This window comes from Betta splendens, chromosome 11, assembly GCF_900634795.4.
Source record: "Betta splendens chromosome 11, fBetSpl5.4, whole genome shotgun sequence".
In the NCBI taxonomy this organism is placed as follows: Eukaryota; Metazoa; Chordata; class Actinopteri; order Anabantiformes; family Osphronemidae; genus Betta; species Betta splendens.
The window spans coordinates 5808676-5877550 of NC_040891.2; the positions used below are offsets into that span (position 1 = coordinate 5808676).

General features: G+C 42.6%; 7 protein-coding genes and 2 long non-coding RNA genes across 12 annotated transcripts; 8 read left to right on the plus strand and 1 right to left on the minus strand.

Annotated features, from left to right (window-relative positions):
• Positions 1 to 9799: 9799 nt before the first annotated feature.
• On the plus strand, positions 9800 to 11486 carry LOC129604825 (uncharacterized). Its single transcript, XM_055512814.1, has 2 exons — positions 9800 to 10210; positions 10341 to 11486. The coding sequence occupies exons 1-2, from the start codon at positions 10031 to 10033 to the stop codon at positions 10989 to 10991; spliced, it is 831 nt and encodes a 276-aa protein (XP_055368789.1). The 5' UTR covers positions 9800 to 10030; the 3' UTR covers positions 10992 to 11486.
• Positions 11487 to 12147: 661 nt separating this feature from the next.
• LOC114865589 (uncharacterized) lies at positions 12148 to 20954 on the plus strand. Its single transcript, XR_008696099.1, has 14 exons — positions 12148 to 13669; positions 14217 to 14380; positions 14478 to 14529; positions 14682 to 16095; positions 16972 to 17301; positions 17594 to 17775; positions 17884 to 17939; positions 18256 to 18295; positions 18452 to 18507; positions 18594 to 18778; positions 18880 to 18955; positions 19053 to 19103; positions 19216 to 19267; positions 20881 to 20954. It is a non-coding gene; the product is annotated as an uncharacterized LOC114865589 (long non-coding RNA).
• Positions 20950 to 22737, plus strand: LOC129604826 (uncharacterized). Its single transcript, XR_008696098.1, has 2 exons — positions 20950 to 22278; positions 22466 to 22737. It is a non-coding gene; the product is annotated as an uncharacterized LOC129604826 (long non-coding RNA).
• Positions 22738 to 24034: 1297 nt separating this feature from the next.
• LOC114865587 (uncharacterized) lies at positions 24035 to 26649 on the plus strand. Its single transcript, XM_055512979.1, has 5 exons — positions 24035 to 24052; positions 24878 to 24891; positions 24975 to 25107; positions 25249 to 25419; positions 25550 to 26649. Exons 1-5 carry the CDS (start codon positions 24035 to 24037, stop codon positions 26171 to 26173), a joined length of 960 nt encoding a protein of 319 aa, XP_055368954.1. The 3' UTR covers positions 26174 to 26649.
• Positions 26650 to 28942: 2293 nt separating this feature from the next.
• Positions 28943 to 33233, plus strand: LOC114865588 (uncharacterized). The gene is made up of 10 exons (XM_029166842.3): positions 28943 to 28968; positions 29803 to 29841; positions 29922 to 30286; positions 30380 to 30508; positions 30618 to 30669; positions 31709 to 31748; positions 31906 to 31961; positions 32048 to 32403; positions 32570 to 32698; positions 32808 to 33233. The coding sequence occupies exons 3-10, from the start codon at positions 30050 to 30052 to the stop codon at positions 32871 to 32873; spliced, it is 1065 nt and encodes a 354-aa protein (XP_029022675.1). The 5' UTR covers positions 28943 to 28968; positions 29803 to 29841; positions 29922 to 30049; the 3' UTR covers positions 32874 to 33233.
• A 3238-nt stretch (positions 33234 to 36471) lies between these two features.
• Positions 36472 to 39495, plus strand: LOC114866244 (uncharacterized). Of its 3 annotated transcripts, XM_055512815.1 has the most exons (8): positions 36472 to 36600; positions 37516 to 37555; positions 37715 to 37770; positions 37857 to 38236; positions 38332 to 38460; positions 38570 to 38621; positions 39165 to 39293; positions 39403 to 39495. In XM_055512815.1, exons 2-7 carry the CDS (start codon positions 37530 to 37532, stop codon positions 39182 to 39184), a joined length of 663 nt encoding a protein of 220 aa, XP_055368790.1. In that variant the 5' UTR covers positions 36472 to 36600; positions 37516 to 37529; the 3' UTR covers positions 39185 to 39293; positions 39403 to 39495. The 3 variants fall into 3 exon arrangements, with proteins under 3 accessions (XP_055368790.1, XP_029023810.1, XP_029023809.1); XM_029167977.3 differs by having other exon boundaries at positions 36484 to 37555; positions 38570 to 38640; XM_029167976.3 differs by having other exon boundaries at positions 36497 to 37555.
• A 610-nt stretch (positions 39496 to 40105) lies between these two features.
• On the plus strand, positions 40106 to 42785 carry rpl14 (ribosomal protein L14). Its single transcript, XM_029167938.3, has 6 exons — positions 40106 to 40161; positions 40745 to 40846; positions 40952 to 41046; positions 41385 to 41484; positions 42121 to 42174; positions 42685 to 42785. The coding sequence occupies exons 1-6, from the start codon at positions 40159 to 40161 to the stop codon at positions 42745 to 42747; spliced, it is 417 nt and encodes a 138-aa protein (XP_029023771.1). The 5' UTR covers positions 40106 to 40158; the 3' UTR covers positions 42748 to 42785.
• Positions 42786 to 44756: 1971 nt separating this feature from the next.
• Positions 44757 to 56374, plus strand: LOC114865670 (SNF-related serine/threonine-protein kinase-like). 2 transcript variants are annotated; one of them, XM_029166984.3, is made up of 8 exons: positions 44757 to 45006; positions 47046 to 47334; positions 47404 to 47622; positions 48102 to 48348; positions 51838 to 51979; positions 52821 to 53033; positions 53338 to 53472; positions 53985 to 56374. In XM_029166984.3, exons 2-8 carry the CDS (start codon positions 47212 to 47214, stop codon positions 55273 to 55275), a joined length of 2370 nt encoding a protein of 789 aa, XP_029022817.1. In that variant the 5' UTR covers positions 44757 to 45006; positions 47046 to 47211; the 3' UTR covers positions 55276 to 56374. The 2 variants fall into 2 exon arrangements, with proteins under 2 accessions (XP_029022817.1, XP_040928802.1); XM_041072868.2 differs by lacking the exon at positions 44757 to 45006 and adding an exon at positions 46542 to 46962.
• Positions 56375 to 60295: 3921 nt separating this feature from the next.
• LOC114865674 (1-acylglycerol-3-phosphate O-acyltransferase ABHD5-like) lies at positions 60296 to 62902 on the minus strand. Its single transcript, XM_029166991.3, has 7 exons — positions 62754 to 62902; positions 62118 to 62200; positions 61528 to 61936; positions 61186 to 61337; positions 60992 to 61103; positions 60746 to 60926; positions 60296 to 60638 (listed from the first exon to the last, which is right to left on the minus strand). Exons 1-7 carry the CDS (start codon positions 62822 to 62824, stop codon positions 60519 to 60521), a joined length of 1128 nt encoding a protein of 375 aa, XP_029022824.1. The 5' UTR covers positions 62825 to 62902; the 3' UTR covers positions 60296 to 60518.
• Positions 62903 to 68875: the final 5973 nt, after the last annotated feature.

Here is a 68875-nt window from a genome sequence, read left to right on the forward strand (position 1 = left end):
TAGGAATGAAGTTTCTACAATAAGAACAAAGACCTAGAAAAGATAAGCTGTTTATACGTGCACGGTTTAGGCAGGTTTCAAATTGCTTCAACTCTGTTGGGTGATTACCCTGGTGTAATTACAATGTCTGTAATTTAGACAGGCTCAGCTGCCTGTCAGATCACATCTGAAGCCTCTCCTGTTGTTTCAACCAGTGTTTGTGTCAGAGCACGTCTTCTCCTTGTTTTCCTTTGCTGATTGTCATAAGCAGGTGTCTGTGTCGGACACACATGCTTGTATGACAGTTTCACGGCCTCTGAAGCTTCAGACACAGTCTTTTCATGCTGGTGCAGGGCTTGTAGTAGCTGGTGAGTCTGATGAGCTCAGAACGTGATGGCTGCAGACGTTGTGGGAGCCGTTGAGCCGTACTTTTGTTTCTTTTAGGGGTTTAGTTTTGATAGTTTTGCTTTTTCAAATCTCATCTTTTGTATCTAATTTTTCTTTTAAGGTGCAAATGTCTTTTACACTAAGCGATTCTCCTTTTGAACCCATAACCAGTTTCCCGCTCATGGAAACATGAAACGCACTAATAATCACATTTACTTTTTACTTTTATTTACTTTTACTTTTGTAATGCTGCAGTCTGGTGGTGGAGACTTAGATCGCCCCGAACCCATCTTTCAGAGTCCCGGCGGTTTCCTGCCTTAGGCCGGAACCTTTTTTCGAAATTTCTCTTCCACGGACGTCTCCGTAGAAAGGGAACCGCTCAGATCAGCAACAGAGTTCTCGGAAGTGGTCCCTCACCGTCAGGCCCCTCTAAGACCCGGGTCCCTCGTATCTCAAAAACACTTCCCCCTGCAAACGCGCTCCGTCTTTCAGAAGCCGTCTTTTATTTCCTTGAAGTTCCTTACGCGCTCAGATCTGCACACTGGTCTATATCCTCAGTACAGACAAAAAAAAGCTCGGTTCCACGAGCCAACCCTTAGCAACCACCGTCTCGGCCACCAGGGCAGACTTTGACCTAATAAATTTTTACCCGAATATTAAATTTTAAAATTATTATTATTTTTTTGTTCCTAATTATTATATTTTGGATGTTTTCAGCGAAATAGTCGTTTTAGAAATATTATTATCTCTAGTCCTAATTACGTTTTCTTTTGTTGTTGTATGTTTTAGTCTAGTAGGGGATGCTTTAGAATTAATTGTTATTTGCCTTACTTTCCCTAAACCAAATGATCAGAGCCAAGTAACCCCGAATACCTGAAACCAATTTGAAACCCGTTTTTTTTTTTTTTGTTTTTTTTTTCTTCAACAAGTCGCAACAAAACGGAATCTCTCTCACCAGGCCAAGTAGAGGTTGGATTTTGTGTTCGTTGGATTTCGTCAGAGGCGATCCAGACGGGTGAGCAGTCCTCCCACTCAGAACAGCTGTAGAGGTTTGGAGGCTGACCGACCCTAGTCCTCAGGACTATCGTCCCTGATCACGCCGTCCAGACAACCTGCAGCGGATCCTGTTCGTAGACGCTAATTTCTGTGGTGGAAATTTTCCATAAAGAAGCAGATGAAAGAGAGTTGTCCTTTTGTGCGATTTATTGAAATAATAAAGAAAATAAAAATAATGGGGAAAGCAAATAAAAAGCATGGATGTTGATCGTGCACATCTGCCTTTTAACCCCTTTCTCTGGCTCTGGTGGAATGTCTCTCTGCAGCAATGGAATTGTTTGTGCCACCTTATCTCGCTGTGAGTGAGAATGTTTGCTTTCTCACTTCGACATCATCATGTCTTGTTATCCAAAGGAAGGAACACCGAGCTTCCAAGACAAGATGCATTTGCTTTAGCCTTGGGTCTGGTGGGAAGTCAGATAGGATGGAGTCAGAGTCCGGGTGTAAAAGACAAACATATATCATAAATTATTAGTCAGTCAAATGGAACATCAGATGTTTAGACTTGATGTACGACAGGGCACAAGAGATTAGTTGTTTGTGTAAGAATGTTCAGTTAAGTATTGCACCTAACCAGCACATGACGACTGTGTTGGATAAGAATTAGCACAAAGGCAAAATTTTTCCATTACAGGTCCGTACAACCGTCAAGACTTGACTTGCTGCTTTTGGTAGCAGATCGAACAACTTGACTAAAATTCTCTGCATAGCATATGTGACATCACATAGTATAGTCACTGCCAAGAGCCATTGGCAATCAGAGTTAATCAAAGTTAATTCCATCACTAATCTTCATATTCATATCATATTAAATTTCATATACATTAGTATACATTCAGTATAAAATCTCCAGAAATGAACAGTTTCTTGCATATTTTTGAGTATTGTGTTGGGAACCAACACTTAAGCTCTTTCTTCAGCTCTGTGAAGTGCAAATGCTCAAACTACTTTTCACTGTGCTCTTCATCTTTGTCCACATATGTTGTGCTTCGTTTTTCTGGGCTCCTTTATGTACTGAAAATATATATATCTACTATTCTACTTGATAAATGATGATATTGATAATAATTGTGATGAAAAGCATGCACATGTATCTGCTTAAGTTAAATATGTATATAAGTATAATTTTAAAGAGCTCAGTTTATGTCTCTGTCACCTACAGTAATGCGTTCTACATTTAGGCTAAAGGCCACTTTCCTGTTATGGTTTCCTGTTTGTTCACACTTAGTCTAACAAACGGTCACCCTGTTTCAAACGCCATGACTGAGGCGCCTGGTGCATCAGTTAAGTTCCTGTTTTCATTTAAAGGAGGTGCAGCTCCATTTTAGATGGAGAATGTTAGTAGTTTAACAGTTAGTTGTGACCATATTGGGAGATGTTTGAACGATGTTTGATATGATTGGCTCATGTGTATCTAAATACAGTACTACATGCAGATGAAAGCGTCAGAGCTTTCCGATGAGCACTCTGTGTGAACATTGTGACGTGTGAGTGTACCTCTCTGTAGCAACTAGCAGATTAGTTTAGGTTGCTTGCATTTTGGGTTGGATTTGTCAGGATACGGCAGAGATCGGACCCACATGCACAGCGTGTAAACCAATGGTTTAATGCGATAATCAAAGTCACAGACAGTCCAGGTCATACACGGGCAAGCACAGGATTGAGGCACAGAGGGAGCAGGCTTAATCAGATCCGATAACAGGCGATGGTCAAAACAAGAAGGCTCAGATTTCTGTATCAGAACAGAAGGCGTAATCAAGTCCAGAAACAGGCAGGGTTCGGCAACAGAATAAGCGAGGTTACAATACCATTTGGGATCAGGCAGAAATCGGTCAGGAATACGGAACAGGATCAATGATGAGTTAAACTGAACTGAGTACTGCTGTAACGTGACGGCTTGCATACACAATGATCTGGCAGATTACTGAGGTGACTGGTGGTGGTTAAGTACCCAGGTGAGTGATGACTAATACGAGACAGGTGTGTGTAATGAGACCGGGGCGTGAAGCGGGAACTAACAAGATGAAAACAGAAACCCGGAAGTACTACAAAATAAAACAGGAAACTAGAACCAAAACATGACAGCTAAGTGAAAACAGAGAGTCCTTCAGAATAAAACAAGAAACAAAAACCCAGATCGTGACAGCATTTCGGGTTGCTTGCAGACACCACTGCAGGCTGTGGGCACACGGCTACCTTGAAGAACAAGGTATGTACATTTAACAGTTTATGGGCAATTTGTCTTCCTCGTGTTATGGTGCAGATTATGTGAAAACCTGATTGAGACCATCTTCAATAAAGTCCTGCTGAACCCAGGTCGTTACATGGAGGACCTTATTAACACCCCTGTCCCACCGGCCCTCTGAGCAGAATTTGAGCAGCCTGACAGAAAGGAGGTCAATAATACTATGCCAAGACTTAACCAACCATCACTATAAAAGCTAAGTGGAAAATGTGTTTCCTCCAAACATATTGTAAAAGTTATATATATATAGTTTTCATTTGTGAAGGTTTTGAGATACATAGGAAATACTGGGCATTTCATTACTCTACTATTCTATTCTCTATACTTTCTAGAGTACTGTCAAGGAAAACAGCTGCATCTTCCATCTGTACAGCTGCTGCACTGCTTCCAATCAAAATGTCATCCAAAACATGTTGAGCACAACAAAGATCCTCACATCTCCCCAGCCAATTGTCCATGACTGTACCTGTTCCTCTCCAGAAATTATGCATACTATGAATTCTACTTATTCATTCTGTGTGTCATGTGTTGGTTTAACTTCCGGGTATTATTGTCACATTTCCTTTTTGTTCAGTCCATGCTTGCTGCTAACTTCACTTCCGGTTCATATCACATCACCTGTCTGCAATCAGTAATCACACCAGTATTGAACCACCAGTACTTACTTCAGACCTCTGAGATTGTCGTCGATTAATTTCCGCATTCCAGCATTCCTTGTACCTAGCCTTGTTATCAGTCCTGTTTCGAGTTTGACCTTGTCTCCTGTCTAGTCCTTGTCTGTACTGTCGCTGAGTTTGCCTGCTGCTGATCACCGCCTGTTAATCTGATACCGAGTTTGTCTAGACCATGTTTGTACTGTTGCTGAGCCTACACGTTACCGACCATTGCCTGTCAACTAGCTCCAAGCTACCTAACCCTCCGGTAGTGTACCTTGAGCCTTCTGTTGCCGACCCTACCTAAATGACACAACATGTTTTCTCACATTTTGTTAAATGTGCAAGAGTCTAAATGTAAATGTTAAATGTAAATGTTAAATGTAAATGTTAAATGTAAATGTTAAATATTACATCTAAATGTTAAATGTAAATCTAAATGTTAAATCTAATGTTAAAATTAACATAGCTCCGCCCACATCTGACTCTGGATCGGTGCACGAAAATACTGGAGAAAAACCTGAAGTCGGAGCCATCATGGCCGCCAGCTCCGACTCCCTCCCGTTGGCGGAGATTGAACAGGCTGTAACGGCAGGTGTGCGGGCTGAGGCTCCGCTTCAAACTGCCGTTCTGTCGTAAACACCATTAATGAGGAGTTAAGTAGGTTTAAAAAGAATATTTCTGTGGTGCTGGTGGAGAATTAGTTAGCTAACTATACTAGCTAGCCAAAGTTACGTCCAGGCTAAAAACAAAAGTTTCCAGGTCAGATGTGGGTGGGGTTTGCGCGCACTGTTTGAGGTGTTTGAGTTCGCGTCTCTGATCTTAGACCAGCGCTGTTTGAGAGTAGGGGTGGAGTCTACTTGCACATTAATGAATATTCAGGTTACACTCGGCGAACATTTAACATTCACATTTAACATTTACATTTAACATTTACATTTAACATTTACATTTAGACTTTTGCACATTTAACTAAATGTGAGAAAACATGTTGTGTCATTTAGGTAAATGTGAGAAAACTAGTTATAGGTGCTCCTTTTACATTCGGCACCCCATAGATACCTGCAACAACTTGAGATACACACAGACATAGTACTTTCAAGTTTATGAAGAAAAAAAAAATAACTAAAGTTCTATTAGTTATATATTAGCACTGGATATACACCTTACTAAAAGCAATTAAAAATATGTTAGGTCAATATGTATTTAGAACCAAAGCTATGTTTGTAAACCAGAGTTCCTAGTTAGGTTATGCTGTAATTAATTTGTAAATAGTAAAATGTTCTAACATTTATGAAATTCTGACAAACTAATTTATTCAATGTATGTGTAATTATCCATCCACAGTTTGTCTGATATACTGTATATTAAATGTATTCTGTAATGAATACACATTCAAACATATTGGCTCCAGTCCTGAATCATCAACCATACATGACAGTAGGTTTGGCAACTGGTTCAGGCATCTTGTGATAAGTTTATCTAAATTTTAATAATAGCATCTCATATCAATTAAAGAATTAAACACGTGCAATATCTTGACAGCAACAGTTGCTGTCAGACCATGCCTCTGTAGGTATTCACCGTTTCCACATTGGCACTTAATTACAGACAAACACAGCAAAATATAAGCTGCAGCTGAACATCCCATTATGGAAAAAACAATTTGACACAGCAGCAGCACGAGAAAGAGTAGAAAAAAACAATGTGTAAAAATGAGTTTATATTAGTTTATCGAGCTACGCTCCCAAACAAGCTGCGTAGGCTATTGGCAACTGTTACTTTTAGCGTTAGCAGCCGCTAATAAAGTTGCATATTATATAAATCAGTAAATTGAATGCAATGTGTAATTGCCATTGAGACATTCCTTGTGCCAGTCAAACTGTAACAAATTCTCCCATTCGACTTCAGACTCAAAACATATCTACGTCCACTACCGGACAAGGTAGCCATTTTCGCGGTTACAATGGATCCAGTGACCGTGACTTTTGATCCCTGTGGCGGGTCACGACTATGCGCTTCCTTAAAGAGGTCTGGTGATCATCTTGGCTTGCGACACACCCCTAAAACAGAGGGTTAAGGACGAGAGCTTAAAACACACGTTTTCAGACGGGCCGTGTGGCCGATCTACAGAGCTTTATGGCATGAAAAGTTACAGACACCTTATTGAGACATCAAGGTCCAATTCTTTAGCATTATTTAGCATGTAGAAAAGCGTGTACATGGACCTTTAATGTTTTAGTGCTGTATTTGTTGATGTATGTTTAGCAGCAGAGGCCGTTTCAAGAAGGAGGTTTTGTTGAAACCCGAGAGAGTTTGTTAACCCCGAAATGAGGAAAACACAGAGTCTTCGGTTTCAGAAACGGAGGTAACTTAAACCCGTAAAGCGGGGTAAGTTAAACCCGTTTCAAGAAGAGAAGTAATCGAAACTCAGAGTCAGTTACTATGGCAACTTACTCTGAGAACCTAACCTGGTTGGGAGCAGGTTTTCAGGTAGTCAAGTCAGGTAGTCTTTACCCATGCTATGATCGTGCCTTACCTGTTTGAATTATGTTTTTATATTTCATTTTTAGCTGCTGCCACGTTCTTTTTATGCCTGCAAGATTGCACCTACATAAAAATTTAAATTAATTTTTTAGAATATTACATGAGTTAACTTTTAAAAAACTAATTAGATTAATGTAATAATTGCTCTCCATAAAAAAAAAACCCTGCTCCGGAGCAGGTTATGTTTCAGGGTCATTTCAGAGGTTTGATGATGAGCCTGTGGATGTGGAGACGCAGCTTATTAGAGTTTTTTTTCCCCATCGTGAGAGGATTATAAGGCCACGTATGAATGTTTAGTCATATCCGGATGATTATTTGAAGGAGCGTTATCGCTTTTCTAAAGAATTGTTAATGTATTTAACAAACCTTTTGAAACCTTGTATTTCAAGGTTTCGTTTTCACTCGAAAAATAATATGGAATATTATTTACATTGCTTAACAAAATTACACTTCAAATTGTAACATTATTGTTCAAATAAAGTCCTAACCTCAAGGTGTTACAAACTCCCCCCTTCGGTTCCGAACCAGCGGGGCTTGACGGACCCCCCTCTGACAGGAGAGGAGATACAGTGGCGTGGAGGACGGACAGCACCCGTTTCGAGCGGGGAGTCTACAGCTCTCACGGAGCCGAGAGGAAATAACACGCTCTCACTAAGCGGAGGAGACAGGGCACTTACTGTAGGCCTTTGTGCACACGGCACTTCGCTGCGACTCCGTCGCGCTATTAGAAGACGCTAGGTTTACTCTTAACCGGTACGCTCACCGGTCACATCCACTGACCAGGTCGCAGGGAAACAAGGAACAGGGAAGACCCCAAATGCACGACCCAACACAAGAATATAAAGTTTAACATAAAACAGTTTATTAAACGCAAACATACACTCACTGTAGGGTAGGACTCAGTTCAAACACAAAAATGCGTGAACTAAAAGCAGGAAACCTAAACACTACTACAGTACTTTAACAAACTCAAATACGCTCTGTTCCTAACGGGCAAAATCCTAAACTCAGAGACGCAAGACAATCACAAACCTTGACCTCTAGAAGACAGAAAGGATAGGACATCAAAAGAAACCAAAAAACTCCACTTTATCCAAACACTCCTCTCTTTAACTAAGGTAACATTGGTGTAGCTTCCCATGCTACAACCGTGTACACACTAACAAATGGTCAACCAAAAGGCATGCCTTAAATACTATAAACAGGTGGGTCAACTAATTACAGATAGGAAATTAACTTGGGTGAAGACCCAGACCACAGACACAGGAGCACCCCTAGCGGCGCAACGGCTGAATGTCACAAAAGGCAATGCTCCAGTATTTCAATTTCAAGTGTAGCCTTTAAAATAGCCTCTTTCCCTCTATTTTGAGCTGTATGAGGTCCATCTTTTTGTCCAGCTTCTTTGCTGGCTACTAGGAAGGCATTAAAAAGGGAAAGTTTTCTTGTTATAAAATTATATATTAAATATTATGCAATGCAAATATAACTGCAGACAGATTCTTACACTGCTTAGATTTAGTGATGAGGTAGATGGACCCTCATCTGCATGGAAATCCCCAGGAATGTTCTGTAAAAGGACAATGACAATTTGTTACTCCCTAATGTTAAAAGGGGTCATGTGTTACTGTAGAGTATATGGTATGTATCAGACCTGGATTTAGCAGCACTGTCCAATTCTGTCACAACAGAAGTGGTCTTTTCATTTTCATCCTACAGTGGAAATATGCAAGTAGACTTTATCTGGCAAGGAAACAACATAAAATGTAAATGCAAAAAATCACAATGTCCCACACTGTGTGCTTCCTGGAGGGTCCAATAATATAATCCGTCCATCGGTGACAATGCAACCTATAAGATCAATGTGAAATAAAGTCAGAGTACTACAACATTGTAGAAGCCTATGCAGCATATGCAGTTAAATAAAATAAGCCTGCATACTACTGTTTCATACATTCAAAAGTTTTTGTCACAGAGATAGTAAGTGATTTAAAGTCATTAAACAATCAGATAAATTAATACTACTGTGGTAAAATTACATTTCACTAAGTTACTCATGTCGTGGAAGGTAGTGTGGGATGAAGTGCCCCCAGGAATGCCATCGACCATCGGTCGCCCAGGACAGAGCCAGCTCCTCAGATGGGGTGAAGGGAGGTGGCGGTGCCCCCCACCTGTCTGATGAGCCTCTGCCTTCTTTCTATGAGCTGCATTAGAGAAAGAATATGTTAAACATGTTTAACACATAGATCCTGTAAATGTGTAATCAAATCTTAATTTTGTGGGAGGTTTTTGTGTTTAATTTTGACTTGGGACAGAGTTCGTCTTGCTCCAGAAGGTTCTGGGTTAATCAAGCAAGATTTAAGGGTTTAGCAGAAGGTTAATCAACCCTGCTTGCTGGAACACACCCCTGGGGTCTTCCACGTAAATGTTTGTTTTATGTATTAATATACACAAAATTAATATTGATGATAATAAAACACCTTCGTCTTCTATCCAGTATCCAGTTCATTGCAAGTGAAATTCTTGAGAAATGATTTGTTCTTATAAATATCTAGATATTCTCGTCTACATTTTCAGTTTTAGAGACGCCTTGGCTGACGTATGATTTGGAGGCGGAGTCCTTCTTAAGAGGACGACTTCATCTCCTTCTCTATGAGTCATTTCTTTCTAAAACCAAAATGGTGAGTAGTGGTGTGGTCTTTGTTACTCTAAAGTTTGGTTTACTGGGATTTAATTCTACACTACCAATTTTACTATATTATGGTCAGTAATAACTGTCATGTTTCTTCTATGTTTGATTAAATTAGGCTGATGCAAATGGGTGAGTATTAATGAGTGTAAATGAGCTTCTCCCTGTTTGCTGTTTCTCTGTTCTCTAGTAACTATTGATGTGTGTTGCTTTAGAAAACAGGAATGGCGGAGACTGACGAATTTCAGAACAAATGCTTTTAAACTTATAAAAGAAATACTTGAGCTGACTACACTTCCAGAGTCTCAGGAGTTAGTGAATGAACTTCAGGAGTTGGTGAAAGAGGTATGTCTGCTCTTACTGTTTTTCTCTAGATGTTAATTTCTTAGACATGAAGCATGACGTGATTTGCACACATTAGTTTTCAGTCATCTCAAATACAATAAACAGGTTGTTGGTGTCTTTTATTGTGTTTTGATGTTACAGGCTCTTCACAGCATCTTCTTTATGGCAAAGATTGAGGATTTTACCCTGAATGAAATCTTTGCTGAAAAAGAGGTCTTGTTGAAAGAGTTAGAGCAGACATATGAAGAACCTTTTCAGCTCTATTCTACTCATGTACCACAGCGACATCCAATGTCATGTGTATTAGATATGGTAAGGTTGTAGATTTGTTAATTGCTCTTAACTCACCACTTTCTAAAAAAAGGGCATAGTTTGCATAGTATAAAAAGCTACATTTTTTTCCCACCTAACATCAACTTAATAATAGTGTGATTTTCTACAGATCGTCAGAGTGAGTGGAGAAAGGAATGAAAACCTCATTAAACAAAGACTACAACAGATCAACAGTCAACTTACAAGAGACCGTAATGAGAAGTTTCTGATCTCCACCACCATGTGTGTTTCTTATAAAACCGGACCAGATTCAGTGAGGTACTACGGTGTGTCCATGTCTACATGTCGTGGTCGTTTACGAGACATCATGATAGCTGCCTCCTGTTGTGTCTACTGGGACAGTCATGTAGCTGATGCAGTGATGACCTACTATCCAAACAATAAGAAAAGGGATGACTTTGATGGAACCATCATACTTCCAAAGAAAGTTCGATGTCAGGCATTTTCAATCACTGACACACGAGGAGGAAAGCCTCCCTGTAAGCAATGCAAAAATTTGTTTGGCTTGAGCACAACTGAATTTGCCTATGGCAACTGTGCTGAAGTTGAGAGTGTGAGCAACTTGTTTAAAAATGAAAGAGAAATTAAAGATCAGTCAATACTAAGATCTATAAATTACCCAAATAACATCAAGGAAATGGTTAGGGAGCGTACTTTAGAGAAACTCGAACAATTACTTCCTCGCAGATTTATTTGGAACAACATGTTTTACCCAAACATAGAGTATAGGGTTACCCATACAGTAACCCCTAACATTTAAAAGGGCTACAGAATGTAATTAATCCCAATGCTTTATTTTGTGACTTTTTTGATGGCTTGATAACTGTAAGATAAATTTTGTGGCAAACATGTCTGTTCAGAGTAACATTAGACGTACAGTGTGAATATTTTTTAACAAATGATGAGACAATTTAAAAAAAAAGTGTCACTTTTCCCACAGTTTGTTTTTCTGAGAATCTTTGCGAGACAAATCTAATAATGTAGAGTTTATATGAAACCTGTAGATAAAGAAAGTCATTTAATATTTGAGTTGGAGTATTTCCTAGTATTGTAATGTAAACTGTTTTGAATGTAGCTTTGTTTTAAATATAAAGAATTGTTTATCACTAATATACTGTACAAAACAGCAGTTTATGATGCTGAAGAATAATTGTGTACAGACACTTAGAACTAAAGTTCTATGAAGGTTCTTTTTTTTCTTCTCTTAATTAAATAACAGTTGTGCTGTGTAGTACATGAGCGATTAAAAATGTGCATTTGTCCACATTGTGTTTTTTGGAGGTTTATAGGAGGGAGACTGTAAGTTTTGGAAAAATTGCTTAAAATTTTGAGCACCTGTGTGTTGTAGTGTTTGTATGTTTTAGAGCTTGTGTGTATTGTCCAAGGGCAAAGTTTGCTTTTGGAGCCAAAGTGAATGTTTAGGGTTCGTTTTGGTGTTTGGAGAATTTGGTGAGATGCTGTGGATTTGTGTTCACTGTTGTATTCTCACAACAGTGTAGGTGACAAGGTGTCGTTCCAAGAAACGTGTTTAAGCAACTGTACTGTATTATTAGTCCTAGAATAATGACTCAAAGCTGACAATCTAAGCACAAAGTTCAAAGCTCTAACAGGCTTCAAATGTGGTTTTGCCTTCGATATTACGTGAAACTGATTAAACACATAATTTCAGTTGTGCATTAAAAATAACCTAGCCATAACCTAACCTAACCTTGAAATTAGGGAGCTTTCGCATTTAAGACGTTTCGTGCTGTGGTAAAACGGTATGAGTCGATGCTTGACGTAAGAGACTGCCAGTCTGCGTCTGTGTGACGTGTTCGACAAGTCAAGAACAAACGCAGCGGCCCAGAACACGAAGCTGAGGAAGACGCTGGAAACCTGTGTTTCTCTCTTCTCTGAGGTAACTACTGTACGTCTATTTTATCAATAGCAGCCGATTTTAGTCGTATTTTCGATGCATTTCAGTTCAAAATAGGCGTAATACTAAACACACCACGGTGCCATTGATTTACCGCGGTGAAGTTGGTTTGACGTTGGACATCAACAGACCTCCAGACAAGCGGTCCGTGTTCGAACAAGCGATCCGCGTTTCGCGTTCGCTACGCGGACACAGAACGAGACCGCTCGGCACATGAAAACGATGGATTACGGACAGTCAATAAATTATTGGGATTTTCAAGAAATTAATAATTCAATAGCGTCCAAACAATGTGACCTACTCGTTCAAAACCTGCTCCAAAATGTGTGTCTACATGTCCTTCACAAGACACAACCATTTATGAGGATATAAATATGTTGCATATTTTTCAGTAATATTTTAGTAGTAATTTTAGTCATCTTGCATAGTATAAATATTACTGTAATATTTTAATACCATCCAAACCTATTGGTTCAAAACCTGCTCCAAAGTCTGTCTCATCTCACCATCACAGTCTGGGCTTGCCTTATGTGGGATCTGTTTGGTTTAATTGTGTCTTAAACCTTACTTTGTAAAGTGCCTTGAGATAACTTTGTTGTGATTTGGCCCTATATAAATAAAATAAAATTGAAAAAAAATGAAAAAAATGACCTACTGGTCCAAAATCTGCTCCAAAATGTGTGTCTAAATTTCTTGATTAGGGCACAGCCAATTTTAAATAACATTTCAATAATATTTTAGTGTTAATATTACTTAAATATTCCAATACCGTCCAAACCATGTGACCTACTGGTTCAAATCCTGCTCCAAATCTCATCTCACCATCACAGTCTGGACTCTCTGACTTTGCTGCTTATACAGTGGTAGCAATTAAAAGTGTCGGCCTCCACCGTGGTTTGCTTATGTGTCCACCGCGTCATTTGACCCACTAAATAACATCGTCGTATTATTTAGTGCATGGATTGTCAAGACTACGAACCGGTGATCGCCTGTGGCGGACGATTATAGTATTTAGTATAGTTATGTACGTACACTGTCAGTTTTGGCAAATTAAGAAGCTGCATGCTTAGAACGGAGCGCGCTCCCGCATGCAGCGTTCGATTTGTGGCAGACAAGCTGCTACAATTTAAAAAAGTGAACAAGGATGATCTAGACCAGGGGCCCGTTTCAAGAAGGAGGTTTAACAAACTCTGAGTTAAAACGAAACTCTGAGTTGATTTACTCTGAGTTTGCAAACCTGGAGTTTTCGGTTCCAGAACAGCTGAAAAGAGTTGGTTTAAGCAACTCTGAGTTGACTGACTCAGAGTTAAGCGCGTGCACCGCGACGATACAAAGCCCTGATCAATAGAGTGAAGATATTACGAGTCACCATGGCAACAGGACAACAAAAGACGTCCGGAAATGGATATGATACGCCAAGCATATAACGACTACGAGCCTATAATCCGTGGAAAAAGCAACACGGCTGCAGCGGCGAAAGAGAAAGAATTAGCTTGGAAGAAAATAGCTCTTCGAGTCAATGCGTAAGTTTACATTTTAATCATACAGTGTTCAGCGTAACTAAATACTAAATAATTTTAATATTGTTGTTATATTTCACTCGTAAAGTAAGGAATTTTTCACTCATCTAAGGCGTTACTTCAGTAATTGCATAAAATACCGACGTTTGTATGAATTAAAAGTGCAGTGTTATGTCTATGCATTTTTAAAATTCCTGTTGTGGTTGATGTGGGATTTGTAAAGTAATGATAATTCAATAATCCAATATGTTTTATGGAGAGCAATTCTTACATTAATCTAATTAGGTTTTTAAAAGTTAATCAAAATTAATTAATTTCAGTTTTTATGTAGGCGCAATCCTGCAGACATAGAAGAACGTGGCTAAAAATGAAATGTAAAAACATAATTCAAACAGGTATAAGGCACCATCATGTCATGTGTATAGACTACCTGACTTTACAATATTTGACATATTAAATAACTAAATAGCATGCAGAGTATAGCAGTGCAGCAGCATTGTCAACATGGCTGTAATGTTTTCACACAGTTAAACATTTGACCTCTACTCAGCCAACAGAAAGAAGGCAGAGGCTAGAACAACTGGTGGAGGAGCTGCACCTCCACCTCTGACGCATGCAGAGGAGAAGGCCCCTTAGCATGAACACTGGAAAGCAAAGGCTGTAGGAATTCATCAGAACCTGTCACTCCCCAGGATACAAGTGCATGTGTAAAATGTAAGAGGCCTACCTATATATTTGATTTTTTACATAGGCTACTTTTGATATATCCATTTCTTAGAGTCTGGGTTGGGTTCTTTGTTGGTCTTAACAGATTCTGATGGTAATATGTGAATCTTCCTGTCACAACAGAAGCCCAGGATGTTGTAAGTATACTACTAAAGAAAGCAGTTTTATAAAGTGTAATATTAATACAGTTTATACACATCACATGATTTCTGATGTTTGTGTTGCGTAGCTTAAAGGATGTAACTTGATCTCCAAGTATAGTGACATTATTATCTCCCCTCTGCCCCAGAGTGTGAAAGAACAGCAGGAGGAGGTCAGTCACATTCTGCTGCACAGATGCACACAGTCAGTGATGTTCAGTAAATGCCAGAGTTCAATTCTGTAAGAGTAATAAGGAACTATTCCCAAACACAAGCTGGAGATGAGTGTATAGTTAAAGGTGAATTGTATGAATTATTGGAAGAATCATAAAATCTAACAATTGCCTTTGTATTTGTAGGAAATGAAAAAAAAAACAAATAAATTATGGTTTGCATCTATTCAGTTTCTTTTATTGGTGGTGGTGATGGTTGATTAAGACATTAAAGCAAATCACATCTGACTGTCCATCCACTCTGCAGATTACCATGATGGAATGAGTCTCCTCAGGGTCTTGTATTTGTAGGGCAGGGTGTTGCTCCTCTCTAATAATTGCAATAATGTTGAGAACAACACATGCCACAATAATGTCACAGGCCTCTCATGTTTTACCCTGAGGTGACGTAGACACTGAAGAAGTGCTTTCAACAGGCCTATGGTCATTTTCACCCGGGCTCTTGTTCTGCAGGGCCACATTAAAGTGCTGCTGGGGGCCTGCTTCAGGTTCTGGGTGAGGGGTCAGTAGTGTGGGCTGGCATTAACCCCTATCTCCAACAGAAAGCTGTCAATCTCTCCTAGAAGAAAGTTTAGATTACTTTAGTGCTGCATAGAAGTGCTCCTGTGAGTGTGTAGTGCATGCATTGAAATAAGTGTATAGGACATACATGTACTTACCACAGTGCAACCTGTTACTTAGGGTTGACTCACTATATATTCATGAGTTCACGTTTATGATATGTGCAGCATCACATATGATCTTGGTGATGTAAACAATGTGATGTCAGTTACAGTGACCAGTAGAAAGAGTAGTTAGTCAGTGCACCTGCACATTTATCAGTTTATTTTAGATCACAGCAAGATATTATTAACTGATCATTTTTCAGATTAGCCTCAATGAAACGAATTAAATACCATAAATAAATAACTGCAATCCTGTGAAACTCCTCTTTGATGGCTTTAAGGAGTTTGTGTCAAGGAAAGCGCTTGAGATCAAACTATTCTACAAATAGTGGCTTCACTAATGTGCTCAGCATCTCCAATGTTATAAAGAAAACTACCGTTTGCAAAAAAAACGTAACGCAACACAAAGAATCTGTTCGGATGTAAAAGCACGGCCTCGATGGGTGATGTGTTTGATGAATGGGTGAATAAGATTATAAATGTATGTATGGAGTCTCGAGAAAAACGGTACCGCTAAAATAAATATGCACGGCGATATGACAGAAAATTAACTGGCGTCAAAATCCTCGCGCGGCGTAATTTCAATGCCGTGTGAATTTACACAGCGTCCTCATCTACAGGATCCTCTAGAAACGGAAATTTTGGTCTCTGTGCGACGGAAACAGGTGAAATCTACGAATGAACTGAAAGATTAAATGAGGCATTTAAACAGTGTTCACTTTAAAAAGGGGCGGAGACCGAAGGAAACTCTGGGTTTCCCGAATAAGACCTGCTCGCGACCTGGTTTGGTTCACAGAGTAAGTTGCCATAGTAACTGACTCTGAGTTAACTCTCTTGAGCTTCTTGAAACGGGCTTAAACTTACCCCGCATTACGGGTTTAAGTAACCTCACTTTCTGAAACCGAAAACTCTGAGTTTTCCTCATTTCAGGGTTAACAAACTCAGAGTTTCCACAAAACCACCTTCTTGAAACGGGCCCCAGGATAATGATCTGTGTCATGGTCAACAGTTTCGATGATGGGGTTTATTGTGTTTAATGTGTAAGTGTACCTCTGTAAGCTACTAGCAGATTACTTTAGCTACGCAGTCTCGTTAGCCTTAGCTTAACTGAAATGCTATCCTTTTTTTATTAGTACACATGAATATTAAACGTGTCTCAACATTCTGTTTTATCAGCTGCAGTACTTAACACTGTCCAAACAAGAAATAAATTAATTCTGTGTCTTTAACATTTAGGAAACATTCGTTTGACCAACTAATTAAACAATTTTTAAAAAATGTATTTCCATCCCAAAATGTAATAAAGTTAGCAACTTACAGTTAACATTGATTAACTGATATTTTAGTGCTGTATTTGCTGATGTATAATTTGGCAACAGGCATCTTTAGAAACATGAAGCGTTTCATTTCTTGCTGTGTTTTATTTTTGTTTAAAGCTACCATGTGTCAGGTTTTGGCAGAGATCGGACCCACATTCACAGCACAGAGATCTCAGACAGACGGTAGAGTTTAAAGGTTTAATACAGTTCTCGTTATAACAGACGGTCCGGGTCATACACAAGGAATCTCAGGTTTCGGTACAGAGGGAGCAGGCTGAATCAGGTCCAGCGACAGGCAGAGTTTCGGCAACAGGATGACAAGGTTTACAGTACCGGTAAGGAGCAGGCTATCTCGGTGTCAGGCGGTCAGGTCGGTATCACAAGATCTTTTCAGGCGACAGTACCATTCAGGAGTAGACGGGAATCGGGAGTCAAGAATACAAGGCAGGATCGAGAAACAAACAGGCAGGACGATGAAGCGCTGGAAGGTGATGACTAGCATACGACGATCTGGCAACGGGCTATGGGAACTGGTGGTGCTTAAGTAAGCAGGTGAGTGATTACTGATTCTAGGCAGGTGTGAGTAATGAGAACCGGAAGTAAGGCTGGAGCTAATGAGATGCAACTGGAAACCGGAACTGCTATGCAATAAAACAGGATGTACTGTAACTACAAGAACATGACACCATGGTTCAATTTATAGATAACTTTCAATATATAAAGAGTGATATTTATTAATCGTGAACAGAAAAATCTTTATTTTGCTTTTCTTAAATAGTTGATCAAGAAATATTCACTTTGCATTGTTTGTATTTTGACTGGTTTAAAAAAATATTTTTTTTAGTTGTGAGAGACGAGATAGACGAACCACTGAACTCCTCACAGTAAGAACCAGTTTTCATTTGGGGGATGATTATATCAACAGATCATAATGTAAAGCAAAGTCAAGATGGTACTTGGATAGCAGATGTTGACGTCACCATTTAAAGAGATGATGAGGACCTCAGAAACACCAGATCAAAGCAGGTGAGTATCTGTTTTGTTGTCCAGAGATAAATGACTGCACTAATCTTTAAATATAATTCACAGTTTGCATGAAATAATATTTGTTTCTCTCTCTTGTCTTCCCACCAGGAATTAACAGCTAACTGACCCGACTGATGAAAGAAGTTGTATGTTGAGTAGTGCAGGTAGTTATATGTAGAGTAGTTAAGGACGTTCTGTATTGGTGATATCACATAGTATGGTGACCTCCAACAGCCAATGACAGAATGTCAAAGTTAATCAATTAAAGTTAATTCCATAACTAAAACAACCATGGTGCATTTTGTAGATAGATTTCCTTTTATAAAGTGTGATATTTATTCATCTGAAACATAAAGTATTTTTGCCTATTTTGCCTTTCTTACAAAAAGGTGGTAAAGATATGCTTTCGTGTTTCATTATTTGTATTTTGTTTGGAGAATATTCTTTTATCACTGGTTTAATAATATATATATTTTTTAGGTCTGAAAGAAAAAAAGGACGAACAACTGAACTACTCCCAGTAAGAACCAGTTTTCATTTTGGGGATGTTTAAATGACTCATTAGAATGTAATGCAAAATCAATATGGTTCTACCTGGAAAGCAGCTTGTTGCTACATACTGTAAAACACTGCCGTAGATGTCTGCTTTTAATTTTCTCTTTTTTCTACCTTTTAGTTTCGCAGGTCAGCAATTGGATCTGTCTAGATTTCCAACAAGCACTGGGAAAACAAGTAAATACACCTTAATGTGAAATATCATAAACAAATAGGAATTTTCCCAAATTCACCAAACAATGACTGACTGATCTGTGTTGCAGCTCAAGATTTTCTAGTATCAGTGTTGAACTATGTGTCGACAAACAAAGGCCAAATAATTCCTCTAAAGAAACCATCTGGTGCCAAACTGAGGATAGAAGATGTTGACGACACTGTTTACAGAGGTGATAAGGACAAGATGTATGCATGGAGAAACCTTTTCTGTCCTGTTCCCGTCCACATGCAGGTACTGTATTTGCTGTGGTGCAGGATGTCTCATGTCCGTGTAAGCAGCTCGTTCTTATGACCTGTAAAGACAAAAAGGTTCCTGCATTTGATGGCTTTTAGTCCCAAGAAGCTACTTGAGGAGGGATTAAGATGGCCGGCATACAAGAAATATGAAGTGGATGCCTTCAGGCGCCGGGTGGGAATTTGTTTTATGCATAGTAACGAGCTGGATTTTTTGATGTGGTGTTTAGCCAAATAATTAAAGATGTTTTGTTGTTACCTGGTGCCTGTAGTACGAGCAGGAAAGGGCTAAAAGGATGCAGAGTCCTTTAAGGAAGAAGCTGGTGAGTGTCTGTTTTGTTGTCCAGCGATTAAAAAAAACTGCACTAATCTTTGAATATAATTCACTGTTTGCATGAAATAGTAATTTGTTTCTCTCTCTTGTCTTCCCACCAGGAATTGACATCTGACTCGACTGATGAAAGAAGTTGTATGTTGAGTGGTGCAGGTATTTATATGTAGAGTAGTTAAGGCTGTTATGTTGAGTTATGAAAAAAGTTCTATTATGGATCCAGCCTAACAAGAGCTTGTTGCCTCAGCCCGATAGAACGAGAGTGGATTCAGGCCTCACGTTAAAGCAGAAACGCCTGTCTGTGGTTTAGCAGCACATTCTATTTAAGATTGAGGCAAAGGCATTCATCCCAGTGTTTCCTGGGATAGCACTTTTGCCTCACAGCGAGAAGGTCCTGGGTTTGATTCCCAGAGGCGTATAGGGTGCATCTGTGTGAAGTTTTTGGCCATGGTCCAAAAACATGCATTAGGTTAATTGGTCACTGCCTGTAGCCGTGTGTGTGAATTTGTTGTTGTTGTCTATGTGTTGCCCTAATGTGATGGCCTCTCGCCCATAGACAGCTGGGAATCTCTGCCTGCGACCTCATATACAGGATTAAGTGAAGAAGGTGGGGTGGATGTGCACATTTTGTCCTTCACACTTATTTACTCATTCTAAGCCTTGTCAGGCTAAGTCATCCTCTGTTCTTTCAATTAATTAATTTTTTCATAAACTAATAAGAATTCTCCCAAATTCTTCAAAAAATGACTGACCTGAAGAGGATGCCTTGATGCGCCTGGTGGGAATTTATTTTATGAATAAGCTGGACTTCACAATGTGTGTTGTTTAGCCAAATAATTAACAAGATCTTTTGTTGTTGCCTGGTCCCTGTGGATCGAGCAGCACTGGGATAAAGAGGGGTGGAGTCCAGGGCATGGTTCTGAAACGTTCCATCCCAAAATTTTGAAGATTCTCAGAAGCGCCAGTTTAAAACGGGTGAATGTCTGTATTGCTGTCCAGGGATAAATTATTGCACTAATCTTTAAATACGATTTACTCTTTGCATATCATAATAAATTGTTTCTGTCTTGTCTTATCACCAGGAATCGACATACAGAGTTTACTTAATGTTTCAAAGTGGCTTGAGTTATTCTACTTGTCCAAAAAGCTGTTTTGGTGTGTTTTACTTTAACTACAAAATCCTCTTATAGTAACTTTGAAGTACATTTAAACAAGGAAATAATCACAGAAGTCAGTGAAACAATTTTTTTGGGTATTTGATATTTGGGTATTGTTCTCAATAAAAACCTTAAATTTCAAAGTCAAGTAAAGAAAGGTAACTCAAATTTGAACTGCTTCCGTTTTATTAGAAGGGAGTTATCTTATCAAGCAAGACCTCAGTGTATAATCAATCTATCAAAGTATTGGATGAGAAGCCATAAAAAAAAAGCTTTTTGCTTTTGAACACTTTGTCAAGTTTGCCACACGGAAACTAGTTTTTAAATGTGTACAGTAGCACCACTATTTTCAGCTCTTGTTATCAAGCAGCCCTGTTGTATATGATGCTTTTTTACATCTCTCAAATTGTATCACAACATGGTCTCTAGCCTCTCCCTCTCCAGTTTAAAGACAGTTATCTCATTGTACAATCAATCTATCAAAGTATTGGATAAGAAACCATAAAAAAGAACAAGCTTTTTATTTTTGAAAACTTTGTCAAGTCTTTGAAGCAATCCACGTCTGGACCTAGGTAACTTAACACAACGTGTGAGCTTCACTCCCTTCCACAGAGACAAAGCTGCGATTCACCAGAAGATTAGGATACACAGAATTCTTGTCTATTCCACAGGACACTGTTTCCTCTAAACAACACACATGGCTACTGTAAGTGCACATCAAAAGACCATGGATACTTTTAGGTGACACAACCTAAATCTCACCAGGGTCCTCCACCACCTTATCAGTAACCAGACCAAGACTTGTCTCATAATTTCTCTACCAAGACTCACTCCATGGACTCTCCCACTAGCCCAGGAGATCTGGATCGTAAACCAGGAACGTGAGGTAATAAAAGGAAAACTCTTCATTTCGACACAAGTTCTGGTTCAGATGCACCAGAACTTTCAACTGTCATGAAACTGATGCCATTGTATTGTGTACAAAATCCTATTATTTGACATTAGATTGGTTTCTGTGCGATGTTCAATGCCTGAGCTGAGATTTGCCAGGAAATTCCTCAAGAACAACAAAGGGACTTATCACCATGCTTTCCTTTGTGTGAATGTATAAAATTGAAAGAAAGATACTCACCTTCTTCTGTTAATCTGTGCACCATAAATATATGCTAGGCACAGCAGGTAAATTATGTAACCTCATTTTTGTGTTGTCTTCTTAAGTAAGTCAATGTTACAAAAGCTTAATTGGTAAGGTCTAGATCAAGCTTGCAATTATTATTTCTGTATGTTTAGTGTTTACTTGGAGTTACATAGGGACAAGACAAATGACAAAAAGAAAATAACATTCATTTGTTACAGCGTTGTAAGGGACCACGTATAAAACCTTAATAATCTATGCATTTAATTTTGCTGTTTAACCATTCTGACTTCTCTGCTTATTTGAGTGTCAAAGTGATCGTTACATGCGTACTGTGTTATGGTGTGATGGAACTTTGAGCTTGATGAAAAGAGGAAAGCTTAGTTATCCCAGATTTAGGAGAGATCCAAATCAAATTGTTTGATACCTGATCTGAAGAGGTGGAACTCTTAATCACTGGTTGAACTCATTTCCCTGCCCTGAAAAGACCACTGTCCCAGGGGTATTTAAACCAGTGACACCCTAGCGGAATTGGATTTCTCGGTATGTACATTTAACAGCAGTATGATCATTTGTTGGCCAATAGGCAGTTTTATTTGACAGAGATTTTGGATTTCACATTTCAGTAGTTGTAGTATTCATTATCTGATATATATTAGTGTCTATATATTTACTCTGTATGCAGTTGGTCAACTTATTTTGATATTTTAGTCTGTTGACGGGTAATTTGTAATTCTATTATGATGCAGATTATGTGGAAAAGCTGATGGAGACCATCTTCAATAAATTCCTGCTGGACCCAGGTCATTATATGGAGGACCATATTAACATCCCTGTCCCACCGGCCCTCTGAGCAGAATTTCAGCAACCTGACAGTAAGGAGGTCATTAATGTCATGCTAAGATTTAACAAACCAGCACTATAAAATAAGTTGAAAACGTGTTTGCACCAAACACCATTACAACTGATCTAACCTCTTGTTTACATTTGTGAAGGTTGTGAGATACATAGGAAATACTGGATATTTCATTAACCTGCTATTCTACTCTTTATACCTTCTAGAGGGGTGTCAAGGAAAATAGCTGCATCCTCCATCTGTACAGCAGCTGCACTGCTTCCGATGTCTTCCAAAACGTGATGAAGACCACAAAGATCCTCACATCTCCCCAGCCAACTGTCCATGACTGTACCTTTTCCACTCCAGAAACTATGCTTTCAACATAACTATGAATCCTACCCATTCATTTTGTGGTCTGCACATGTTACTGTAAAGGTAACTTATCCAGCATTATAGTGCTGGTGCATTGGTTGACAATAAAGTTGGCTTTTGACTATTGCTGTTTCACAAATATTTTTTATGAGGGAAAACAGACAACTGTTTTATAATATTTAAACCTTTATTGAGGTATTGCCACGAAAACAATGATTTAGGTATTTCACAGGTGGTCTAAGTCCAACATAGGTGCCTTGTCCCTCAGGAAACACTGCCCTGATCCAGACCAGAGAGTACCAGACCACTGATTTATTCCATGCATGTGTAATTGTCTGATATACTGTATATTATTGTGTTCTGTAATGAATACACGTTCAATCATACTGGCTCTAGTCCTGGATCATCAACCATACATGACAGTAGGTTTGGCAACTGGTTCAGGCATCTTGAGGTAAGATTTATCAAAATTTAAATTTTAAATACCATGTCATATTAATAAAAGTAATAAACACATGCAATATCTTGACGGCAACAGTTGTTGTCACACCATGCCTCTGTAGGCATTCACTGTTCCCACAATGGCACTTAATTACAGACAAATATGGCAAAATATAAGCTGCAGCTGAAGATCCCATTATTAGCGTATTAATATATGTATATATAGTATTAGCGTTAGCAGCCGCTAATCAAGTTGCGTATTATATAAATCAATACATTAAATTAAATGTAAAATTGCCATTTAGACATACTGTGCCTCCCTTAGTCATAACGCGAAGGCTTAAGTTCCTTTACAGATGTTCAATTGACAAATGCATCTTGACATTCATCAACATCACCGTAGAACACTTTGTCTGCTTACAAACTGAGAAAGATGGGTATAGTCTTCAAATTCCTCTAGTGGACAACCCTATTTACGCGCAAAACACTTGAAATCCTTTAGCGACAACTTATCGCTTCTTTCATCTAGCGGGACCACAAACCAGGAAGTGATATCCGAAAGGTAAGCTGGGAATAAATAAATAAAACACAACCAAACCTTGGAAACAATCAATCTTAATCAATGAAATAAAGAACAGTATCAAATCACAATAGACATGAAAAAACAATAACCAAAAATATTAAATTACACAAATTAACGTAATCCCGTTATTCAGCAATCAGCGAGTGTCCAATGCACAAGCGCCACCTAGTGGAAACGGATAGCAACCCAGACAATACGAAATAAACGTTGAGGCAGCAACCACACATACCTTGCGCCAGTCCAAGTGTAACCACTTCAACAGCCTCACATTCGACTTCAGAGTCAGATGTTGGATCAAACGTATGGTTGAACTCCACTACGAGGACGAGTCAGCCAGTTTCGCTGTTTCAATGGATTCAGTGACCGTGACTTTTGATTCCCGCGGCGGATCACGGCTATGCGCTTCCTCAAAGGGGTGTGCAGCATTGTGCAGCATGAAAAAAACGTGTGCATGGACCTTTAAAGAAGAATTCCACAGAGTGACAGGTTTGTCCCTTCTACTAATCTATGTCACATATTTTAATACGTACACCTCAGACTAACGCCAGCGTTAAAACCTCCTCCTCTGCCTCCGTGAAATATGCTGCCCTTTTATTGTCGCTTCTGTTTCCCACTATGACTAGTGAATTCCACGATCCATTGACAGTGTCTTTATGTATCCACCGTGCTCGTGCGTTAACTCTGGGTTACCGACAGGGGGTAGATTAACCTAACTCTTCAATCACTCACTCTTTAATCAACCGAGAGTTAAGGGTTTAGCAGAAGGTTAATCAACCCTGCTTTCTGGAAAACACCCCTGGGGTCTTCGACGTCCACGTTTGTTTTATGTATTAATATACACAAAATTAGTTTTGATAAAACCCTTCCATCGTCTGTATGCAGTTCATTGCAAGTGAAATCCTTGAGAAATTATTTGTTCTTATAAATATCTAGATATTCTTGTCTACATTTTCAAGATTCAAGATTCTTTAAGTCTAAGATTCTTACAGTAAGCACAAGCATAAGTTAAGTTTTAGAGGCGCAGTGGCTGACGTATGATTTGGAGGCGGAGTCCTTCTAAAGAGGACGACTTCATGTCCTTCTCTATGAGTCATTTCTTTCTTAAACCAAAATGGTGAGTAGTGGTGTGGTCTTTGTTACTCTAAAGTTTAGTTTATTGGGATTCAATTCTACACTACCAATTTTACTATATTTTGGTCAGTAATAACTGTCATGTTTCTTTTATGTTTGATTAAATTAGGATGCTGCAAATAGGTGAGTATTAATGAGTGTAAATGAGCTTCTCCCTGTTTGCTGTTTCTGTGTTCTCTAGTAACTATTGATGTGCGTTGCTTTAGAACACAGGAATGGCAGAGACGGAGAGACAATTTCAGAACAAATGCTTTTAAACTTATAAAAGAAATACTTGAGCTGACTACACTTCCAGTCCCTCAGGAGTTAGTGAATGAACTTCGGGAGTTGGTGAAAGAGGTATGTCTGTTCTTACTGTTTTTCTCTAGATGTTAATTTCTTAGACATGAAGCATGACGTGATTTGCACACATTAGTTTTCAGTAATCTCAAATACAATAAACAAGTTGTTGGTGCCTTTTATTGTGTTTTGATGTTACAGGCTCTTCACAGCATCTTCTTTATGGCAAAGATTATGAACCTTTCCCTGAATGAAATCTTTGCTAAAAAAGAGGTCTTGTTGGAAGAGTTAAGGCAGACGTATGAACAACCTTTCAAGCACTATTCTACTCAAGTACCACAGCGACATCCAATGTCATGTGTATTAGATATGGTAAGGTTGTAGATTTGTTAATTGCTCTAAATTCACCACTTTCTAAAAAAAAGGGCATAGTTTGCATAGTATAAAAAGCTACATTTTTTCCCACCTAACATCAACTTAATAATAGTGTGATTTTCTACAGATCGTCAGAGTGAGTGGAGAAAGGAATGAAAACATCATAAAACAAAGACTACAACAGATCAACAGTCGACTTACAAGAGACCGTAATGAGAAGTTTCTGATCTCCACCACCATGTGTGTTTCTCAGAACACTGAGATCCCAGATTCAGTGAGGTACTACGGTGTGTCCATGTCTACATCTGGTGGTCGTTTACGAGACATCATGATAGCTGCCTCCTGTTGTGTCTACTGGGACAGTCATGTAGCTAATGCAGTGATGACCTACTATCCAAACAAGAAGAAAATGCATGACTTTGATGGAACCTTCATACTTCCAAAGAAAGTTCGATGTCAGGCATTTTCAATCACTGACCCACTAGGAGAAAAGCCTCCATGTAAGTCGTGTAAAAATTTGTTTGGCTTTCGCACAACTGAATTTGCCTATGGCAACTGTGCTGAAGTTGAGAGTGTGAGCAACTTGTTTAAAAATGAAAGAGAAATTAAAGAGCAGTCACAACTGCTGAGACCTAACACGAACACAGCTGAGAACAGGCAGAAGGTTAGAAAGTCCACTTTGGAGAAACTCAAAAGTATCGTAGGATTTACGTGGACATATATGTTCTACCCAGACCTAAGGTATACATAACACTTTGTTATATGTGACTTGTTGAATTTTTTGATATCTTATAGGATAAATCTTGTGACAATCATGTCTGTTGTTAGTGACATTGGATGTACAAAGTGAATCTTTAAAGAAAAAAAACAATGAGAAAATTGAAAATAAAATTAGTGACATGAGTGACTATTCACACTTCAAGGGTTTCTGAGAATCTTTGTGAGACAAATCTAATAGTGTGGCGTTTTCATGAGTTGGAGTATTTCTCTAATATTGTGATGTTAACTGTGTTTTGAATGTTGTTTTTTTTTGTTGAATGTAAAAGATTGTTTATCACTAATGTACTGTACAACAGAGCATTTTATGACAACTAGTTTGCCCACTACTACAAATCTAAGGGTCTGCGTGACTTGTTTGGCAACTCACAGAAAATGGAAGGAAGCAGAAAAAAAACACTCCAAAAAAAAAAACACTCTGCAAAAGGAAACACCCAAGGAAAACATGACCTCAGTCTTAGCTCAAAGCATGTTCCCACCACACATTCACAGCAAGTTCAAAGTTTCTCTAAATTCAAACAGGCCATCATTTTCCACAGAACAATGGGCTGAATTACAGAGGTTTCACACATGGTGAAACACATTCTGATTTTTTGTTGTCTGTGAACTTTGTTTAGAGTGTCAACAGTTTTTAAGGCACACATCATGATCACCTCCAAACCCAGGGAAAGAATGACAACCAAAGGTTGTTTTACTGTAATTCCTAACCTTTCTCTTAACATGAGACAATTCAATATACAATTAGTGACATGTGTCACATTTCATACACATTTCATGTGTTTCTAATAATCTTTGGAAGACAAACCTAATCTAAGTTTAGAGTTTTTATGAAACCTGCAGATAAAATAAGTCAATTAAAATTTCAATTGAGTATTTACTTCACGTTAGTGAGAAACATGGAGTTTATTTGTTAGAAAATCTGTAGATTCTGGAAAGATTAGGACCAGTTTTCTTTTTGTTCTGGGATTGAGTTCGTTTCTTTGGAGCTTCCTTCTCTTACGCATTTCCCTCTCTGCTTGTTTTTGCATCGTGGTCCTTCATGAGAGAATTACTTTACTATTTCAGTTTACTGCATTATTGCTCAAACTCGTGGCTTACTCACTGCAAACTGTTACTCAAAATAATGAATCAAGCAGTTCACAATCTAAGCAGAAGGTTTACAGCTTTTACGTAATAAACTTCAAATGTGTTTTACCTGTGATGTTATGTAAAACTAATTCAGCTCATAACTAGTGTTAGAATTTAGGGAAGTTTTTGTAAATGGGCCGCTCATCCGTGGTAAAATGAGCCGTCGCTATGGTTGAAGTGCGCGATTCGAGCTACGATAACGTCCTAAAGAAACGTAAACTGCAAAATATCAGAAGTGATGGAATTGACTGTGTGTGTTGGGAAATATTCCCTGATTAAATGTATAAAACCACAACTGGCCTTTATTCTAAAGCTTGGCTTTAAATAAAATGAGTTCCTCAAAGTAGTAGAGCATTATTCGTTTGCAGTACTACTTAGTACTTCATAGACTACTACCACAGCAAATACGGTATCACCCAATGTTACCGTGTCGTTTTAGAATAATCCATTTCTAAATTGTTCTACGGTAAACGGCCTTGAAACTAATTTTGACCTCGCATGAAATGAGTTCCTCTAATTATTAGAACGTCATTCCTTCACAGTACTTTATTTCAAAACGATGCAATAAAATTGGATGATGTACTGTGAAAGAATTAATGTTCTACTACTTTGAGAACCTCATTTATTCAAAGCAAGGTTTTAGAATAGAGGCCAATTGTGTTTTAATACATTTCATCAGTGAGTCTGATGAAACAGTAAATTCCATAATTTCTGATATTTTCCAGTTTACAGTATGTTTCTTTAGGGCGTTAGCTCTAAAATCGTTGTTTACTAGAGTGAGTCTCTCGGCGCCTCTCAGCGATCGCACAACTGTTACCGTAAGTATCGCACGAATCGCGCACTTGTGGATACGACGTTATGAGTCAAGGCTCTTATTTGCTATTCGTCCGTGTGACTTGTTTTGCAACTCAGATACGCCTCAGCCCAGAGCACGAAGCGGAGACAAAACTCTGGACAACCGGACTGTTACTTACATCTACTAAGAAAACGAGACTGTGGTTCTGTCTGCTCTGAGGTAACTACAGTATGTTTATTATCTAAAAAGCAGCTTTATTAGATGTTAGTCGTATTTCCGGTGTATTTTGGTTAAAATAGACCTAATACTAAACACATCAAGGTCCGTAGATTTTCCGTTGATTATCTCCACACTTAAATTTTAAATACCATATGAAAACGCTAGTTGTCACATTTGTCGTCGGCGATTACACAAACAAAGGCTGAAACCCGAATATTTCTAATCAGGTTAACGGCTTCTCTCTCTACTAGAGTCTGCGCACTTGTTTTAAAAACTGATAAAAATTTAAAACGCTTTTATATTATTTAGATGAACATAAGTCTATCCATACTGATATGTATAGTGTTATAACACGAAGTACTTTTAATGATATTTTTCTTTATTCTACAATTCAAATACTGACCTCTAAGACGCAGTTACTAAAAACACATTCCTAAAACAAACCGAAACAAATTCCTAACATTCGATCTACCAGTCTCTAGATAATACAAATGTAAATGTGTAAGGTGAGTAATCTAGTTGTATGTCACTGTTTTTGCCAATACATTTTTACAACATTCTATCTTTTTGTTTCTTTCACTTTTACTTGGCTTAAGGTCTTGTTTTAGCTGCAGCAACTAACACTGGTGAGAGAAACAATTCTGTGTCTTTATTATTTAGGAAAACATCTGTTTCATGACTAATTTTAAAAAATGTATTGCTACAATATACTGTGATAACATGTCCTATTTATTAGTCTAAAACATAAAAGGAATAGTTGAAAGAGAAATAGTTTCATGTTCCATTATTGATATTTTGAATATTGTTGAGAGCATTGCTTGGCAATTCTGGCTTACAGAATCAGATGTGTTCAGTTATTCAGCATTTAGAAAAGTGCAGTGACACACTTGATCAAGGTAATTGTCAGGGCGTTGTACTGTAGATGGCAGACCCACATGCACAGCACAACACAGCGTTCGAGGTTAAAAGGACAGTTTATTCCAGCTACAAGGTCCAGTTCAGGCAGGGTCATACACGGGAGATCAGACGTGGTTAAAACAGGATCAGGTCGAGACTGCGTCAGGGACAGGCAAGGTCATTCACGAGAGGTGGGTACAATACCAAAACGTTAGGCGTCGAATTGTGGTCGGGCAGGCAAGGTCGGCAACAGGCAGTAACAGGTAACCAAGGCAGACAAGGACTAGGCAGGCTGAGAAACAGAGGTCAGAACAGGATACACGATACACGACAAGACTCGATAAGGAACGCTGGAAAGTGGTGATCTCACGCAACAATCTGGCAGGTAACAGGTGTGAGAGGGGGACCTTAAATGCAGAGCAGGCTAATGGCAGATGAGATGCAGGTGTGGGTAATGAATGCCACGAGGAGAGTGGGAGAACCAGCAGGACAGAGGCCCATGGGGACTGGACTTGCCCACTTCTGGTTTTGAACATATTTCTTAAAAGATTTTTTTTTTCCAGGCCTGAGAGCTAAGCTGGGTGGACAACAGAGCACAACGGGTGAATAAACCTGTATCTAAATTATCATAAAAGAATTTTAACACATTCATCAAACATTGATTCTCTGATCTGTGTTGCAGTTCAAGATGACCTGGGGAAGTATGGGTTGACAAATAAAGGCCAAACAATTACGTTAAAGAATCCATCTGGTGCCAAACTGAGGATTACAGATGTTGACGGCACCGTTTACAGAGATGATGAGGATAAGATGTATGCATGGGGAAACTTTTTCCTTCCTGATCCCGTCCACATGCAGGTATTTGCTGTGGTAGAGGATGTCTCATATGAGGATCTCGTTCTGATGACCTGTGAGGACAAACAGGTGTATGCCTACGAGGACGAGTGCCTGCATTTGGTGGCGTTGAGTCTGAAGGAGCTACTTAAGGAGGGATTAAGATGGCCGGCATACGAGAAGTATTACGAAGGGGATGCCTTCAAGCATATGGTGGGAATTCATTTCCTGCAAAGAAGCAAACAGGAATTTATGATGTGTGGTCTTGAGCCATGAGGTTAAAAAATGTTTTGTTGTTGCCTGTAGACAGAGGAGGACTGGGCTAAAGAGATGCAGAGTCCTTTAGGGAAGAAGCTGGATGAGGAGCATCGTAAGCTGGTGGAGTCGTTTGAACCTAGAATTATGGAAATCCTCAGAAACACCAGATCAAAACAGGTGAGTGTCTGTTTTGTTGTCCAGAGATAAATTACTGCACTAATCTTTGAATATAATTCCCTGTTTGCATAAAATAATAATTTGTTTCTCTCTCTTGTCTTCCCACCAGGAATTGACAGCTGACTCCACTGATGAAAGTAGTTGTATGTTGAGTGGTGCAGGTATTTATATGTAGAGTAGTTAAGGACGTTATGTTGAGTTATGAAAAAGGTTCTATAATGGATCCAAACTAACAAGAGCTTGTTGCCTCAACCCGATAGGACCAGAGTGGATTCAGGCCTCACATTAAAGCAGAAACTCCTGTCTGTTGTTTAGCAGCACATTCTATTCAAGATTGAGGCAAAGGCATTCATCCCAGTGTTTCCTCCACTAACCCTCAATTAGCACTCGTCTAGAGCTGTAGATAACAAGTCACTCTGGTTTTCAGTTTACAGTAGCTTTTCTTCTGATAGTAACAGTTGTTGTGGTTGCTGGAGTCGTTTTTGGTGATGAGTGTTCTTTTATCACAGTATTAGACTAAATCGACTAGAGCCTTTATAATGTGAGCCTGGCTTGGTCTCTCTAAGACCTCAATGAGGAGAGGACACTTAAGAAAAATACAATAATATGAGATAGCTATTTTTAACTTGCACTCGCTTAGAAACAGAGTTTTGGCTGGTTTGTGAGATGGGTTATGGAAAGTCTCTGTTGGAGCAATGTGCTCAGTGCACATTTTGTCCTTCATAGTTATTTCCTCCCTCTAAACCTTTTTAGGCTGAGTCATCCTTTGTTCATTCAGTTGATTTAAGTCTTGATGCAGACAGACAGAATGACCCATTGCAACAGTGATCTCTCAACTAACCAACCAATAACCAACCAGAACCCAGGCTTTATACTGATTTTCTGCTTAAGTCCAGCTTACTTATACCCTGGATAGCATTGGTGATATCACATAGTAGAGCCAATGACAGAATGACAAAAACATTTGTCAAAGTTAATCAATTAAAGTTAATTCCATAACTACAACAAAAATGGTGCATTTTGTAGATATTTTTCCTTATATAAAGTGTGATATTTATTCATCGGAAAAATAAATTATTTTTGCCTATTTTGCCTTTCTTACAAAAAGTTGATTAAGAAATGCTTTTGTGTTTCATTATTTGTATTTTGTTTGGAGAATATTTTTTTTATCACTGGTTTAATAATATATATATTTTTTAGGTCTGAAAGAAAAAAAGGAAGAACAACTGAACTACTCCCAGTAAGAACCAGTTTTTATTTTGGGGATGTTTAAATGACATATCAGAATATAATGCAAAATCAATATGGTTCTACCTGGAAAGCAGCTTGTTGCTACATACTGTAAAACACTGCTGTAGATGTCTGCTTTTAATTTTCTCTTTTTTTCTACCTTTCAGTTTGGAAGGTCAGCAATTGGATCTGTCTAAATTTCCAACACGCACTGAGAGAACAGGTAAATACACCTTAATGTCAAATTTCATAAACTAATAGGAATTCTCCCAAATTCATCAAACATTGATTCTCTGATCTGTGTTGCAGTTCAACATTACCTGTGGAAGTATGGGTTGACAAATAAAGGCCAAACAATTACGTTAAAGAAACCACCTGGTGCTAAACTGAGGATAACAGATGTTGACGACACCGTTTACAGACGCGATGACGTGTATGAGTGGGGAAACTTTTGCCTTCGTTATCCCGTCCACATGCAGGTATTTGCTGTGGTAGAGGATGTCTCATGGCAGGATCTCGTTCTGATGACCTGTGAGGACAAACAGGTGTATGCCTACGAAGACGAGTGCCTGCATTTGGTGGCTTTTAGTCTGGAGGAGCTACTTGAGGAGGGATTAAGATGGCCGGCATACGAGGAATATGAAGTGGATGCCTTCAGGCGCCGGGTGGGAATTTATTTTATGCATAGTAACGAGCTGGATTTTTAGAGTTGTGTTGTTCAGCCAAATAATTAACAATAATGGTTTGTTGTTACCTGGTGCCTGTAGTACGAGCAGGACAGGGCTAATTCACTGCCATGAGATTAAAAAAAGTTTTTGTTGATGCCTGTAGACGAAGCAGGACTGGGCTAAAGAGATGCAGAGTCCTTTAGAGAAGAAGCTGGATGAGGAGCATCGTGAGCTAATGGAGTCGTTTGAACCCAGAATTGTGGGAATGCTCAGAAACACCAGATCAAAACAGGTGAGTGTCTGTTTTGTTGTCCAGAGATAAATTACTGCACCAATCTTTGAATATAATTCACTGTTTGCATAAAATAATAATTTGTTTCTCTCTCTTGTCTTCCCACCAGGATTTGACATCTGACTCCACTGATGAAAGAAGTTGTATGTTGAGTGGTGCAGGTAGTTATATGTAGACTAGGTAAGGACGTTATGTTGAGTTATGAAAAAAGTTCTATGATGGATCTATGGATGGTTCTGTGATGGTTCTATGATGAGGCAAAGGCATTCATCCCGGTGTTTTCTCCACTAATTGTCAATAACACTCATCTAGAGCTGTAGATAACAAGTCACTCCTCTTTCAGTTGATTAACAGTAAGTCTTGATGCAGACAGACAGAATGTCCCATTGCAACAGTGATCTCTCAACTAACCAACCAGAACCCAGGCTTTATACTGATTTTCTGCTTAAGTCCAACTTACTTAACTAAACTTACTTAACTATACTCCGCATAGCATCGGTGATATCACACAGTATGGTCACCTCTAAGAGCCAATGACAGAATGACAACCAAAATTTGTCAAAGTTAATCAATTAAAGTTAATTCCAATCTTTGAATATAATTCACTGTTTGCATAAAATAATAATTTGTTTCTCTCTCTTTTCATAACTCAACATCCTTAAGTACTCTACATGTAACTACCTGCACTACTCAAAACAGTTGTTGAGGTCTGGACAGTTTTGTTCACACATTTATTTTAATGCATGAAATGTATTTTACTTTTTGCACTGTGCTTAATGTATAGTTAATTAATTGTGCTTTTACATTTTAAAATTGTATTTAGAGAATTGTTATTTTTATAATTATTGTGCAATCTTTCTTACCCCTCCATGGACTGGTGTGGAAAATTAGCACATGTGCTGAAACACTTACAATAAGCTATACATGTGGTTGTCCAATGTAAATGTGATGTCCATATTAAATAAATAAACAAATAATAAGTCACACTGGTTAACAATAACGTTTCTGCTGATAGTAGCAGATTTGTGGTTGCTGGAGTCGTTTTTGGTGATGAGTGTACTTTTATCACACATAAGACTAAATTGACTGAGCAATCATTGTACTTACAGTGGTATAGCACAAGTGAGATTTACGGCAAACAAATGAAAATGTTAAAATTAGTTTAGAATAATGAGTAAACAAATGTGCTGGTCCTATTTTTTAACATACACTCACTTGGAAATAAAGAGTTTTGGCCGGTTTAGGAGACAGGTTATGGAGAATCTCTGCTGAAGCATGTGCTCAGTGCAGTGCACCTACTTATTTCCTCCTTCTAAGCCTTTTCAGGCTGAGTCATCCTCTGCTCTTTCAATTAATTTTCTTAATGTAGACTGACAATGTCCATTTGCAATAGTGATCTCTCAACTAACCAAGCAACCAGAACCAGAACCAAAATTTCTGCTTAAGTCCAGCTGAAATACACCGCATAGCATTGGTGACATCACATAGTATGTTCACCTCCAAGAGCCAATGATAGAATGAATGAAAATTTGTTAATTCTATTCCTAATCTTTCTGCCATATTAAATGCGATGTGAATCATAATAGATTCACTATAAAATCACCAGTATAGAATGAGTTAAACATATTTCAGTATTGTGCTGGGAACCAACTTCCACCTCCTCACTCTACTTGTCCAACAATGTTGTTCTTCTTTCTCTTCCTCAGCTTTGAGAAATGCAAATCCTCAAACTGCTTTTCACGGTGCTTTTGCACCACTTTGTCCATGTTATGCTGCGTTTTTATGGGTTCTTTGACGCTGTACTGGAAATTTACATATCTTCTATTCTACTTGATGATGACTGATGATAATGATAATAATTGTGATGCAAAACATACATTTTGTGTATCTACTCAACTATTTTGTTGCCTACAAGTATGATTTGAAAATGCACATAGTCTTGATTAGGACAAGTTCCTTGCTGCATTGTGCCTAAGGGCCAGTTTCCTGTTATGGTTTCCTGTTTGTTCAGACTTAGTCATGTCCTGCTGGAGTATAAGACAGGGGGATCTAGACTTCCTAGACTGGGGCGCCTTGGTGAGGTTCCAGCTCAAGTTTAGATGGAGATTGATAGTAATTTAACTGTTAGCTGTGACCATATTAGGAGATGTTTAAATGATCTTTGATGTGATTGGCTCATGTGTATATAAATACTACATACCAACGAAAGAGGCAGAGCGTTCCGATAAGCACTCTGTGTGAACAATGAATTGTCCATCCCCAATTCAAAATTAATTCAAAATGTTTCAATTGTCTGTATTAACCATAATCATCAGCTTCACATACATTATAGAACATTAGGTTGTTTGACTTTCCCTACACATTAGCTTATTACTGCAATTATATACATGAAAAAACTACACTGTGGATACTAAGCTACCATACATGTCCGTTGAATAGGCCCAGTGATAACTTCATTGGGTCTAACTGAGACGTGGCAAGTTTAATATATACAAAAATATCTAACTGTAGCCAGACAAAAAACGAAAAATGGTCAAAAAACAAAAGCACAGTTAAAACACAGGCAAGGCAGACAAAACTGGAATGTTAGAATCCTGGAGCTTAAGCTCAAGAATTGGGTTAATGACTAACGATGCAGCTGGAATGACAAAATCTCCTCTTCAACAGCATTACTCTCCATTTTGAGGAACACATCACCTCATCGATAAGTAATCATATTTTTCTTCCTTCACCATCACACCATTAAAACACACTGTCACAAAAAGGACATTAATTGAAAGAGGATCAGGTGTGTGTGTGGGGAAACTTTGCTGTTGTGGAGTATGTCTCCTGTCTGGGTGAGCGGCTCATTCTCATGACCTGTGAGGACAAACAGGCAGACGAACAGGCAGACAACAGGCAGACGAACGGGCAACAGGCAGACAACAAGCAGACAACAGGCAACAGGTAGGCAAAAGGCAGGTAACAGGCAGGCAACAGGCAACAGGTAGGCAACAGGCAGACGACAAGCAGACAACAGGCAGATGAACAGACAACAGGCAGACAACAGGTAGATGGTCAAGGCAAGCAGGAGTCAGGCACAGCAGAACCACAGCAGGTAATGGACTCCAGAGGGTTTGTCAAGTCAGGGTCAAAATACAAAAGCACAGTCAAAACACAGGCAAGGCAACAACTGGAATGTTGGCGTGAGAACACAGACAATCTGGCAACAAAATGATGTGAATCCTGGAGCGGGTTAATGACTAACAGGATGTGGCTGAGACAACGCAGGACTGGAAATGACAATAAGCAGGATAAAACTGAAAGTAGAGTGAAAAAGATGGACAGTGACCGTTTCCTTACTCCTATATGAACATCTACACTGCCATGAGCAGTTTGAGGCACAGACTGTCTATGTATTTCAGGCAAAATCTCCTGTTCAACAACATTACTCTCCATTTTGTCCTGTGGGACCCATAGCCTCATCTATAAATCATCATGCATTTCTTCCTTCACCAACGCACCACCAAAACAAACTGTTACAAAAAGAATATTTATTGAAATGTACTGAAACTCTGGTCTCAGTTTACCTACTCTCTATTGAATCTGGGCCTGTTTATTAACTAAACAGTAAAGACTGACTACATTTTTTCTTTTTAAATACTTATTCATTGTTATTACATGAGGCGTTGTCTTCATCGCCTCATGATCATGTACTATTTTATTTAGCGCAACATCGCCCTCTAGTGGAACACCGGGTTATTGTTCTGCATGTCACAACATGTTGCACTAAATTCTCTTGCCTCTCACAGGAAAAACAAACCTCCAGCTGCCCGGAACAGGAAGCGGGGAAAACTGGACTGTCTGGTAGTGGATGCACTAAGGTCGATCCAGTGAATCTGTAAATGTGTAAAGCAATGTGTGTAGGTATCCAAGCTAATGCTCAGTGTCATAACTACTAGCTAGCAGATTAGCTCAGCTGCTCAGTCTCGTTAGCCTTAGCTACGCTAATACCGACGAAGTCAACACAACACAACACAACACAACACAACACAACACAACACAAGACTGGGGATCGCTACCGTACTAATAACTGAACTGGGATATCACGTAGATTTCCTGTCTTGTCTATCTATCTGACGTTTTTTAATACATGCAGTAGATCCTAGGACTAGTTGTCACATTTTGTCGTGGAGCTAGTAAACAAAGGCTGAATTGCAGTAATCACCACGACAGTCTGCGCATGTAATAATATATTTGATCGACCGACTTTGGTCCTTAAATAATAAAAATCTAAATGTTTATAGTGAGTAGTTGTAATAATATAGTATATATATATTTCTGATTGTTACTGATAAATGACATTTCTACAACATTCCTTTGTTGTAGTAGTAGTTGTTGTTGTTGTTTTCACTTTTATATACACACGCATGTCTTAACATCTTTTTATTCCAGCTTCAGCAACACTGTCCATTAAAGAAAAACATTGTGTGTCTTTAATATTCAGGAAACCTCTGTTTTACCAATTAATTGAACAATTTAAAGAAATGTATTACCACATAAAATGTAACAAAGTTAGCAACTTTACCACTGCATTTACTGATTTGGAGGAGAAGTCCTTTGAAACATCAATTGTCTCCATTTCCTGCTTTGTTTTGTTTAAAACCACCATAGTGCAATTGGTACATACCTTTCATTATATGAAGTGTAATATTTATTAACCGGAAACATAAAAAAAATCCCTATTTTGAAATACTTTCATGTTCCATTATTGGTATTTTGAGTACTGTTTAGAGAATATTATTCTATCACTGATTTAAGAATATCATTTTTATTAGGTCTGAGAGACAAGATGGATGAAGCACTGAACTGCTCCCTGTAAGAACCAGTTTTCATTTTGGGGATGTTTAAATGACAGATCAGAATGTAAGGCAAAGCCAAGATGAATAGCTAAACTAAATAACTAAACTAACCTGGAAAGCAGCTTATACTGTAGATGTCTGCTCTTAATTTTCTGCCCTTTTTTCTACCTTTCAGTTTGACAGGTCAGCAATTGGATCTATCTACATTTCCAAAGAGCACTGAAAAAACTGGTAAATAGACGTTTATGTTAAATATCATAAATCAGTAAGATTTTTCACAAATTCATCAAACAATGACTCACTGATCTGTGTTGCAGCTCAAGATTTCCAGGCATCAGTCTCAAACTATGTGTCGACAAACAAAGGCCAAAGAGTTTCCCTAAAGAAACCATCTGGTGCCAAAATGAGGATAGAAGATGTTAACGGCACCGTTTACAGAGAGGATGAGGATAAGATGTATGCATGGGGAAACTTTTTCCTTCCTGATCCTGTCCACATGCAGGTATTTGCTGTGGTAGAGAATGCCTCATGTCTGGATGAGCAGCCCATTCTAATGACCTGTAAGGACAAACAGGTGTATGCCTACAATGACGAGTGCCTGCATTTGGTGGCTAAAGATCTGGAGGAGCTACTTGAGGAGGGGTTAAGATGGCCGGCATACGAAAAGTATTACGAAGGGGATGCCTTCAAGCATATGGTGGGAATTTATTTCCTGAATAGTAACAAGCAGGAGTTTACAATGTGTGGTGTTTAGCAAAAAATTTAAAAAGATGATTTGTTTGTTGCCTGTAGACGGAGCAGGACTGGGCTAAAGAGATGCAGAGTCCTTTAGGGAAGAAGCTGGATGAGGAGCATCGTGAGCTGGTGGAGTCGTTTGAACCTAGAATTATGGAAATCCTCAGAAACACCAGATCAAAACAGGTGAGTGTCTGTTTTGTTGTCCAGAGATAAATTACTGCACCAATCTTTGAATATAATTCACTGTTTGCATAAAATAATAATTTGTTTCTCTCTCTTGTCTTCCCACCAGGATTTGACATCTGACTCCACTGATGAAAGAAGTTGTATGTTGAGTGGTGCAGGTAGTTATATGTAGACTAGGTAAGGACGTTATGTTGAGTTATGAAAAAAGTTCTATGATGGATCTATGGATGGTTCTGTGATGGTTCTATGATGAGGCAAAGGCATTCATCCCGGTGTTTTCTCCACTAATTGTCAATAACACTCATCTAGAGCTGTAGATAACAAGTCACTCCTCTTTCAGTTGATTAACAGTAAGTCTTGATGCAGACAGACAGAATGTCCCATTGCAACAGTGATCTCTCAACTAACCAACCAGAACCCAGGCTTTATACTGATTTTCTGCTTAAGTCCAACTTACTTAACTAAACTTACTTAACTATACTCCGCATAGCATCGGTGATATCACACAGTATGGTCACCTCTAAGAGCCAATGACAGAATGACAACCAAAATTTGTCAAAGTTAATCAATTAAAGTTAATTCCCACCATATGCCTTCAAGCATATGGTGGGAATTTACTTTCTGCATTAAAACAAGCAGGATTTTATGATGTGTGGAGTTTAACCAACTAATTAACGAAGATGTTCTGTTGTTGCCTGTAGACGGAGGAGGACTGGGCTAAAGAGATGCAGAGTCCCTTGGGGAGGAGGCTGGATGAGGAGCATCGTGAGCTGGTGGAGTCGTTCGAACCCAGAATTCTGGAGATTCTCAAGAGCACCAGAAATAAAAAGGTAAATGTCTGTGTTGTCGTCTAGAGATAAATTACTGCACCAATCTTCAGATATGATTCACTGATTCACTGCATAATAATTTGTCTCTTCTCTCTTGTCTTCTCACCAGTAATTGACAGCTGACGGGACTGTGTTCATTGAGTTTATATGATATGTGTTTGTAAACATTGTACAAATAAAGCACTTTTGCATCTTCTTTGAATTATGCATTTAGTATTTGTTAAGTACCATTCCTTTCTTCAGCAGCAAATGGGTCAACGAGAAAAAGGTAAAGTAAAAAATGTGGAGTGAAATTACTTAGAAAATCCTTGGTAACAATTTCTATGCAGAAATCCTAAGAAAATATCATAGGGCTAATTTTTGAGTACACTATTTATATATAAGAATATATATGTATTAGCACCAAAAATAATAACCAACACTATATTAGCACCAAAAATAATAAGCAAAATAATCTTTATGGTGGCTCTTTACAAGTTAAAGTTTTACAAAATTTTGAATTCCAGCTCATTCATTACATCACAGAAGTACTGCACAGCAAATATTAGAGTATTGATGACACTATTATCTATCTTCTTTACATTAGAATGAGTTTTCAAAAAAGCAAGAGACTATAAAAATGTGACTAAACTATTGTAGATTTGCTATAGCATACTGTAATTATGACAGGTGTACAGTACATAGTGAAAGAAATATTACAGTGTCACACATTTGCGTATGTGTAATATGTGTCATGCTTCTAAAATGAAAATGTGATCGAGATGTTGTCGCGCAAGTATTTACTGCGCATGTGTAGTAAATAAGCGGAAGCTGTATGTGCGCCAGCCGGAAGTGCTAACGTCCTTTCTGCTCCCTGGCTGCCATCATGGTGAGTTCGCCATAGTGTGCTTTACCATTTCTACGTTGAATTTTGTTTTATATAGTTTGCTGTGCTGGTACAATATGGCATGTTTACATTAATAACACAACCATACACACATTTCTTAGTCGTACGGTGTTACTGAGTAGTTTTCTATTATATTTTAACGCTGTGCGGTTCCTGCTCGCTGTACAACGTGGTCCATTAGTCTGAGCGGCCCGAAGACCCGGTAAAATAAAAACGCTGGAGCCTGTTTAGGCGATGTTTTAGAGCCAAATGCGCTTCATGTGAACTACCGGAACCTTTGTAACGTGGTGCTGCCATGTTAGTTTCGCTGTCTGAGGAGCGCACACGTCGTTAGCAGTTAGCCGAGTTTAGCTAGGCTAGGCTTATTATCAGCTGTTGCTCCACGCATTGAAATGCTGCTGTCTAAGCCTGGTTGAAGTCAGACCAGTGTCTTGTGTTGTAACTACAAGGTTTCTGCGGTTACTTTTAACTGGCACCGACCCTTCATGGTCCAAGAACAATGTAGCCTCCTGAACCTGTATGATTTCCCTCATTTCTCATGCTCCGTATACTGCTGTGTTTTAAGGTGTTCAAACGCTTTGTTGAGATTGGCCGTGTTGCCTACATCTCATTCGGACCCTATGCTGGCAAGCTGGTGGCAATTGTAGATGTCATCGACCAAAACAGGGTAAGTGCTCAGGACGTCAGTAGACCCTGTTTAAAAACGCGGTTCTACCCCAGCTTTGCTTTTTAATAGTAATATTGACTTTCTCTCGTCCCCTGTTATTTGCAGGCTCTTGTTGATGGTCCCTGCAGTGGGGTGAAGAGGCAAGCTCTGCCCTTCAAGTGCATGCAGCTCACAGACTACGTCATCAAAATAGGCCATGGGTGAGTGGGAATATACAAGTGCCAGCCCGTGCATATCTGTTTTAATCCCTGTTGTTTTTACAATGTAACTTCTGCATGTACAAATATTTTCCCCTCTATCCTCTTACCTACTAATTCTCAATCATGTTTGACAGATGGTTTACCATTTTTGTTAGCTGACTGTTGAATAAAATTACCATTGATCACACAGGGCTAAAAGCTTTTGCAAGCTAACACTGTTGGAAATAACAATTTTCACTTTTCAGAAATGTAAAAACAATGTGTGTGCATGCAAGAAGCATGTTGCTATTTAAGGCTTGTCTGTAGCATTAATACTTACTGTATCTTGTGTTTCACAGCGCTCGTGAGAAGACAGTAAGGCAAGCGTGGGAGAAGGCCGAAGTCAATCAGAAGTGGTCACAAAGCAGCTGGGCTAAGAAGATCGAGGCAAGAGAGAAGGTAACCACCATAGGATTCTAAAAGTGTTTTGATGATACAACTTCTTTATTGCAGGCTAAATGCTTATGCATTGTTGAGTGAGATGTCTCAATGTTTGTTTTTGAGATGGGACAGTTTTGGTTGGTACACATTGAACAGTGGAGTTGTTTTTTTGGTTTGACTCGATAGCTGACTTTATGTAGGTTTTGCTAGTGGTGACTGGGCTGAACCTGGCAAATCTGGATTGATTACTATGTAATACATGTTCAGTGAAATACTGTTTTTGCTCTCTTACCCATATTGTTAATACATTTGACACGTGTTGATCGTAGTGTTTTCAGAAATGGATTTATTTAGTAGAGGCAACCCATCTACTCCTAAGTAATTACATGGAGTTTTTACACCTAATAGACTGCATACTGCAGACATATGCTGGCTTTAAAAGGGTAAAGCATCAAAAAGTATAATACCTCATCTATTTTAACAATCTAGATTGTCTAGTCAATTTTACTATAATATGAAATGTCACGTTGGCCTTGTACATGTAGAATGTACTTTAAATAAAACAACTCAATAGTAGAGTTGGATTCAGTGTGGTTTAAACTTTTTGTCCACCTGACAATATCACTAACCCAATATTTTTGGTTATCCTTTCAGAGGGCCAAAATGACTGACTTTGATCGCTTCAAGGTGATGAAAGCCAAAAGGATGGTAAGTACAGAAAAAATGCAGATGAAATGCAAATTCGCTAAACGTTAGTCCTTCTGTCCCAGTAAAAGTGTAGATCAGTTTAGACTGTGGTGTGTCAGATGATTTTTCTCTATTTAAATAAATGGGACATGTAACATATCCTAAATGTAAATATTTTATGTAATTGAGGTTTCCATCTAACTTGAGTTAATCATTAGTCTTCATAAATCAAATATCTCGCATATACAAGTGATTACCCATTTTTTGGATTATTTGGTACTGGCTTTCTATGCTTCAGAGTAGGTACTACATCAACAGTTCAGATTCTCTAATACAGCTGTGTTAATGGATGTCGGAGGGAACAGCTGCAGCTAATGAATGGATCCTGAATCGGTGATTTAAATGTGCCAGTGAACAAGCAATTAGCAAACAAATGACCTGATTATGAAATTTCCCAGCTGCAGCCTAATTTAACACATAACCGCACTTTGAATAGACCCTATTTAAGTTGTTGCACTTTTGTTTCTGCAGAGGAACAAGATCATCAAGCATGAGGTGAAGAAGCTCCAGAAGAAGGAGGCAGCAAAGAAGTGAACAGTTTTCACAAAATAAATTACCTGTTTAATTGTTAATCTGTGTCCATTCTTATTTGTCCATTTTGGTAAAATGTCACCTGAGATTTGCCACCTCCGCTGTCAGCGGCCATATATATTAAAAAATAGAGCTTTGAAAAAGAAAGGCGCATCAATTTTCTGACCGTGGTATTTTGTGGTAGACCTTAATCAAGACTCGGAAGCTTTTTTACCTATTTGTAATGCGTGTCTAGGTTAAACAAAGACAGCTGTTAAGTAAATGTTTATAATGAATGTCTGGAAAATCTAAAAGGATGGTATAAAAAAGGAAATATAAGATCTTTTAGTTTAAACAATTTCATAAATTTTGTTTGACTTGTTATAACTTTAAAAAACAAATGGTAACTGCAACAAACCATTCTCCAAATTAAAGATGAGGTGTATACAGTCAAGCCAAAATTATTCATATCCCTCCAAAATTCTTGGTACCAAGTTACTCTTATTTAACTAGCAATGTTTTACTGGAAGTTACGCAAGTATGAATTTACAAATGAATGTATAAATGTAAAAATATTACTCATGTTTTATTTAGGATGCTCTTGCATCTCTCCACTGGCAAAAATACCAGTGGAGAGATGCAAGAAGCCAGTCAGCAAATATAAAACTGTTTGATTGCTTTAACACTCAAAGGCTTTTTTATTCATTAGAAGTTAAAAAAAGTTTTTGTTCAAATGTAAAAGCAATCTTTTCACAATGATGCCTCTGGTGCATCGTCCTATTAGCTTTTATTTGGAGAAGATAATTCATTTCTGGTTTTAAAAAAAATAACAGTTGAATAGAAGTAACTTTAAGTCACAATTTGCCAGGGTATGAATAATTTCGGCCTCGACTGCATATAATCAAGAGTAAGAAAAGGCCCTGATCTACGTTCTAACCAACTCGAGTGAGTTTTCATCATTTCTGCTGAATGTCCACTAGGTGGCGGTAACGGCTAGCGAAGCAAAGCCGCTTGTTTTCACTGAATGAGAAAACCAAGGCCTTTGTTGTTTGTCTATGCACCTGAATACTTGGAAAATCCATTGTGCTGCCAGGTTATGACGATAAATAGAAATAATGTATGTACTGGGGGCGCATCACCTCACAAACCATCCTGGCACTAATTGCTTTGACTTGAGTGAGAGTGATCATCAAATAATGTGATGTTCTGACTGAAAGGGACGACACAGTGGGAGGCTCTGTCACAGGTTCCACTTTCAGTCTCCCAGAGAAGCTTGTAAATATTACATAACGCTGTTGGACATTGCCCAGCTGGTGCAGAACAGAACGGGCGCATACAGTGATGCCAGCGCACCTCCCCTCTCACCAGCAGCAGCACCACCATGATTCATGTTGACCCCACGTGGATTTGCTCTCGTACTGTTATGATTCCACCATGAACAGAACGCGGTAGAGGCAAATATTGTGAAGGTAGTGTTTTTTAAAACGGGGCCTGATAAACACGCTCTTCTGCGAGCGTAGTTCTGACGTCACAGATCTACAGCGCCGATGCGCAGTGATGATAGAGCTGTCATTCAGAAGCAACAGCACCGGAAACCAGAGATTAGTCCTTCAAAATAACGGTCACAGTGCGACCATTTTATGTCCTCAGAAGAAAGTGGAGCTGAAAGATAGCGAAGAAGGCTATTTAGATTTTAGATTTTTTTAAAACTATTTTGCTTTCTGTAACCTGTTCTTATTTATATGTATAAGTATGAGTATCCAGAAATATGCAAAATAAGCCTTCTTACTCCACCTGTTTTAATTGTACATTATTCTGTAATGAACTATTCAAAAGAAAAAAATTCACACCTTTTAAATCTCTCGCTTATCATTTTAAAATGTGATCATTGTAAAATGTATGTGTGGTTATAAAATTAAATATAGCATTAGTTAAATTCGTATATAAAAACGTTTTCAAGCTAACGTTGTTTTATCTTGAAAGTATGCTTTCCTGTATTTAGCTCGCGTCTGTGCTCGCTTGACGATTTTGAAGGTGCAGAAGAGAGAGAGAGGGAAAGAGAAAGAGAGAGGCTCAGTTGACAGGGCGACTGATTTACACAGGGAACCTTTAGAACAATCCGTGTCCGGTTTGCTGTTAGTCGCTATCGCGTGTGTAAGTGAACCGCCGCGGATTTCCACGCGCCTTGAATCACGCAGCTCACCGCCCGGAGCCCCCCGCACGCTCCCGCAGCTTTGAAGGCACCCGATCGGACGGCCGGCGCCTGCTCGGATTCCTCTGTCGGTGAGTAGGACTTGTGTGCGGCGCGCGGGCTGACGGTGCGGGGCCCGTGTAGTGACATGCGTGAGCCCGCGCGGGTTGTTGTGCGTCGGTGGGGGCGCGTGTTTACCGCGCATCCTTTCAGCATGCTGCCCGTGTCTTCACAGCTTCCATGTGTGAGCCGCTGGCGCAGGCTGCGCTGCACTGTCATGTTATTGTGGACGCAGCCAGCAGGCGTGTTGACAGTGGAGCAGGGTCCCATATGGGCCCGGAGGGACGCGAGCACTGGATAAATACCCCATAAATAGCTGATTCCTGTGAAGTGTGGCTTTTAATGTCACATCAGTCTTGTGAAATGTTATATGTGTGGTGAATGAGCAGCCTGTGATATTCAGGACCTGCGATGATGTTGTGGCTTTACACGCATCTTAATTACAGTCCTATAATAAACTCATGGGGATGTATGTTATAGTATGTGTGTGTTGTGTCCAGTATGTTAATAAAGGATCTAGTATAACTCCAGCAATATCACCATATCACCTCCAGTCATTTGTAGGATCCCCTCCAGGGGCTCACTAGTAAATTATAAGGACCTTATAAATTACTGGAAGGAATTAAAGATGTGCTTTTGCCTGAAGTCTCAGACCTTCCATGCAAAACCACAGACTGTGTTTGCTTCCTTTCGTGCATTCATATCTTAAGCAAACGTTCCAGCAGGAACCTGGCGAAGCTCAGACCTGATAACCCCCGCGGTCATATCTTGGATTTTACTGCCGTGAGAGCGCAGCAGCTCTTATGACAGGCCCTTGACCCCGTAATGTGTGTCTTGTGTGCATACACACACACACACACACACACACACACACACACATACACACACACACACACACACACACACACACACACACACACACGCACAAGCCACTGCCTTTGTAAATCAGGACGCTGTCAGCACCTGTTAGCGGCTACGCGACCCACCCGGGTCCGGGGCGTGGAGGGTTCTGACGCGTCAGCGGGACCAGAGCCTTGGCCGCATGTGCAACTAAGACGCCAAACTCCCATTCAGCTTGTAGCTCATCACCTTCCAATGTGATCAAGCGATTACACACACGTTCTCGTGGCGAATAAGAGCTTCTGGATTTAGTCATTCACTAATGAGCTAATACCTTAGTTTGCCTGAGCTGCTGTGGTGATCTTACCTAACCTTCCTCTGAGCCCGTCTGCTGTGTCACAGCTATGTGGGACACGTTGGTCTCATATGTGCTTGTGTGTGTGTTCTGCTTTTCAGTTTAAACGTTGACACCTACGTGTTGTCGGTGTCAGCGAGGCACAGACGGAGGCCCTGTGTGTGTGTGTGTGTGTGTGTGTGTGTGTGAGACGGAGCAGACAGCGATAGAGATGTCAGCCTATTATAAGAGAAGCGACTCACAGTTACAATCATCCAAGTGAGGATTGAATAAAAACCGACTGGCGCCGTGTCAGTGAAGCAGCCACACTCCCGCTGCGTTGGAGGTGTTGTCATTGTTCCATGTTGCCCGGCGTCGTCGCTAGGTGTGTGCTCCATGGCAACGGCCGTTTGGCCTCCTGTTCGTTCAGGTGAGCGGGACGCACCCAGGTGATCATGTCGGAGGAATGTTCGGAGTGTACGCCGTGTGCTTTTACTGAGAAGCGGAATGCCGAGCCTCCCCTGGAGGCACCGTTGCACAATTAGAGCCGTTGAGCAAGATCCAGCGTCGCGCGTCGGTTTCCGGGGGGGGGGACGGAGCGCCGCGCGAGCCCTGCGCAACCAAAGAACGGCAAATCTCTGGATGTCATGCAACGCAGCCGGACGCCATCTTGCTCTGTGGGAACCTCTGCCGTGGGCACAACATTTGGATTCCCTCCAACGTCAGACAGTAATGCTGAGGGAATGTGGTCTCAGTTCATCAGATGAGCTCATGACCCAGGGTTTGGCAGGATTTGCTCCAAAGCAGCGATTCAGTTAGCAAAGATTTATTGAAGCGTAACATCGTCAGTATAAAAGGGTCAATATTGATTTTTTTTTGCAATATTTATACCCTCAGGTCCACAGGAATATGGGATTGAACTAAGTGGATCAGCGACGGCACTGCAGACGAACCCAGACGCGAACCTCACTTAAGGTCGGTTTAACGGGGACGACATGGACGACTGACAGGAGCCGAGCAGAGGACGACGAGGCAGCCGCTCCCACCCCCTCCGCCGGCGGCCATGGCGGGGCTCAAGCGCCACCACGACGGCAAGATCGCCGGCCTCTACGACCTGGACAAGACGCTGGGCCGGGGGCACTTCGCCGTGGTCAAACTGGCCCGGCACGTCTTCACCGGGGAAAAGGTGCGTCCTCGCGTTCGCGTCCTCGCCTGGAGGCGCCGCAGACGCCGCTCACCTGTTTGCGTCCCTCAGGTGGCGGTGAAGGTGATAGACAAGACCAAGCTGGACCCGGTGGCGCGGGGCCACCTCTTCCAGGAGGTGCGGTGCATGAAGATGGTGCAGCACCCCAACGTGGTGCGCCTGTACGAGGTCATCGACACGGCCACCAAGCTCTACCTCATCCTGGAGCTGGGGGACGGGGGCGACATGTACGACTGCATCATGAAGCACGACGGGGGCCTCAGCGAGGAGGTGAGTGGCGCCCGGCGCCCTCAGCCGGCGTTTATTAACCAGTGGATGCAGAGGTGAGGAGCGGCCCGGACCGTGGACTCGCCCTCGGTACGAGTCTGGTTGCTGACGGTCGCTGTGAAGGACAGGTGAAAGGTTCGCTACGCAGAGCGTTATCAGCGTTATGAGACGCTGTGGAGCTCTGCTGCGAGTCTAGCGACTTTTTATGGAGGGTGTGTGACCACTTGGTGTTGCATAAGAAGGGAGCCTGTAAGCAGGTCAGTTATAAATAGAATAAAATATGTGTGGTATTTGTTATAATACAGAGATTAGACATTTTTTAGGACAGTTTTCTGTTGTATCTACATAGTTCACATATTGTTTTGTGACCTTTTGACCTTGATATGGCCTCATAATAGCAAGCAGTTGTTTATGTAGACATCCAGTATTTGTCGCCTGTATATTATTAACTGTAATTGGTGTCGCTGTCTCTTTCGCACCAGGTGGCCAAGTGCTACTTCGCCCAGATCGTCCACGCCATCTCCTACTGCCACCGGCTGCACGTGGTGCACCGGGACCTGAAGCCCGAGAACGTGGTGTTCTTCGAGAAGCAGGGCGTCGTGAAGCTCACCGACTTCGGCTTCAGCAACCGCTTCCAGCCCGGCAAGACGCTCAACACCTCCTGCGGCTCGCTGGCCTACTCCGCGCCCGAGATACTGCTGGGAGACGAGTACGACGCTCCCGCTGTGGGTGAGTCTGAGGGGAGGAGGGGGTTCTGGGTAACGCAGCGGGGAGGCGGCGCTGCTGATCTATCAGTGATTTATATGGGTTATACGCTCAGTCTGTGCCTCTCTGTGACCTACTGCGGCTCTAGTGATCCCTCTGTTCTATGTGTGTACTTTAGACAGACACTGACAGGCTTATCTCACAGCTGATGGATCGAGACGAGGCGCTCAAAGTTCAGAACATGTTCATGCATCGAGCGCCGCGTTAATCCGCGCCGCTGCGGTCCTACGGCTCCGGTTTATTGCTGCCTGCGGCGTACTTTCGCCGGCAGCCACTGCCTTTCCGTGTGTAATAAAATCTGCTATCAGATCACGCTGGAAATTGGTTTCCTTGCGCTGTCTCAGCAGCCTCGCCGCATGTGGCTGCAGCAGCCGCGCATTTATTGTCAACGCGTGGCAGCGATGGCGGCCCCGAACCGCAGCTTGGATGTCAAATTAAAATGCAATGGAAAAGAAATGAAATGAAGGCATGCCGATTGAGGAGGTGGTGTGTGTGTGTGTGTGTGTGTGTGTGTGTGTGTGTGTGTGTGTGTGTGTGTGTGTGTGTGTGTGTGTGTGTGTGTGTGTGTGTGTGTGTGTGTTACAAGAAAGACAGGAGGAAAGCAGGCAGAGTGAGAGGAAGCATCAGCAGTCCCTCTTTCTACCCAGAGGCCACTGCGTCAGAGCGATGCAGGAGCCACAGAGAAGCATTTTGTGTTTTCTGACTGAGTGCGTTTGCAGTGGCTGTTTTCCTCCTGCTGCCTCCGCTTGTGCGGCACCGAGGCAGTAGTCGCCGGCCGTCATCTGACGGTGGGAGTGGCCGCGTGTGTGAGGTCAGCTGTCCTGTAAAAGCCTGTCTGAGCTCCTGACCCACATGACGAGTCAGATGCCGGCGCGCGCGTGCGTGTGCTGTTCATTCAGCTGAGATGATGATGTTTTGATTGCATGGATTATCCTCCCAGTCGGGATGTGGTGCTGTGCGAGTCCGTCGCCGGCGTAGCCTGACGTGGACCGGGCCGAGCGGAGCCCGGCAGCCTTGGTGGTGGTGGTGGTGGGGGCTCTGAGGGTCACGGACCCGCTGACAGCACAGGGTGCTGAGTTCAGCTGGCCGCGTGCCAGGTGGCCGGCGGCCCAGTCCGTCGCAGAGATAAAGAGGCTGTCCTCGCCTGGCGCCCGCTGGAGCCCGCGCGGTTTAGACCCTTTTGAGGAAGCGCTGGAAATAATTTAGGATAAAGCGAGCGTCCAAAATAGGAGCGAGAAGGTCGCCCCAAAGTCGGTCCTGCAGGACGCGCAGGAGGAGCCAATTAGCAGGAGCCACACGCTCCGAGCGGCAAAAGGCCACATTCATATATTAATCCAACGTGTCGAGTGCTTTTCAGCTCGATCGTCACAGTTTCACATGATCGTCTGCAGCTGCTCTGTTGATTAATTGCTCAGTTTATGTCACATTTCCCGGCTCTAAAGGTAAATTCACGACGGACTGATGATCCATCTGCAGGAAAAGCAAACAAAAACACTTACAAATTGATTTCTTTGCCAAAAATGGGTGCAAATCCCAGATTTAGTGGAGTGTGGCACTTTTGGAAGCAGATCACGGACTAATAAATGCTCCGAAAAGAAGCCTGTCTATTTTCTGTTCTCCAGAACCACAAGCTGCACTTTTCCAATTCATCAGAGCACGTCTGTGTGACAGGTTTTAATGCCTCTAAGGCCAAAGACGTTGCGTAAGGCTGTGAGGAGCATGCTGAACGGTCCCGCCTGTGGCTCAAACATGTAAGGTGTGGTTCTTCTTCTTCTCAGGAAAAGCAATTAGTGTGGAAACGCGGCGAGGAACGGATGTTTACACTCCCAGCTGTCGCCGGCGTCGTTAGCACGAGCGATGCTAACGTGCACAGACGCGAACCGCGTTATTTTCCGAGAGAGGTGTCAGCGGCCGGGTTTAAAAATAAAGTTCTGGAGGAAGGAAGTTTGGTGGACGGCTGACGCAAATAATGATGGAGCAGGGTCACGGTTGCTAGGATACTTTGGCTGGGGGTAATGTGGTGGGGACTGCAGCGGCGCTCGCTCCCTCCGCCGGCGGCTCGGAGACGCGCCTTCGCAGCTTCGGAGCAATAAATACTCGCCACCCACAGTGAACTGGCGCTTCGCTCCACCAGATTGAAAGCGACAGCGCGTCCTGGCAACGGGAAGCGACACGAAGACGTACCAGCGGGGATGCAGGGGACCATAAACCCCCCCGTTTCATCCCGTTTAGTACGTCTCTGACTGCGTCGCAGTAAAGTTGAACGAGTGCAGCGTGGGTTCAAGGTCAGACGCGAACGTGTTGCACCTACTGTGTTTTGGTTATAATATGTACAATAGAAGCGTCCAATAGGAATTCGGCCCATTGAAGCTTTGACATCAATGTCACAGTCGCCAGAGTGAGATAAGCTGTAATGTGATGTACAGTATGTTGTAGCCATGACAACAGCCTCCTGGCATGCTGGGTTTACTGGTGAAGTGAAGGGAGATGAAACAGTGACCTCTCGAACACACTGTACACGCGGCTTTTGCTCCTCATAACTCACTCCCTCTCCCTCCGACAGCGACGCTTTACATAACACCCGTCGACATTTACACTTTTATAAGAGGCACTAACAATAAATCTCGTTTGACTGGATAATGCAACGTAGACGAGACGAGACGAGACGAGACACACCTAAGTTCAGCCGAGCAGTTGATTTACCAGAACGAAGAGGGAATTTAGAAATAAACCCAATGGTTTTTGACATTTTGCAAATACCAGGGGACGAGTGAGCAGCTAATACTAGATTACACACACAATCCCAACTCACTGTGTGTTTGCTGGGCTCAGGAAACCACACAATCTGTTTAACTACTGTTTCCCCCTCGAAGCAGCTGTCTCTTCTCTGAACAGGACCCTCAGCGTTTAGCTCACGTCAGACGGCGTGAAGCCAACCCCTTCTTGTCTTCAGCCACCTCTATGATTCCCTTGTTAAATTTCACTCTCGGCACCTGGCCTCACTTTCCCCGAACAGGCTTTGGAGAAAGGGGTCAGCGCGCCGGGCGCCGCTCGCGGTCGCCACGTCTGCTGAATGTGTGTCAGTGGAGCGTCCGGCCGACCGGAGCCCGACGATGCTCTTTTAAAACGGCTAATCGGACCAGAAAATTAGCATTTGCGTGACGCTTTGGGGGGGTGAACGCGTTAACCCACTTTCCCGGCGCTGCGTGTCTGCGTGGGGAGTGCACGCGTGTCATGAGCGTGAGCACGTTCGCGCCAACGGCTCCGACGGAACGTGATCTGAGCTTCATTTGAACTGTGGAGGGAGACGGCTCCCGTTTGCTCTATCTAGGTCACTGAGCAGGACGGACATATGCGCTTTAATGTTCCGCCCTGTCGTCCTTGTTTGTATCATTTCTGCGGCTTCCGCGTCGAGTGCACTCAAGGATTACGATTCTGCCTGTGTCTCTGCAGATATCTGGAGTCTGGGGGTGATCCTGTTCATGCTGGTCTGTGGTCAGCCCCCCTTCCAGGAGGCTAACGACAGCGAGACGCTCACTATGATCATGGACTGCAAATACACGGTGCCTCAGCACATCTCCCATGCATGCAGAGAGTGAGTAGCCCGCACGCACACATCCCCGACACAGATGGGCCGAGTACTCTGCAGGTGCTGCATATTTCATGTTTATAGATGTGTGAAGAGAGCGGCCGCTCCTCCGCTCGCCCCTCGTTGTCCTGCCTTCGCCCGGCGCTGCAGTCAGCGGCTCCGCAGTTAAGTGGATCTAATGCACCCCCTTAAAATCGACCCTCTATTTTTAACACCGGGAGGGCCGCGCGGTGCGTCAGAGCGGAGCGGGGGGAAGCTGGGCGCCGGCTGTGGCCGAGCGAACGCCTCGTTTTCGGGCGGCGCTTCTGCATTTTGGCGTGTTGGCTCGGAGCCCGGCTCGCGCGCCGCGTGTTCGCGCCCCGGAACAAATTGCTCACCCATGTGGCCACAGCACATCTTCCCGTTCTGTGTGAATGATTTAGCCCGTTAAGGTCATTACAGTGGCTTAGACATGCTGCAAAAACAAAACTGGGATTACTTGTTTATGAAATCCCTGGATGTCACTCCACCGACCTGGACGGTATTATGCTAAATCCCAGGTAGGATTTAAAAAAACAAAGCTTTTTCAAGGCTAAGGATCCAAAACTGTGTTGGCGAGTTGATACGTTGTGCTTCTTAGAAACAAAGAAGTGTATAATAATCGTTAATAATGTTTTTAAAGCCATAAACTCAACATCTCTGTGGCGGTAGACTAATGCACATGAACTGGCTGCTCATCATCTGCTGCTTCATTCATGCTCCACAACCACTGGCTCAGTCATCGGCTGTGTCTCCCAGCTGGCTGATAATACCCACTAGGACGCACTCAGGTGCACAGCTCATCCTGGTCCTCCATTTCTGCCTCCAGCCTTATAGGACGTATGCTGCAGAGGGAGCCCAAGCAGCGGGCGACCCTGGAGGAGATCGAGGCCCACGACTGGCTCCGAGGCGTGGACCCCTCCCCGGCCACCAAGCTGTCCACCCCTCTGGTCTCCCACCGCAGCCTGTCGGAGGAGGAGCACGGCTCCATCATTCAGCGCATGGTGCTGGGGGGCATCGCAGACCGGGACAGCATAACCGAGTATGTGCCCCCCCCACACACGCACAAATTAATATGCATCATGCATTTCCTGTGCAATCTCTAAACATTCGCCACGCTTCACCAGCCCAACTGAAGCTCAGCTGAGTGTCATCAACACTTTAATTGCCGCTAACAACCAGCTGGCTGTCAGTCCGGAGCTGTGGCCATGTCAAATGTAATCTCCATCCTCATCACTTCCTTTTGACTCACTGTCAGGGTTTGGTGCTGATGTTGATAGGTGTGTGTGTGTGTGTGCGGATGGGCCGTGGAATTCAAATTGATTTCCCCCTTTCATCTTTCTCAGGGCCCTGGAGTCGAATCAGTACAACCACATCACAGCCACCTACTTCCTGCTGGCCGAGAGGATGCTGAGGGAGAGGCAGGAGAAGGAGCAGCACAGCCAGACGCGCTCGCCCAGCCCCAGCAAGGCCCAGTTCAGGTACGCACACGCGGCTGCTGCACTGTCAGTGCCCAACAAAAACAAGTCTGACAGCAGATGGACGGACAGAGCCTTTTTCTTTCAACAAGCGTGACAGACTGAGGATAGATGAGTAGTTGCAGATCGGCATTTGCATAAATCTGGAGAGCATTTACGCCTTCAACATAGAAACACAGAAGCAGAAAGATCAAAAAGTATATATAATGTATGTATAGTGTTAATGTCGGGTCAGTACTGTGTAATGTATTACATTAGTCCCAATGTAACAACTGATTAAATAGATTTTAAATGTGGTTTTAAACATAGTTAAGTATTAATAGTGTCTTTATTTTATATTCTGCTTATTATGGCCTTAAATGGAGAAAATAATATGCTGCTTGAATTGTTCTTGAAACTAAAGCGTTCTGTTCTTCTACTATCATACTATCAGCTGCATGCTAACTTAGACCAGGCCCAACTAAGCACAGATAGTCTCAGCATTGTCATCTAAACACGTGTGTGTAACCTTCCAGGCAATCCTGGCCCACCAGAGTGGATGTTCACCAGGACGTCACTGACGGCCTGGGGGGTCCGGCCATCTCCCACCCCGGCGGGCCTCAGTCCCCCGCCCGCAGTGCCGAGAGCCTCCACAAAGGCCCCCGGCCCAAAACGGCGCTGCTGGATGTGAGCCAGCGCCAGGAGAACCACGCTCCGTCGCCAAGCGGCCAACAGCAGCCGACCCGCCAGAACCAGGAGAGGGGGCTCAGACCCCTGGCAAAGCCGCACTCCAACGCCCTCAGGCTGGGCGCCTTGGCTTCAGTGGGCCCGTGCAAACCCCGTAGTCCCAGCCTGTTCAGCGTGGAGGAGGACGAGGAGGAGGACGGGCTGGAGGACAAGCGGCTGCCGCCCTGTGCGCTGCCTCCTCAGGTGGTGCTTCGCTGCAAAGCCTCCTCCTCCTCCTCGTCCGGGGGCTCCTCCGGAAACCGGCTGACGTCGCGTATGAGCGCTCCCATCCTGAATCAGATCCACGAGGAGGATAAAGAAGAGGAGGACGAGGATGAGGGAGGGGAGCTGTGTGGACTGGGCCCACCCAAACCCAGCCTCAGCCTCAATCTGAACTCTAGGGTACCGTCGCCGTCAGCGCTCATGTCGTCCCCCAAAAGTGCAACGGCGCCAGTGGCGCTTTCCACCCCCAGCTCAGAGACTAGCGACGACGACACAGAGAGTCACAGCAGACTGGAGGACGGCGGAGAAGTGGGCGAGGGAGGGGGCAGGAGGGAGAACAGAGCGAAGCGGGGCGCGGAGCAGGACGGTCCCTCCAACTGCGCCAGTCCCGGATCGGGTTCTGGCCAAGGCAAGGGCACGGCCAAAGCGGCCAGCGGCCTGGTGGAGAGCCTGAAGCTGATGAGCCTGTGCCTGAGCTCCCAGTTCCACAACTTGACGGGGGGCGGAGGGGGCGGCGGCAGCGGCGGCGGGCCCGGCGGGGACAACCCGGACCGGCCCGTGTGGAGGATGTGCATGGGCGGCTCCACCGGCAGCCTGGACAAGGTGTCGCTGCTGGGCGGCCCGTCGCCCCGGGGGGGCGACCCGTACCGGCCGGCGCCGCCCGGCGACGCGCCGGCCGACCCGCTGCTGGACGGGCCCTGCCCGGACGCGCTGAGGCTCGGCGAGCTGGACCTGGCCCGCGAGAACCGCAGGAACGTGAAGAACCGCGCGATGCAGATGCCGCTGAGCGAAAAGACGTTGTCGGTGAACATCCACCGGAGCCCCAAGGACGGCCTGCTGTGCACCCCCGCCCCCCACAGCTGCTGCCAGGTCATCTAGCGGCCGCCGGCGCCGCCACCGCCGCCGCGCGTCCGGGTTCCTCTCACTTCGCATCCTTTAAACATGTGTTGCCGTTTCCTTTCATTTGGGCGAGGCCAGCGTTTGCACATTTAGAGACACACGAGGAGACTGGCTGTCAAAGCAAGCATGTGAAGCACTTTCTGCAGATTAGCCGACCACTGGGACAGAATGGGACCATTAAATATGGGTGGAGAGGATGCACATATGTATATACAGTATCGACACCGTTCACACCGACATCACTCTAATAAGCTGAGACAGGTTTTTGGTATCATGTTACATATTGTCCCTTTTTGCACTTTGTTGCTGGTTTTTTTTATATAATTTTTTTAACTTATTTTTTGAGACAATCGTTTTACCTGTTGTTTTGTTCCTGCTGGATGACCATCGCGGTGGAGTTTGTACATATGTGAATAACCTCCTAGCAGTGCTCTGTACCCGTAGTATTGACGATGAAGTTGTGTTGCGGTAGAAACCTGAATACACTGCATTTCCTTTCCACGCCTCTATCGGATATTCAAGGTTTCGGTTGAATCCAGACCTCAAGTTGTGTTTATAGCTGAGAAATAATTAAGTAATTGAATTAAAATCTCCACCAAACAGACGACACATCATCCATGCGATGGCAGCTCTTTAAGTTCAAACGGCTTTAAATTGAACAACTGCTGGGTAGAACCTAAACCATGTGCATCCTGTAGCTTCCCAGGATCACGGTAGCCACTGTTGTAGCATATTCCAAGACTGAAACAACAACGTGAGGGGGGTTCGAGAGAACATGACAACGCCGCCCCTTCGCGTACCGCTCTGTGTACCTGGATGTGTGACCCGCCCCTAGTGGAATATATACCTTGACAGTGCATGTGTTTTTCTGTAGCAACCATCCCCTGAACCCATGGAGGTGTAAGACTCCCTGCTGTGTCTCCCTGGCAGAGTCCGACGGTCACTTTACTGTAGCCTCACAGCAATACCAGCGACTGCAAAATGTACAACAAATATGGATGTGCCATAAAATCTGTCTTGAGCATATTGTACTGTATGTATATGATAGAGATATATTAAAATAAATGATGTGAATGTAGTTTGAACTGTGTTTTCTTCGTGCGATCCAATCGAGCTGAACGGTCCACCGCTGTGTTTGTGTTCAACATCTGGGCCACTGCTCCACATCAGCCGGCTGGGAGGAAATCAGATCAGGGCAGATGAGCTCCGAGGGGTCGACGCGTGAACCCAAGCGACCCGGAGGCTTAGTCGCACGCACGCACACGCAGACGGGCAACGCGTTCACAGCTGCGAACCAGTCTGAGCGCATACGCCGCGTCAAGTGACACGTAGACAAATGAGCAGGTGACAGGGTTGAAGAAAATGGCCGGAACGCGGAGGACGGCGTTCACAGGGAGGGTGTCGTGTGGGCATGAAGTCACGTGCCAGAATCATCTACTCACTCCTGTCAAATCCTGTTAATCCTCAGTCCTCCATCTGTGACAGACTGACACATTCATAATATCCCACCAACAAAGCACATGGCCTAATATGACTGGAGCTAGGTGGATGTGGGGAATATAGGGTGTCCACACACAAGTTACATGAGAATATTGATTGACTGATTCATGTTTACTAGATGGTCAGAAAGAAATTGTAATTATAAGCCAGCTATAGAAAGCTCATGCAGTTAGTCAGTACCAATAGGCTAAACTGACTGAGCTAAAACAGATAAAACTGGTTAAACTCGTCCATACTTACTTCAAAAGATGGAAGTGATTAATGATAAACTTCCTGCCAGGCATCACTGCTGGACATGAGCTGCTCGTGTCACTGTGTGTCACACACTGTCAGGCCCCAAAGCAAAGCGTTTAATGGGCAGAAAGAGAGAGAGGAGCCAGTTAAAGGCCAGCGTTCATTAGCGGTGACTTTTCCCAGTCTGGGTAAACAACACGGTACCAGGTCTAAACCCTGCTGCAGATCACAAGCAGCCACTGCACTGCTGATGAACGGGAAATCATAAAGCAGCAAAACTATTCTTCAGATAATGAAACCGTGGCAAGAAATCAAATCAACCGGTTTTACACGGACTGGGAGTGGAAGCAACTTTAGTTTGGAGAATCTGATCACAAGGACGTCAGCAGGGACACAGAGGTCCTCCTCAAGATACAGCCCTTTGATTTTAGTTCTATATTTAAACTTTATTTATGAAGTAATTAACAATTGATCTTTGTGTCCTAAAGTGAAAGTAAAATGTATCTTTTAAAGGTATTTTAGGGGAACTTTACGTTTACAGTCCACTTACTGTGTAGCTCAGTGCTATTCTCAGCCTGAAAATCCACTGAAGGAGGATTTTACACAGATCCCGCACATCTGAACGCAGACTACACAACATGCTCTGAACCGGAACACGTGAAGCTATTGATCCAGTTCAGCGGAAACATGAGAAGACGTTTCATCCCCTTTAACTGTCACCTCGTTAGGAAACAATGTAACCGCCTCATGAATGTACTATCAACATCAACCCCGCTTTGAAAACTTCTGAGGGAAATATTTTCCTTCTCCATTTTTACAGCAAGATGTCAATATGAGGTAACGTTTACCAACAAATAGCAAGAACGACTTGAGCACACAAACAATACAACACTGGAAATCACTGCCCTCCTCTTTTTTAATAACAAAGGACCGCTCGTAGTTTAAAATCGATACAAACAAACGTTTGAGACGACTGCTTATTTGTTTGGTGGCAGCCAGTAGCTCAGAGGCCAGATTCATGTCTGTGGGATCAATAGGTTCAGTGAGGAGGGGAAAATGACCAGTCTAAGGGGATTTTATGAATCAGTAGCACTCCAGCGTCAGCCCCTCACGAAGGGCCGTCTCCTGAGCCCGAATGGAAGCGCCCCAGCGGCACTTCGCGCGCTTTTCATTCCCTCCCCGAGGTGAAGAGAAGCCATGGCGTCGGCAGCTTTCCCCCCGTGCTGCGTCTGCAGAGAATAACCAACCAGCTGGCAGACTCGGGCTCGGGCTCTGTTAGTTTTGCTTCCCGACGCACTCGGGCAGAATTGAAATGCTGTGATCATTAGGTGCCGTCGCCTTCGGTGTAATGTGAGAGCTGTGAGCTTCTGCGAAGTGCTCTCGCTGCATAATAATGTCTGGGTTCTGGGAAAGTGACTGCACCTTTCGGATCCTGGGCACGGTAGCAAACGAACTTTCTAGATGCAAACAAACAATATTTCCTTTACTTTTAATATTGGCTGCACAGGCTTCAGAGAAATAGTGTCTTTTTATTGTGCAAATGTCAGTGTGTCTGCCACCTCTGTGGGTAAAAATAGATCTCTGGACTGCAAATATCATCAGTCAGGCTTAAACAGACTATAATTGTTCAGCTGAGACTCTAGGAGAGTGGGGCGGCCTGCGCATGATGCGTTTATCTCATTACACTGCTTGATTGTCACATGAAGGATGAACTTCACCGTCAGCAGGCTGGTGATGGAGAGATAAGTGCGGTCCGTCCGACGGGTCGTTACCAGGACAGATTTAAGCAGAGCCGACTCCACGACTGTTCTTCCAAAATGACGAACGAGCTCCCGTTTTGGTTCCAAAACGGTGGGTCGCGGTGATGAGAGAGAACGGCGAAATCAGTCTCGCGCATCAAAACAGACACGGGTGGTTTTTCGAAGCGAGCTCCTGATGCGTTGGCTGCGCAGATCTGTATGTGGTGGTGCTGATTAAAGATAGGCCGAGAGCTGATAGGCTCAAAGCAGCCGCGTGTTCCTGTGCGCGGACACCTTTTATGTGCAGTTATTTTAGGCCTCCCAGCTTTCAGCTCCATGAAAACCCAGTACGAAAGCTCCTGTCGCTTTCCCCTACTTGTTTTACTTGCTCGTAATGAAACGATTTCGCGGCCATGTGACTGAGGGGGCGACGGAGACGCGATGAATGAGCCTGAAGGCTCATTACGTGACGGAGGCCCGGACGCGATGTGTGTGTGCACATGCAGAGCCCGACGAATGTTCTCTGCTGCCAGCGTCTTCAGGAAAACAAACAACCCATAATTACCCCGTCCAACCGCAGCATCACTTCCTGCAGGTCGGTGAGCCAAAAGACTCGGTCTCCGTGGCTACCCTGTTGCCAGGAGACAGTTCGGATGGGCCGGTTTGATGCCTCAGAAATGACAGACGGGCAGAGAAAGCAGGAATAACATATATCCTGCTCATGTGCTCTTTGATGGTTGGCAGTGCATTGTGTAACGCCAACATTTGAATAAAGTTGATTGCGTGTGTTTATGTTTGGTGGAAACTTAAATGCTTCCCTGCTTCAAAATCCATTGTATTCAAACATGTCAAAATAGAACTCATGCTAATCCTCACTCAGGCTGCTCTTTTTTTAAAGCCTTGTGGTTTAACAAATATAATAAGTATTTAATAGGAGCGTGCTTAGTGTTACACAATAACAGGAATCATAATTATCACTAGCAAACAAGGTGTAAAAGAAAAAGGACCAATAGTTTAAGTTTTATTCATCAGCCCTGTGAAAGCGAAGGCCTATTTTTATTCCAACACACATCTGACCCTATTCTGTCACTGCAGTTATGACTTCGCAGCGAGCCGAGTGTCATACTGCTCTTAAAGCATCACTGTCCAGGTCTCCAGAGTAGGTCACTCACTCCGGTGTGAACGTGAGGGCACGTCGTGTGAGGTTCACGCCTCCCCACCCGCCAGAGGAGCGGCGCAGCGAGGGCAGCGCGTGCGGCGCGGCGCGGCGCGCGCACGCCGCTGCTCTGCCGCCACCTGCTGGCCGCTCGACGTCGGTCCGTCTGTGGAGAAGCGCTGCGGGAAAAGTCAGCGGCCCTTTGCCCTACTTACTTCTCCCTCATATCTCACAGAGTGGGTGGAAGGTCAGAAAGGGAACAGCGTGTTTGTGCAAGTTCTAATTATTCTCTTGAGAAAGTATTTTTTTAAAGGGATGAACTGTCCAGTATGATGCCAGTCTTACTGTACAAGAATACATGAGCCACAGCTGCATCTCACATTTATTTACGAAACATATCTACACAAGACCAAGTACGGAGCGTGGAGGCATCATCTGACCTTTGACCACGAACATTTAGACGGTGCCAAAATGTGGAACGATGAGCAAGCGTCTTAAAACTACTTAAGGTTTCCAGTTGTACTGCGTTGATGATGATGAATGATGATGATTTAGTCCCCTGTGTTCTCCCATTAGTCTGAACAAGGGATCTCTCATGACGTCGCTCCCCTGTCCACACATTTGTTCTCCGTCCCGGCGAGGATCTGAAGGACCGTCCGGTTGAAATCCTCCGGCTGATCTGCGAAAACGTAGTGACCCGCCCCTCTGATCACCTGATGGGACAAAAGACAAGCGCTGATTGACATTCAGAAAAAAACAAACAAAAAAAAAAACAAAACGGTAGAACTGCTGTGAACTCCCCAACGTGCAACAAACTTACTGTGATTTCTACATCCGGCCTGCTTTTCTTCAACGCGTACCCAGAGTCACTGTCGATGCTGGAGCGCGAGCCGTAGATGAAGGAAACGGGAATGTCAGCTTTGACCTGGCCGATCCTCTCCAGCATCGGCCTCTTGGCCCAGCCGTAGGGAATGGTCATGTTCTTAAAGGCCGTCTCGCCGCTGGGGATTAAACCGGATGTTAAAGCGCCTGCGATGCGCCCAATCGGTCCATGTCAAGAACTCACCTCGGGGTCTGGGCGTTCAGATGGTAGATGTAGTCAGATACAGTGTTGTCATCAAAAACAGAGGAGTACTTCTGCTTAAAATCGGACCTGATGGTCTGGACGAGAATTGGACCTGAGAGACGAATACATGAATTGAACTGGTTTTTATTTCAATACATGATCTAATGAAAAGGAGACAGCAGCCGTTTGATCACCTAGAGGTCCAGCAAGCCTCAGTCCAGCCAGGGGATTGAATGGGGTCATAACAGCTCCCATGGTTCTGATCCACATTGGGATGGAGTTCTGGTTGGGGTTCTCCGGACGAGCTGGGAAACCCCAGGGCTCCACCAGCAGCAGATGCCTCACCCTAAACGCACATATTAACGAAAAACATTTTAAATTGTATTTTTTTTTTCATTTAAATTTAAATTATATTACGCATCAAATATTTGTATTATTTGATCATTACTTTTAAACAATGCATCAAAAAAATATATGCCATTTTCTGATGCAGGAAGTTATAATAGGCATGTGTCCTCTCATATAGACACACCAACCTGTTGGGGTACTTGAGAGCATAGGCAGTGGACAGGTATCCTCCCAGGTTATGTCCCAGCAGCACCATTTCTTCCAGTCCCACCTTCTCCCTCCATTCCTCCAGCGCCACCAGGAACTGCTCCTCGGCTCCCTCCGCGTCCGCGCTGAACTGGGGACGGCTGCTCCTGCCGAAGCCCAGCAGGTCCAGGGCGTAGACCGGCCCGGTGCTGGAGAGGCAGTCGAGGTTCTGGGCCCAGAGGGCAACTCCACCCCCAAAGCCATGCAGCAGAACCAGGGGAGGCCTGGTCTGGGCCGGGGGCTGCGAGAGAAAGGAGGAGGGGGCGTGGGGCTGATTGGAAAACGCCAGCGTCCACAGGTAATCGCCGTTGGAAATGCGAACGTGCTGCCTGGAGAAAGGCCGGTTCACGCCTGCAGGAGACGAGGGGGGGGGCGAAAAGACAGTCATTCTCACCACCTCAGAGTCACTATAATAAACCGTTCTGTTCATTTTGGCCTTTTTCTTTATAGATCATTAGACACGATCACTCGAAGCCCTCTGCGATTAAAGCAGTGCAATGAAAGTCAGCCACGCGTTCATACATAGACTTACACTTGAGCATTTTATCTTCTGCATCTTTGAGCCGGGAGGGAGACGTGGGGCACCAGGACGGCAGCCAGCTAGATATCCAGGAGCTGCCAACGTGAACCCAGAGGCAGAGCACATGAAAACACGCACGAGAAGGTGAACTTTGACCACCGCTGTTATCACTGATGCTACTGTCTTCATGATTCAATCGATCTTCCTTCGAGAGACACTCAAACTTGGGTGTTATGTGATCTGGAAATGTACAGTAAAACATTGTGTCCAACGACGCTAATATTAATTAAAATCATATAATCCACGTTCAATTGGAAAAAGATGACTGAGAAATTCCAAGTAGCCGATGCTCAGTTCGGCGTAAATAAAACTACATGAAAACTTAAGTCCATCAACAGCGTCTGGGAAAAAGAGGCCGTCGAGATGTATGTAAAGTATGAAATTCAGCTGTTTTTACTAAAACATAAAGAAGTTTCTTCAAACGGGACCAATAACAAAACGCAGTAAAGGTAAGTTAGTTTGACATCGTTCTAACTGACGTTTGTTTTGGGCGTCATGTTCGAGCCGTCTAAACACCAGGACTGGCTTAAGGAAGCGATTCTAGTTAAAAGGAAACTAAACGAGGAACTGTTACCGAAGCAAACTCACCCCTGCTCCTTCACGGGCTGGACCTCCTCCGCCATCCTCCGCATGTTGTTTGGCGATTGTGTCGCAAACATGTGAGAAAGTACAGTTTGTTATGAGACGTTCACGAGCACATCGTACAAGTGTAAATTTATCGGCTGACGTTCTAATTACAACTATTAATTAAGACGCATTTCTAAACCATATCTGCGTGTTGTGTGTGATTATTATTTTTAATTAATATTTACTACAAAATTTAATAAAAAGGCCTGTCCTTGAAAGCTATTTTATTCTGGTGGCAGCCGACTTGGTACAGAACATTTGTATATCCAACTGTACCTGAAGGCAACAGCGTGTTCTTAACTTCCGCTCGTCTCATCGCTAATCAGCACAGGTGAACTTTGTTTATAGTGAACGTATCATTCGTCAGCTATTTTTAAAATTTTTATCTTGTTCTATTTTGTTGATTTTATCAGAGCAATAAAAGTGATGTTAGTGATAAGAAGCCGAAGCATTAAGACACGTTAGGTTTGCTCCAAAGAGAAACTCTTCTGTTTCCTGTTTAAATAAAAAACATGTGGAAAGCGACGCGACCTTAAAATTAAAAATGTAATCGTTGAAAACGTTAACATCCATCAGCTTTAAAGACCAGAATAGAATAAAACAGAACTAAGGAGTTTCTTCTTGTCACGTGATCATTATTCGGCCAATCACAGATCGAGTAACAAATTGAACGGATCACGGAGTTATCAGTCGTTATGAAATACAGCTTTTTTATAGTTACAGTTGTTTCGTCAAATAATCTGCAAAACAACAAATTATACATTATAAAATATTAATTATAATGAAGCATCCGATGAAACCCATCGTCTAAATGCAGTTAAACACCCGAAACGCGGTAAGCGACGTTTTACGACCATTAACAGTAGTTTTAGGGGGTTAAGACATTTTGTGTTATCGATAATTTAGTGTTTTGTGCGTTTCGTTAAACCAAGGAACATGACATTGGCTCCCGTCCAGCCTATATGTAGTTTAATAATAGACAGACACAGTTGCTGGAATAAAAATTAAACAGATGCTTATCTGCGTACGTTTCTTCCCATAATTTAAGATAAGGGCAGAGATTAAAGGGAAAGTTAATCTAACTCATTATCCTGGAGGACTTTTTTGTACAATGTAATCCTGCTGCTACAGGCATGGCACTTTTCCTATCTTACTTTTTCCTTTTTTTCACCCACCCAAACGTTTTCTGTGGCTCTCATTAAAACTTAAAAGGGGGTTTATCTTATAGATTCAAAGAGGCGTTATCCTTGAAAAGCTCAGGAGCAACCTTCATGAGGTGACTGCGTGTAGTGTGCACACGCTGGCAGGAGATGTAGGGGCAGTCTTCTGGAGACCCCAGGAACTGGGAGCCGCCTCACAAAATCAAGGCGGATTTAAGCTTATCTATAAACATTGTACATTATAAAGAATATATTGAAAACACCAGCTTTTGAAAAAAACTGTTAAACATTTGATATTTGATGTCATGTCATTAATTATAATTTTTTTTTTTGTTACAGGTGAACCGTTCTAGGATGAGCCCTGACTGCCCAAATCCACAAGGTGGCGTAGTTGTGCTCTGTTTCTCACACACACACACACACACACACACACACACACACACACACACACACACACACACACACACACACACACACACACACACACACACACACACACACACACCGTCTATTTTGTCATTCGCTTCTCAAACACAATTTTCCTCTCCTACCACCCACTTCTGCTGGCTCTTGGACTATGGGCTGACTGAGTGGTTCCTGAGTGCTTCATTTCCTTTGATGCACACATTCATCCTGCATGTGTGTTACTGTCCGTTCACTCCGCTGAGCACTCAAAATTTCATAAGGCACTAGACAATGAGGCTGTATCCGATCCCAAAGAGGAGCGAGGCTCGTGGAAGACTGTGGCTGTCTGGAGAGCAGTAACCGGCCGGGGCTTTTAGTGAGGAGACGGCATAAAGCTGCAGCGCGGAGCCAGGCTGCTCGCTGCGTCTCACCACCACACGCTAGTCATGCTAGCTGGGGGTTACACACTATATCCTCCTCTGCTATCTGGGCTCCGAATCAGCAACTCGTGGTCTGCCTGTAAATTGACTTAAACAAAGTGCCTGTTCTGCCTCATAAGACCTGGGACAATCAGGAGGGAGGTTCACAGAGCAGGCAAAGTCATTAGTGAGTTCCTAAATTGTCTGATTGTCTGATCTGACTGACTGAGGTTCCACAATGTGTCTGTGGCTAAAGGCCAGTGATGATAACACCATCTTAAAGCCAAATTCGAAGCTTCTCTATAATTTAGTTATAAGAAATAAATAGAGTCTTTTTGGTTTGACGTCACGTGGTATTCGTTTCTTTATTTGTGTCATCTGGGCACATCCTTCATTTGCTGTTAGTACAAAACGACCACTCATCATTGTCAGTCGTTTTTAGTTATTAGAGCAGCTTATTGCACTGTGGTGTACTATGACAGACGTCAGCTGATCATATAGTGAGACATGGAAAACAAATCTAACCCCACTAGGTGATTTAACACACATGCACCCAGACTCAACCTCAACAGGAGCAAGTGAAGTAACCTGTGAACACCATGACATGACTTGTTCTTTATGCTGCTTGACTATAAATCACATTATTTTCTTATAACGAGCACAGCTCACTGTTCCGGGGTCAAGCTTAAATGGGGCTGAATATGTTTATAAGCCACACTGTGCCACGAGTTTTGAGGCCATGCCCGGTGCACTATGGGTAACAAGAATGACCAGGCTGTTAGCGGAAGAAAGAAAAGGAGATGGAGGAGAGGCGGAGGGACCGTCTGGTTGCTAGGATACGTGGCCGGCGCCAACAGCGGATATGATTTATAATGGCCAGTCTTACTGTCTCGCTTTCTCCACTAGTTTCCTCCTTCCTCTCCTCCCTCTCACTTTTCCACTGACTCTCTTCATCCGCTACCCTCATTTCTGTTCTCAGCCTCTCTATGGGTCTATTAACTGGCCATGTCTGACTAATCGGAGTACTTGCTGCTGGCACTGGTAAAAGCTATCATTTGCTGTATATGGGTGTTCCTCACATTCTCCCCGCCGTCCATCATGAGCAGAGTCTGATCAGCCTCAGATGAGCTGATAATGATAATAGAACTCATTTTGGGTCCATGTGTTTTTTATCTTATGGGTCATACATCAGTGGGTCCAATTATACAGTGTAGAACTAGTTGTAGTCTGTGTCTGCGAATGCGTGTGTTCACATGATCATGCATAAGCTGCACCGATATGAATGGGTGATATTGATTTGCAGAGACTTGATCCACCTCCGGAGGGGAAAATCCTCAGGGGCAAAACGGAGCGTGGGGGGAGGGGGTGGGGGGCAGGAGGCCATGAGAGGGGAGGGGACAAAAGGAAAGTTGAGATGCATATCTAAGATGAAAAAATGACACACAAGGGTGCAGAGATCATAGTGTTTGAGTGAGTAATACAAGCCCTATAGTCGGTCAGAAGATGCAAATGTTGTGATTGTGTTAGGTTGCAGATCATAGAACAGTAGCCAGCCATCGTAAAACTCCCTGGTAATTGCCTGTAATAGAGCATATGGTGCATCATGTGTGATCAGACCATATACAGTATATACAACGTATGAGGGCCCTGCTGGGCGAGAGGTGGTGTACGCCCTAGACGGACACGCACGCACGCACGCACGCACGCACGCATGCACACACACACACACACACACCTAGTGGTGTTACCTAACTGCATGTCTGCTGTGGGAGGCAGACAGACACCCAACCACACAGAAACACTTGTATAATATGCTGTAGACAGTACGTTGGAAAAGGATGTTGATTCATGGCCAGGAGTCAAAACATTTGAAAACTCACTGTTGATCCCAGTCGTCTTTACACGTAGCTGCAGCGATTACACATGTAGGATTTACAGCAGTGCCTCTTACAGCTCAAATGCAAATCCAGTTTCATGCTACATGAGGTTCTGTTGTTTCGTTCTGCCGAGCTGGGAGGTGTGTTCCGCTTAGCTGAGGCATTACCAGACTTTGCCTCTATCAGTTTTTAACCCATCCACACTTATTAAATTAGGTCATGTGACCAAGCGAGAAGTCTGGTTGTCTCTTAGTTGTGCTCCCATAAGTGATCCAGGAAGACGTTCACACTAGAACGTCCATATTTCTGTTTGCCTCTCAGTCTGTCAAGTGTCTTCCAGTAAATGGAGGATAATTTTAGAGCGATAAAGAGCCTAGAGGATATAGAGAGGAGGGGGAACAGACACACACACACACACACACACACACACACACACACACACACACACACACACACACACACACACACACATACACACACACACACACACACACACACACACACACACACACTAAGATGGTTCCCTGTTGCACCTGCTGACCCCACAGGATCCACTGAGATCGGCTACTGCTGAGTGTGCGGCTTCCACGCACACACACACACACACACGCACACACACACACACACACACGCAAGAATGCGCACGCACTTTGACTAATAGGCCTAATGCTTCCTGAAGAGGGCCCAGCACTGCATTAGCTACGGATGTGGGATTGATTTAGAAACTGAAAGCCTTGTAGTGTGTGTGTGTGTGTGTGTGTGTGTGTGTGTGTGTGTGTGTGTGTGTGTGTGTGTGTGTGTGTGTGTGTGCGTGTGCGTGTGTGTGCTTGTGTGGATACATTGTGCACTCATAGTGTGTGTTTTTTTCCCAGTACACTTCTCAAAGATTATCTGTTTACTCACAAATGATCCACACACACGCACGCAAGCACGCACAGAAACACTGATATTCAGTGTATTTACCAGTTTTTACTCTTGGCCACAGCATTTGCTCTTTAAAGAAGTTGTGCCCGTGGAACACTTTCTACTGTCATTGGACACCAAAACTCTCAGTAATTGTAGCGTTAACATGAGGCTAATTAAAGCTATTTGACCTGTCACACCAATTAAACACAAGTGAAACTCTGGAAATCAGTACTTGTAATAGCGGATTATTTCCTGACATCACTATTAAAATGAAATACAACTTCTAATGTGCTATTGGACACATCATGTGGTGCTGTAGAGTACGACCCTGACATGCTGTCTGTAACATGTGAAACAGCCAGGCCCTTGTTACTACTGACTGCTGCAATATCGTGCCTGAGGGCGACTGCGTCAGTAGTTTACTGGACTAAACTCTCAGATTGCTGGCATCACTGCATTTGTTGGTGTATATGCTGCGTATGCGCATGTTAAACGTATTCCTCATAGCCTCATATCTTCCTGCAGGAAGATGGGCTGGGACGACTATTGAGGTCTGGCTTTAGTCGCCACTTCTTTTTCAGTACTGACCAGGAAGGGATGCATTCGCTCTGAGTTGGTGTTTAGAATGAAAATTCTGCTGCTACATGCTGTATAGGGGACTGCCCAGAGGATTAGAGGCTCATGGTTTGGCTAATAATACAGCATGAAGCCTCATATTAGCTTCTGTCAGACTACGGATGCCGTTTCCCATTTCCCACATTGTACTGTAGCGGCGTTATTAAGGTATCACATGTCAGGCAGAATAAACAAAAGCCCAATGTACAGTGAGCAGTAACTCTTGCTGTGCATATGATATTGGAGAGCTGCATTAAGACTAGTCTAGAAATAATGGCAATGTGCGCTTTGATCCATACGTGAGGTCAAAGTGAGTCACCTGCTGCAGGTTTGCGTCAAATGATTGCTGGGAAATATTGATAAACGATGATATAACCTTTGCATGAAGTCATGTGGAGCTTAACAGAAAATTGACGCAAGGCCATTGTGTGTGTGCATGTGTGTATGTGCGTGTGTGTATGTGCGTGTGTGTGTGTGGGGGGGGGGAGGAGACTACTGGTAAGGAACCAGGTGACTGGCAGCGAGCGCCGGTGGAAAGAGCGAGAACGAGGGCAGCAGAGGAACGGGTTAAAGCGCGCTGAGAGCAGAGGAGAGGGTGAGGTGGCCTGGGGGGGAGGAGAAGAGAAAGAGCAGAGAAACAGAAAAGCAGACGTGGAGGAGGTGGGGAATTGATGAAGCAGAAAGCTGGGTTATTCCTGCTG

What these genes read in the sequence shown, in the direction of transcription:
- LOC114866244 (XM_055512815.1), top strand. Translation starts at nt 37,530, where the DNA reads ATGGATGAAGCACTGAACTGCTCCCT. An exon ending in AAAGAGCACTGAAAAAACTG is followed by an intron (nt 37,771 to 37,856) that starts GTAAATAGACGT and finishes TCTGTGTTGCAG; the next exon opens with CTCAAGATTTCCAGGCATCA. An exon ending in GAAACACCAGATCAAAACAG is followed by an intron (nt 38,461 to 38,569) that starts GTGAGTGTCTGT and finishes TCTTCCCACCAG; the next exon opens with GATTTGACATCTGACTCCAC.
- LOC129604825 (XM_055512814.1), top strand. Translation starts at nt 10,031, where the DNA reads ATGTTACAGGCTCTTCACAGCATCTTCTTTATGGCAAAGATTGAGGAT. An exon ending in TGTCATGTGTATTAGATATG is followed by an intron (nt 10,211 to 10,340) that starts GTAAGGTTGTAG and finishes GATTTTCTACAG; the next exon opens with ATCGTCAGAGTGAGTGGAGA.
- LOC114865588 (XM_029166842.3), top strand. Translation starts at nt 30,050, where the DNA reads ATGTATGCATGGGGAAACTTTTTCCTTCCTGATCCCGTCCACATGCAG. An exon ending in GAAACACCAGATCAAAACAG is followed by an intron (nt 30,509 to 30,617) that starts GTGAGTGTCTGT and finishes TCTTCCCACCAG; the next exon opens with GAATTGACAGCTGACTCCAC. An exon ending in GAACAACTGAACTACTCCCA is followed by an intron (nt 31,749 to 31,905) that starts GTAAGAACCAGT and finishes TCTACCTTTCAG; the next exon opens with TTTGGAAGGTCAGCAATTGG.
- LOC114865670 (XM_029166984.3), top strand. Translation starts at nt 47,212, where the DNA reads ATGGCGGGGCTCAAGCGCCACCACGACGGCAAGATCGCCGGCCTCTAC. An exon ending in ACGTCTTCACCGGGGAAAAG is followed by an intron (nt 47,335 to 47,403) that starts GTGCGTCCTCGC and finishes TGCGTCCCTCAG; the next exon opens with GTGGCGGTGAAGGTGATAGA. An exon ending in ATCTCCCATGCATGCAGAGA is followed by an intron (nt 51,980 to 52,820) that starts GTGAGTAGCCCG and finishes TTCTGCCTCCAG; the next exon opens with CCTTATAGGACGTATGCTGC.
- rpl14 (XM_029167938.3), top strand. An exon ending in GTCATCAAAATAGGCCATGG is followed by an intron (nt 41,047 to 41,384) that starts GTGAGTGGGAAT and finishes TGTGTTTCACAG; the next exon opens with CGCTCGTGAGAAGACAGTAA. An exon ending in TGATGAAAGCCAAAAGGATG is followed by an intron (nt 42,175 to 42,684) that starts GTAAGTACAGAA and finishes TTGTTTCTGCAG; the next exon opens with AGGAACAAGATCATCAAGCA.
- LOC114865587 (XM_055512979.1), top strand. An exon ending in TTCGGGAGTTGGTGAAAGAG is followed by an intron (nt 25,108 to 25,248) that starts GTATGTCTGTTC and finishes TTGATGTTACAG; the next exon opens with GCTCTTCACAGCATCTTCTT. An exon ending in TGTCATGTGTATTAGATATG is followed by an intron (nt 25,420 to 25,549) that starts GTAAGGTTGTAG and finishes GATTTTCTACAG; the next exon opens with ATCGTCAGAGTGAGTGGAGA.
- LOC114865674 (XM_029166991.3), bottom strand. Translation starts at nt 62,824, where the DNA reads ATGTTTGCGACACAATCGCCAAACAACATGCGGAGGATGGCGGAGGAG. An exon ending in CTGAACGCCCAGACCCCGAG is followed by an intron (nt 60,927 to 60,991) that starts GTGAGTTCTTGA and finishes TTTAATCCCCAG; the next exon opens with CGGCGAGACGGCCTTTAAGA. An exon ending in GGCCGGATGTAGAAATCACA is followed by an intron (nt 60,639 to 60,745) that starts GTAAGTTTGTTG and finishes TTGTCCCATCAG; the next exon opens with GTGATCAGAGGGGCGGGTCA.